Here is a 72089-nt window from a genome sequence, read left to right as displayed (position 1 = left end):
CAAGCTAGACTGAGAACAGCTATAGGAAATAATATTGTGGTTTTCTTTCAATCTTTGGGATCCATTCATTCCTGAAATAAAGGATAGACAATATATGAGTGTTAGGTTATCTGCATTCAGTTCCTTGTTCTGCCTTAGACTTGCTCAATGACCTTGAGCAAATAATTCACTGTATTCACTTCTCACTCTCCTTTTGCTACCTCACAAAAAGATACTGGAAAACTACATGCATGGGGAAGGCACTCAGACACCATGGTGATAAATTCTATACAAAAAAACCCCACAACTCTATACAAAGCAGTACAGACATATTTGAAAGAGAAGATAATGCTGTCCTGATCCTCTATAAACTATGTGCTTTCCTGAACTTTGAGAATAGCACATAGTTTATAGAGAGTTAGGATAGCATTATCTTTTGGGGTTTGATCTTTATCATAAAAAAAATTGCAAAGCAACAAATGCTTTTTTATCATTCTTTTTCCTTCATTGCAAAGGACGTGGTTAGTCATCTTCTAAGTGCTGCTTTCCCTGAAAATTTAATCAAGGCATCAGAAAGCTAAAAGTGAATTCATTACATACCAATGTCATGTTAAAATTAAATGTGACCAAAGAAACAAACTCATTCTCTTGACTGCAGAGCAAATACCTTAGGTGTGTAATCACTGCATGGCAACAATTGCCCCTGTTGTGAGCTGAGATGCACATAGCACCTCTGCACTCTTCCTACAACTCTTTGAAGTACCAGGGTGAAAGCAAGTTCTGACTGCAGACAAATGAACCCAGATTCTCCCTTTGTTTGCAGAGCTTGCACTGACAGCAAACAGAGAATAACCAACACTGCACTTCATCAACTCAGGAGAAAATACTTGGCACAACTTCAAAATGGGAGACAACAAGGATCTGTAGCACCTTTGTTACCATAATTCAGGTTACAAACACACAAGGCAGATTATTTCATGGGCCTTTTTAGTAGTATTTAATCAAAGACAGTTCTGGTAATGCAGGACAAGAGCTCATCTCTATCTACTAGACATAGATTTTGTTTATAATGGGAAATGCTGACTTTTGCACTAACAGTTGGCACAGCCCACTGCCTGGGGACAAGGATTACAGAAAATACTTTCTGCCCAGTCCTTTTAAAGGTGAGTACAGAACAGTGTCAGGACGTGCAACAGTATGTTACATACAACATACCTGCTATGAAAGTCTGGCCGTACACACAATTCTGGATGCTGGAGTTTTATTCCTTACAGGCAGTATTGTATTACTTATAGGCTTTTTATGGAGTCCTGTACAAAATGAGGCCCGTATGTGTTCAGGGGCTGCAGCTATCTCCAATATGAACTGAATCCCTTGTTCAAACCTATACCACACAGTCTGAAGTCTGCAGACAGCCACTGACCTACAACTGCTCTGAGAATCCACATAGCCCAAAATATCAGCCACTACTTCACATCTGTTTGAGGGAGGGATTTTAAAAAATTCAAGTATAACACAGTTGCCAGTGTTAAAGTTTTCTTGATCTTTCAAAATTTTATCTGACACTCATGAATTCCAAAGGATGTTTCATTTGCTACACTGAATACACCAACTTGTGCTCTGCACCTGCCACTGGTGGAGGTCAGTCCTCCAGTTTTTAATCCTCATGGCCACACTGACATGGGACTTCATAAAAACAGTCATGACACAGTTAACCTCTATGTTCTCCTTCCACATTTTTTGCCAGGACAGAAGTGCACACTTCTTCTCCACTAAAAATACATGCTTGAAACAAATGTAGAGTTCTCATGTTTAACATAATACATTCTCAGACACCACTATGAAATCTTTCTTTTCTTTCGTTTTGAATGTCTGTGCAGCTCATAGGCATAATCAGCATAATGAAAAATCCAGAAAGAAAAATGTGAGTGTAGTCCAGTTACATTTTACTTGCCAAACACAAAGATGGCTTCAGGGGCATTTCATGTCTCTTTGGAGATGTTTCATACAGTTTTTCACAAAGAGGTTATTACTCTTTAGCCCACAGGCTGTCACTGCAGCCCCAAGAGAACTCTGGCTCCCCAAACACTCACTATCCTAAAGTACAAGTGGAAAGGAGATACAGGACAGATATTCCTGCTATATCAGATAGATTTGCTGGTGATTGGTGTGAACAGTTTGTTCCCAAAATGCTGGCTTACTTTGCTCCATCAGCAGCTATAGCTACAAACATATTGCATTCAGTACTTCCCTCCAGCACTGCAGTGATTGCTACAGGGTCATGTAAATATGAATGGGACAGGAAGGTTCTGCTAAATAGAGGAATGGGAACTGTAAGCTCTCTGTTAAGATTTCCTTTGCCATACTCTCATAATTTATACATTAGAATAGAATTTGTATATTGGAATATATATAATATATATTCTCTAATATTTATATTAGAGAATAATAATATTCTCTAACCATGGCAAAATATTAGCCCTTCACCTCATCCTTTAAGTGTGTCTCAGGTGTGTTAAAGAGAGCTGAAAGACAAACTGGATGTAAATGCCATTGGCTCCAAACTTACTACAAAACCATGTCTCAGGGATCTACTCCTTTTAGTAGCAACACAGCCCTTTTACAGACAATAGCCAAAACACTAACTAATGCCAGAGGGCTGACAATTAGCACCAAAATGAAAGTACTTGTGAGAAAAAGGATGGCATGTGGAGTCGCTCCTTTGCTGTGCAGGGACAGCTCCCTCTCTGTCAGCTGAGGAACTGTTTCTCCCTTTTCCACTTTCTCTTTAACCCCTTAATTATGACTAAACAAACTTTCTCTGGCACTCAGGCAGGTCCATTGTGTCACATGCCTTGTTCAGGAAGATGGGCAGCTGACAGGAAAACCCCCCTTGGCTAGACAAGCCCCAGTTAATGCCAGCTTGCCATTTTTTCACATCTCTGTCATGATCTCTCTGGTTTGTATCAGTGGACAGGCACAGATTGTTGGCACTGGTCACAGTGCTGGCTGCTGAACAAGCCCCTGGGGACATGGGCTACATCACCAGCACCTGACAAACCACGGCCACTGTGTGGGATGAACCACGACACAGCAGTGCAAGGTGCTACCAGGTGTGGCCCAGGTGCTGCTCCATGAAGCTGGCAGCCACTGCAGGAGCACTCAGTACAAAGGCAGAGAGCAGCCTGCTCCCCATGCAGCAACAGCTCACCCCCAGTGCTCACAAATGCTCACCTTCCCTTAGTGACTCCCACTGGGCTTTACCTTGCACTGCTGACTCCACTCCTGCTCAGACACAGGGGTCTGGGTTGGATTTAGTGATGCCTCAAATACAAACTGAGAAGAGACGAGCAGGATAGAGCTGGAGAGTTACTGACTTCCAATCTCCTCATTCCAAACAGGAAGCTAGACACTGAATCTCTGCCCACCAACTGCAAGCACAATTCTCCTGCTAATGCAGGCAGTTTACAGCACAGTGCAGGTTCTGCTCCTTGGAAAGGGCACTGATTGAACTGGGCACTGTCATGGACGTAGGAATACAACTCTTTTGTGCCAAAGGCCTTTCTGACTCTTAGCTCCCCCTGCCCACTCCCCTCCTTTGAGACCTCTGACCTTGCCTTTTTGCCCTGTGATCTCTGCTGTGATTGTTAATGTTATATTTATAATCAAAGTAACCAAATCAAACTATTCCTTCAGTAACTCTTTAGTATCAGTCTATATACCTGGACTCTATTACTCCTGATGAATTGAAGTGTTTAGACTTGCAGATTTATTTCACAGTTCTCTACTGCTGTATTAATGACTCAATACAGCCTTAACTGGACAATTCACATTTAAAGGATAGACTTTTATATGATTTTTACCAAACACTTTAGAGTAATGGTCAGGTGTTGTGCCACACAAACTGCACTGACCTCCTCTCTTGGGTTAGAAAAGAGGAATTGGGTGTGCTTTGAGCAGTGCACACCAGCAAATAGGGGTGTGTGCCATGTTTTTACATTTTCATGAGTCTCCCTGTTCATTTACTCTTGCATAGCATGGTATAGGAAATCATGGCTCTCCCCTTCCACACAAGAGGTCAGACAGGTCACCTACAGCTGTGCAAAAGATGTGTTTTTCCTTTGGTGCCAGCAAACCAAGGCTTAGTGCAACCTGCCTGAGTCAAATACAACTAATGCCTCAAGTGCCACAGCTTGCAATCATTAAAAGTATCCCAGAAATTAAAAGTACAAAACTGGTGTAAACAAAAATCTGGCAGGGAGGAAGTCACCTTCTTTTGAAAGACTGTTTTGACATCTGACAACAAAGTATTCAGACCCTGAATGGGAACCTCATTTCTATGCCAGCACTCTTCCCTCTTGAGAGCCGGAGTGGGGGTGGAGGGGAGGTACAGGCAGGAGACTGAGAAGTGACAGCCAGGGGGAGTAACCTTCCAGAGATAATCAATGGCTCTGGAACGAGCAGCCAGCCCTGCTGAATATTGATTAGCACTGCTGGCAAGCTCTGCTCCGGGGAGGGCAGCACTCCTGCCAGCTGCCTTGTGAGAGCACAAAGGGAGCCCCAGCAAAAGGCAAATTGTAAATGGCAAGTTTTATGTGAGAGGCACCATTCAGGCCCCCAGCAGGAGAAAAAACCCAGAAGTATGGTCACTGCACGAGCAGGCAGGAGGCAGCAGCAGTCCTGCAAACTTCTGTAATCACACTGTGCAATTCCAGGTTTACCTGAATAAGCCTGTTTTAAAGATTATCCCTTGCCAAGATATATGATACCACGAATTGCCACAGGTTTCTCTTCCCCTAAGGTTTCCCAGCCATGTGAAAGGGGATGCTTTCACAGACACCTGCTCTCAGCAGCTTTGCCCAGTGTTACACCTCAGTACATGCCAGATACAAGTACACATCCAAGGTGATACCACACCTGGCCTAGGGCAGCTCTGAGCACACCTCATGCCCTCGAAGCAGCACAGCTGTGTGTTAGCACGGCGTCCCTCTCACAGCACAATCTGTTCTTACTCTCCCATTCAGTAACAAAGATTTTAGCTTTTTAGTATTTTTTAAATATAAATAGTTAGATATTAATTTTATTATTACATCCATTGGTTGATATATATAGAATGTACATAGCTGTGGAAGTTAGTTATTAGTGACTAAGAGGATATCCTACCTTTTTAGAAGCAGACAGTCTTTTCTCATAGGCTTTCTGTGAAAAGAGAAATTGTGACAGTCAGGAAAAAGAGACCTGGAAACTGTGTTCTTTAAAACAAACAAAAAAACCCCCATAAAACAAAACAAAAATAAAAAAAAAATTGGAAATAAGAAAAAAAATAAGAAGAAGAAAAGAAAAAAGTTCCAGTTTCTGCCTGGTGTAACTCATCTGACTTCAGTGGGGTTGTCCCAGAGCAGATTGGTCCCCCTGTCTTTGCCAAAAAGAAAACAACAGGAGCCAGCCAAAGGCATCTGCTTTTGCATTTCCTCAGTGAGTCCATTCATTATACTCTCCTGATAGAGAAGTTGTAAACAAAGGCACTTCATGATGCTGCATCGTGCTATCCATAATTACACTGTATGTGCTTCATCAGCAGACATGCTTCAGGACACACTGCGAAAGCTTTTATGTATTCAGGACTCTTTCTGAGAGGGTGGGTGAAATGAAGAGGGACAAACTAACAGTTAAAACAGCAAAGGAAAACCTAACTTAACCTAAGCAGTTACTTAGAGAGGAGCTCAGTATAAGGGGGAGGAGAGGAAACTAGCTATACACACTGGAAAAAAAAAAGATGGGAGCAGAATTCCTGCCCACCAGCACCCAGTTAGTGTGTGTGCTTTAATATTCTCTCTATTTCTTTTTAAGATTGCACACCCTCAAAAACATGTTTTAACAATCATGTTATGTGGTGCTTCCATGTGAAAACCTCATTCTGGATGGGGATTCAAAAGAATTTTTTAAAACAAAAAGTTCAGTTTGGAGGGTCCCTGAGGCTAACTTTATATAATAAATGGCCAATCATGCTCTGACTTCATAGTGATTTAAGTCAGGTGTAACTCCCTAAATTGTGAGCACTAGAAAACTCTAGTGTCAGATCAAAAGTGAGTCCTAAGCACTTTATTGCTTAGCACATCAGCTTAAAGTGCTTGGCAGCACCTGGTTCAAGTCATTCTCTGAGAAAAAATTCTGTTTATCTTGTAAGAATGTACTAACACTGCCTTGGATGTAATTAAGTCCAGCAGAATACAACATTTCTGCTGAGAACTTTGTTTTTAGAAGTCCATAATCTGCAACCAGAATATGTGTAATCCATACCCTGTATAGAAGTACTTATGTCTGAAAATAAGGACTTGGAAAAAGGAATTTCTTAAGGATAATCAACACCCAGGTGGGTAGGGCAGGCAGGCATTCAAGAGCTGGAAGCTGAGACTGGTCTGGAAAAAAAAGCAGAGACAGAGGTAGCAAGGAAAGGTGAACACAGGTTGGTGGAGAGACAGAGGCTTGTAGTAAATTTTACCTTGTACTGCCTATATGCACATATAACCTATATTGCTGCAAAATCACAGTCTTAGGTTTGTTTGGGTTTAATAGAAGTAATTTTTGGAAATGAAGATGTAATAGAAGTTGACCTGTATCAAAACACACTAAAAATAGCACTTAACAATGTCAAATTGCTTTGAATGTTAGATTTCACTGTGGACTATGGAACAAAACAGCTTCAAAGCACATACATCAAGACCACATTTGGATGGTATAACAGCAAACTGAAAGATTTCTAAACTGTGCAATCCTAGTTCTAAAAATTTATTCCATATCCAAAGTTTGCCTCTATTATTGTCAGTTACATAGAGGTAGAAACCATAAAAGATAAAATTCAGGCAGCCCTTTTCTGCATGCTTTTTGCATAAAGTTTAAAAACTGTCAGGCTTGTGTCACTTGAAGAGTGTTCACAGCTGAGTAATTACAGCTAAACAGAGGCACCTGCCTCTAGAAAGGGCTGGACATCCACGTTTTCTTGGCCACTGCTCAAGGGACAATGGATGCAATATATAAGGGAGCAGCCAGTGACAAGTGAGTACAGGTAACCGAGCCATTTCTCACTAGAAAAGCCAAAAACTCTGCCTCACTTGGGCCCTATCCCAAGAATTCTCTAAGAGGACCTGGCTCTGAAAAGAGTGATTACATGGCAACTCTTTAAAAGCTTGCCATACGAGCTGCAGAGTTACTCCTCATGTAATTATATAAAAGTTGCTGGCATTTATTTCCCAGTCATCTCACTCAGGAGCTCGCCCTTCACAGAGAAGAAAGGAAGCCAGGAAAGGACATGAACAGACTGAAGCACGTCAGAAAAGTCTCAGCCAAAGCTTAGTCATTGCACACAAATTCAGAAAGACTGGAGACTTCTTTAGTTGGAGTTTCAAGGTTACTCAACTCAGTGTAACAAAGAGGAAAGGATACCCAATCTCACAAAATAATGCACTACTACCTGGCAGCAAAATATAGTCACTCTATAATAGATCTGTAAAAGTCCTCTCAGAATTTATAAAAATTAGCTACTGTATAATAACTGTTAATAGTATCTTATCTAGCTATTCAACTCGACAATGTTCAAGTCTTTAACACAGACAGGACCAGCATTTGCTCATTCTGGATTACCAAAGGTTTGACCCTACCATCGTGGCAGGTTCCTTGTTGTGGCTACTGGCACAAAGAAAGCCCTGAGACCTGCAGGAACCAACTTGTGGCTTCTACAACAAATTTTACCCAGATCTTGCACTACACAGAATAGAACTGAAAAAACTCTTAGATTTATCTAAAGGAATCTACTTCTACAGGTCAAAAAGTCTCTACAGATTAATTTTTGAAAAATTCCCAGTAATTTCTAGGAAGAGAGCCAAAGGGCACCCTTTGGAATTATTTTGGCTTTCACCAGGAAGGGGTCTGTTCTGAAGAAAAGTCTCTGTGGAAAACTGGGTGAGATGCACATGTTGCCCCTTCAACTCTGAAGTTCAGACATAGGGGTGTTTGTAATGACCCTCTAGCTGAGCTGGAACCCAAGCCACCCATCTGGGACAAGTACACAACACTCACCATTTCTGTGAAAAACCAATGAGAAATGCAGTGGGCACCAGCCCCAGGGCTTTCAGCCACAGCTGCCCTCTGGGCTGCAAAGAAGGCTGAAATACAGAGCTACATGTGGCCAGAAGTGCTGTGTTTCAAGTGGCTTGGGATTAAACCCCTCATGACTTACACCCAAACCACATACAATTTCAGGCTTGCAACTTAGCCAAGTGCTGCTGAAGGGTTCACAAACTTTAGTTGAACTTGGCTTGAACTTTGAATTGGAGAGTAAAAAGTAAAATAAAACTTCAAAGTTGAAAGTTCTGTCTTAAGTCCATCTCCAATACTGATGCCTTATAAAAATACAGTTGGTGTTCTACCCTAAGCAGTGATCCCAAACCCCATTCCTTGTACACATTTCCCCAGGTTTCTTTTTCTGTATGGACCTTTCCCACTTCATGGGTTTCACAGAAAATATGATCTTTGAGATGAGGATGAAGATCCTGAGCTACAGTAACACTGTAGGCTGTGCATAATCCTTCACTCACAGGACTAAAACCCCTCCATCCCAAAAAGCTCACTTAAGTAATGATAATATGATAACATTCTTTAAGATTTTCCAAGGCCAAATGAAAAGCTATTTTATCTTTTTAAAGAAAGATGGAAAATAATATAATAGAAGAACTTGGGAAAATGGATAATGGCCCTGTCAGTGGTAGTAAATTCAACCTTAGGGTCACAGATTCCATTATGTGCCCTTATTTATTAGTCTGAGATATAGGAATGGATAAATAGATATAGATGTAGAGCACCTTGCTGCACACCAAGGTTATGGCAGCCTTGACTGTTCCTAGAAGCAAGTGCACCCCTTGTACATGTTTTTCTCAGCAAGGTCTTTTCCCTCAGTTTCGGCCTCAATTTTTAACACATTCACATAAATCTCTCTCTTAGAACAGGCACTACAGGTCTGAAGCTTTAGGATAAACTGCAAAGGAGAAGAAGGGAGAGTGAACCATCTATAACCAAAGGTAACTCTTGAAGCTATACCTGTTCAAATAAATAGATTTTAATTTAAAGCAAAATTAGTTTATCCCTGAATAGTGAACTTTCCTGAAATTTCTTCTATAATAGGCTTCAACACTATCTACTTTTCTCCATGCTCATTTTAGCCTTCTTTCAGCATGTTTCTTTTTTAATAAAGAATTACCATTTTTGTAGTGGCAATAGTAAACCATAAAAAAAAACAGCTTCAGAAACCTCTCTCTGATATTCTGAAAATAAAGCGAACAAAGAAAAAGCCACTACTAATGTCTTCTAAACCATTTCATATCATCAAGGATCACATATTTGAAAACAAATTAGGTTATCAGATTTCTGAAGGATACATTTTTGATTCTGCACACTTTATAAGCCATTGTGCAGACACTTGAGTTTTGTACTTAACTTGAAGAACTGGCAAACAAAAATAGTTCCTGCCTCTAACCTTGTCTTTTTCATGTGATAATAATTCACTCCTGGTCAGGGGAAGAGGAAAGCAATATCAGGATTAAACACAACATGTAAACAGCCCTGAGGCACAGGGATTTCTCCTTCCATCTACTGTAACAACGACTTCTCTCTGATAATTTAACACAACAGTCCCTGGATCTTTTCACAGCTGGTGTTTATTTTACAACACAGGTCCTGACCTTGTCTAGGTAGGTTTGGTTTTCTTGCAAAGACTTTCTGAATGAGAATGTGGTATAGTCTCATGCCCTTGGGGCAGTGACAATGTAAGGTAGTTCCAGCTGACCAATATTTCCACCTGTTCCTGCCCTGCTTGTGGGACTGTGCTCTGAAACATGGCACTTCCACAGAAGTGAAAACTTACTGGGCCAAGTGACACAGAAATGAGGTTTCCACATGTGTCTACTCCTTGACTTGTGTGACCTGCTAAGAGTTGTGTTGCTACAAGTGTGTGTGCGTGGAAGAAATGGACTAATAAACAAGTAATTAAAGGTTGGAACTGCTCAAGTCATGAGCACCACCGAGAAAGGCACTTAAAAAACAAAAAGCATATGCACAAGCTTCTCAGCAACCTATTTTTAATCTAAAATAAAGCTATTCTGAAAACTTAAGTGTTCCATTAATTTTGGATGTTTTAAACTTACAAATTGCAGATACCATTCAAAGTTGAATTTCTCTCTCCTGCTAATGAGCAGGCCATTTCCCCTTTCTCCTGCTCTTTGTGAGTTGCAGGCTACTGCCCAAACCAGAGACTTGCTGTGCAAGACACACAGGTACATCCTTCCTCTCAAAGAGAAGTTTATGTGCTGGTGTGAATAAACAAGTTTACCCTTAAGATGAAGAACTGATGCAGAGATGAAGCAGTTTATCCCTCTTGGAAGCTTGAAGCAGGAACAGGAGTGAACCCAAATCTTCAGTGTGCTCACACAAGATTGTGCACATTTCTCAGTCTGGAAAGGATGAACTCCACTGAATTGAAAATGTACATTTGGATTGAGCCCACATGGTAAGACAGTGCTGTGGAATGGACATCGATGCACAGTCTGTGCTTCCAGAGATCAGGGTTTGGACAAACGCTGGCTCCAGCCCCACTGCTGGTCCCCTGGGGATCCATATTAGTGATCCCTGACACAAAATAAACATTGCTCTGCACGGGATTTCTGAACACAGGACTGTGGAGCCAAAGGTTCCACTCTCTTAGGATTGGCAGAGGCTTGGAAGCAAACAGGATGACAAAGAGCACACATCCATGGAAACAAAGTGTTTGCAGAGCCCTGGTTTCAGCAAGATTGGAGATTCCATGAGATCACATTTTTTAAAATCAGTACCACTCTGTGTTGTCACCTCACAATTCAACAGGCAGTTGTTGTCTTTGGAGAGTGGCAAACACTGACCTGATGGACAATGGGAAACCTTCCATCATTTATGACCAATACAGTTCCCAGGATTTCTTGTGTGCAGATTCGCCTGCTTCTAGCAGCTAAAATGCAAATTTTTTTTCTCCTTTATTTCACCCCTTTCTGTCTCTCTCCCTTGTTTTTTGGGGTTTTTTTAAGAGGTTTTCTCCTGGTTTCTCCAGCATTGCATTTTGCTGATGTCAGTCCCCTTGCACTCACTCTCTGCTGGGCATCTCAGCCAGCTATTTATGTAGGAAGTGAAATGAAAGCCTGCACTTTTCTGATGAATACTGCTACACTCATGCATTTTGAATTTTTATTTGGGCTAAGCAAAGAAAAAAGTCAATCCAGCAGCTATTACAATCAGCATCTTTTACAAGCTGATCCAAGCCCTAAAACACTTGAAAGATGATTGACAAGTCCAAGGATGAAAGACTCATTGTTTAGGAACTTTCCACTGCAAATTGGTATTTAAAATTTCCTCTGCAGTTACAGCACCTGAAAATATGTTTGTTTTTTTTTTTTTTTTTTTTTTTTAGCAATCACATGCCTCCAGGAGCTGGGAATTCAAGGGAAAAAAATGCCAATTTGAAAACTTTAACTGGCAACATTATGAAAGTTACTGTCTCCTGAGCATTGACATTAGAATTTTTTGCACGTTCTAGTTTTTCACCCACGCTCTTCTCACCACACCTTAAGGGCCTGGTCTCTCTTCCAGCAGGGAGAGCCTGGCTACCAAACTGTACTAGGCTTGCCCATTGTGCTAATAGGATTATAGTAAATAATACCAAAAAACTCCTACTTATTCATATGGAAACAGCATTAATCCCTTCTGCCTGCCCCACCCCATAACTTTGTGTCTGAGCATGAAAGCTATCTGTCTGCTTTGGCAGCACAGAAACATTCACAAAATGTTTTCCAAATACTAGGTTTTCTCCCTCCCCCCTCAATTCTTTTCAGTTTAGCTCTGAAAGAACACATAAAGTATAAGACTATGACATTCTTTCCCATATAATTTAATAAAGGGCATTGATACTACTTTCTGGGGAATAACATCAAACATAATTACCAGGAAAAGGTAGAAAATACAGCAGGAGCCATAAAAAGCTGTATCTTTTATCCTGTTCATTTCCTGTCTCATCCATGCCACCACAGTACGTTATTAATCAGTGTAGGAGGTTTCAGTAAACAACTTTGCAGCACATCTTGCCAGCTGTCCCAGGTGCTGTGCAGGGGATGGATTCACACCACCTGCACAATATAACTGGGTGTTATGGTGACACTGTCTGCCTATGCTGGCCTCACTTACACTGACACAGAAAGTCAGCTGGGATGGCCAAAGAGAACAGCACTGTTGGTTTCAGCTTACTTTAACACATCTGGACACTAAACCCTGTGGTTCAGCGTGGTGCCTGCCATCCTGTGTCACTGCCCCTGTGGCAGAAGCAGAACTGCTGGCAGAGTGTGGATCAGAGATTTTGGAGTGGTAAACCTGGATAGACATTGCTTGAAAATTTGTCTGCGAACTTGGGCCTGTTCTTAGAGCTTGCAGCTGTGCTATGGTAAATAATTCTACCTGGATTCCTCTATTTCCTGGATGTTCTCTAAACCACACCACCACAATCTCATCTATTGCATTAAGACAGAAAAGGTGAGCTCCCAAGGTTTATCCTGCCATTTTCTTCTGCTAGATTCTAAATGACAGTCCGCTTATAATGACCATAATCAAAATGATAGTATTTCCATAATCTACAACTAAATACACTTGTTTCATCCAAAAACAAAGCCAAGAGCAAAAAGAAAGCTAGAGACCAAAATCTGCCTTTTACTAAGGGAAAAATGCAATACATCTATTAATAATCAAAGCAAAGGGATAAAAGTTGCTTGCTTTTTCTTGTTTGTTTTTAATTATCTGTATTATTCTACATTTTTACAGAAATGTGGGTTAGTATGATTGAAGGTTGATGGCTCTCCAGAGAATAGCCTTTTTTGCACCTAGACACACTCTTTCTCAGTGCAAATGCAAGTTTCCCAAAAAAGTCAAACTCCAGTGTGTAAAAAGAATACTTTTGTAGTTATTTAGAAATGGACATTGTATTTCACTTCTTGCTCATGGATGGTAAAGTGATCAAGCTAACTTTTAAAACTGCCCTGCCCAAGTGTTCTTGTGGGTATTTATACATTTTGCTATCTGGCAACACCTTATTAAGGGTTTTTAACAGCACAAATTCTTCCTTATTTGCCAATTTTCATCCAGATGTGTAAATAATCACATTTGGAGCACCACACTTGAAGCATCAAATGAGAAGTTTTATTTCTTTCCAACACCAGTTCTGCTTTTCTTCAACACAAAACATCAGGAGGAGAAAAAAAATTACAGCACCTTCTTAGATTTCTGTAATAATGAGACACTTTCTAGGAAGAGCATCAAATATTCCAGAGTGCACAAGAAGTGATTTGTTCTCAGTTATCTTCTTACAGGTTCTTAATCCACCCTGTGCACTCTGTTAGTCATGCAGGATTTCAGTCAAATTTTGGAAGCTAATCATCAAGTTACAATTCAGCAAGAAGGTTCTGCTCTGATTCATGAGCTGCAGTGCTGCAGAGGCCTGCAGGTTTGTTATGGGAACTGGGCTTGAATTAAGAGCATAAAGAAGATAATGCAGCTCTGATTGATAGTGGTTTTTGAGAACCGTGGTAGCTGAGAAGGGCAGTTCCACTGAAAAGCAGGTATTGAACACATTCTCCCATGTAAATAAAGGTGTGATCATTTTTAAAGAACGAGGATGTAAAAAAGGGATGTGGCTGGATTTTCCAACAATCATTCCCCAGGTTTATAAAGAATGCTTTGAAATCATTCTGCACATCAGCCTTTCACAGCCTGCACTGAACACACTGCTTGTAGCTCAGAGCTGGATCCAGGAGATGGCTTGATGAATACTAAAGACACTGGAATTTTTTCAATTCCTGGCTTTTTGCAGAGGGGAAAGGAAGTAGTCAAAGTGCCCAGCACATGCTGAATGGTTGACACTGCCCATAAAGAGCTGAATCTCTGCCCAGAATGAGAAATCAAGCTGAACTGAGCTCGCTGTCAGGTTCAATACATTCCAATTTTCTCTCTGATGTTTTCCATTTTCATTGCCTTGTCTTTCTACCACACTTAGCTCTCCCCAGCACTGCAAGTACTATTCCAATATAAAACAGACTGTTTAAATATTTCTGGCCCAAAGGAATCCAGATAATTAGAGCACAAATTAAAGGAAAACAGATTCAGAAATATTACTCCTAAACAAAACAAGCCCCACAGAACAGCTTATGATGTTTTAGGAGTTAAGTGTATCTAATCAGACTGTTGGCCCTCAGAGCCTGACCCTGAATAAAACATTGGAAGTTTTGACCAAATGAGTGAAAGGAGGTTGATTTTTCTGGCTGAAAGCTTAAAAAGTCAGTGTTCCAAAGGGGAGTGAAAGGAATGTTTAAAGCTTTCTGCAAAACATCCCTCTTTAGTTGTCTCAAGTTGCACTTCTTAAAGCCACTTCTTGGCTTTTACTCTGAGGACTGAAGACAAACAGTAGGCTTCAGCGGAGTTCCATTAATAGCCAAACAAAAACCACTTTACTGAGAAAACATGTATTTCTGCAAGCAGCTGACCCAACAGAGTCCTCTTTCCTACAGCTCTGCAGTTCTCCAGTGTGGAAATGGAATTTTACAAAATTTCTGATGTTTAATAAGGGACAGTTTTATGAAGGACCCTTTCCCTCAGGAGGAGCATTAGCTAAGTCTATTTTCACTCCCTGACTACCTACTTGTGAACTCTGCTAACTTCTGCCCCTCTCAACTTTTGCTGAGATTGGCCAGAATGTTCAAAAGTTATTGGGAAGGAGTTAGAGATGCAGCAAGACCATGTAAGCATATCAAATAATAAAAACAAACAAAACTAAAACCAACAACAACAAAACCAACAAAAAACCACAAAAAAGCCAAAACCAACCAAATGAACAAACAAAACCACACCCACTGTGTAATTTCCAACAAACACTTAATGTAGCTGGAAAATAGCTGTGAAGGGAGTCAGCCAGGTCCCCTCACAGAATTCTTGGTCCAAGTGTGACCTGTCCACTGGTAAAAGCCCTGTCCCAGACTCTGCGTACCAAGGTCCAGCCCCTTCCTCTGTCAAAATCTTCCTGTAAACATAATAAGTCATATTGAAAAAGAACTCAAAAAGACAGAGGAGCCTCAAATTTGGTTTTCCAAACCCAACATTCTCATGCTTAATGCTGTAGTTACATGTTCTCACAGAGTACATGGAGAGTGTTATAACCAGAGTAGCAGCGTGTTTGGCAGCCAACAATTGCATCTAACCACTACAAAATTGTTACAAGAAGATATATCTGATAATCTTCTCTCCCTTCACTGGACCATTTCCTTAGGGGCTGTACTTTGGAATCCAGAGAAAACCTTCTCCTGAAGAAACCACCCATGTCTTAGAGCTTCCAGCCTGTTGGTATGAAAACACAAGTGTCACCTCCAGAAGTGGCCACAATTTCACTGAAGATTTTGAGAAGTCAGCACCTAAGAAAGAGGTCATAATTGACTCCCCGCATCATTTTTTTTCCCCCTCAAAGGGTGGCAAAAGAAGGCAGAAGTGCCCCTACACTTCCTTGTGAGCACAGGCTAATGGCTAGAAAATTCATTCATATTATAGGAAAACCAGATTTCCTCTTTTCCCTAGGAAAGGATTCATCCCATACTGTTTCACAGGCTGACCTGTGATTACAGGAATTTAGTCCACCCCTACAATGTTTATAACCAGAAGAAAAAAATCAAAATAAATTAAGGAATAAAATCTAACTAATTTCCTATTCCTTTTAGAGGCAATGAGCTGAGCCAAGGACAGCAAGATTATGAACACAGAGTGATACATCTATTGAAAAGCAAAGAATTAAGGCCCTGTGCCCTAAACTATTGGAAAGTGATTTAATCTTTCACTTGGGATCCATTCTCATGCATTACATGGCATGTAGAAGTTCATAGCAAGAGCAGTTGGAAGCTCTATAGAACTCAGCACTCAAAAATACAGAGACAAGAAATTGAATTAAAGGTTTGTTTCACCATTGTTTTGCCTTTTGTACAGATTTCAGACTGTTTAAAAAATACCAGGTGAGCAGACAGAAAATGCTTAAGGTATAATGAATAACAGGGAAATCACCAGCGGGTTTTGATATTCAAAGGTACAGAATATTACTGAAATATGGTAAATGATTGAAACAGAATCAATTCAACTAAATTTATGTTAATTCTGAATTCAAAGAAAGATTTGAAGTCTCTTCGCTCATCCCCACAAGTCATGGTGACCTCTGAAAATGGAAGCCTCCCTCAGGGAAACAGGAGTGGGAAATTTCCCAGATGTCTACCAAGATGCTTCCTGAACTCTGACAGGCTTATTGCACGTGCTCCCATGGCACGTTGGTGGAATTTGATTATTTTGTAACTAAACTTCCTGTCAAACTGCATGAAAGCCCACTCAGATTGGTTTCTCACCTGCTAAGCACAGTCTCTCCTCCTTGTGTCCGTGTTAATTTCCAGTAGGGTGAGCTCCCCTGACACGAAGGACACATAATTCTGTCTGGGGAGCACTGATAAGGAGTTACAGGGAGTCACTGATATTTTCCAAGCCATGAGTACCTGGGGCCCTGTCTGTAGCCAAGAGCTGCAAACATTTGGATGTATGAGGGATGCACACAAGCCTCTGGAACACAGCAGCACCATTCCAGTGCTGCTGGCCTTCCCTCCCCTCCCACTGCAGCAGCATTGCTGCGTTCTGCCAAGCTGCAGAACCTGAGAAAAAGCAACACTGTGCTGGTTTTGTTCTAGTGAAGGGGAAGGAGAAAAAAATTAGCACTTTTTGAATGGATTAGGACTTGGAAGAGATTTAGGTCATGTAAGAGTGTCAGGAAATAAGAAAGTGGAGTCTCAAATCTAAACAGTCTTTAAGAAAGCTCAGCAAGAAAGAAGCATTAATAAATTAGAGGTTTAGTTATCCTCTTGGCTTAGCCAGGGCATTGTAAGGTTCTCAGAAAGCTTTCTGAAGAAATTTGTGATTTTAACAAAAGTTACATTACCTCTCCTCACTCTACATTATAGTAGTATGAGCTGTTTCTTCCCAACTTGAAACACTTAAATGCACTGTGCAAATGTAAGGCTGTATGCAAGCACATAAAATCACAGATAGAAACATGTATTTTAGCCTATGTACTTTAAAAATTCTTCCTGTTGTCCAAGAAACTATCCACAGAGAAATGGCACAACCATTTATCCTACAGAATACTTCATGCACGTTGTGCAAAGCCATTGTGTGCAGATCACTCAACATTTTGTGTATACTACACAATTAATATATAAAAAAATCTCTGCACGTGCAGAGTCCTGGGGACTCATTGTGTGCAGACCACTCAACATTTTGTGCACACTTCACAATTAATATACAAAAAAATCTCTGCACAGGCAATGAGTCCTGGGGACTGAAGCTGTTGCACACACCCAGAGCAACCTACTAGGTTTGTAGCCACAAATGAGGTTCTGCCTCTTTCTGTAATATAAGCATGGCTCTTAAAACCTACAAACTCAATGGTTGCAAATAGTTGAAACCACAAGAGAACCAATCAAATGAATCTGCAACCAGACAAGGTGCAACCTTCCCCAGGCTGCGCCTCAAAACCATCAGGAAGTGTGTATTGACCAGGATTTTGCCTCAGGATTTTGCAGCTGGCTCTGGCATCTGCCCTAGGGCTGTTTTCTTCACTCCCATAGCTGTGTGGATGCCTACCCCTTTTCAGTCAGCCTCACAAAAGATCCCTGCAGAAAAAATACCAGAAAAAGTCCTATGAAGGGGTCTCTATCTGCCCCCTAATGCAAGCAATTGGCACCACAGGATAAATGCTACATACAGACAAGAGAAAAGACACTACAAATATGGAATATGCGTGGAAACAAAGCTCTCTAGCAATCCAACACATAACACAGTTAGTAGTATTCAGTTTACATTTTGATGTTATATTTTTGTATAGCTATGCTGTCAAAAAACCTGATGTAGCTACTGCCCCAAAGCTGCCATGCACATAGAAGAGAGGGCTTGCTGCTGCTGAGGCACCACCTGGTCCCACTCCTGTGGTCTCCACCCCATTCTCATCATGGATCTCCTCTCCTTCTTCTTCAGAACTCATATACTTCTGAAGAAAAAACAGCCAGTAAATATTGCCTTGACACTTGTTTTGATCTGTATGGTGATCTGTCCATCAACTAAATGCCTACCACAGTAAGATTTGAATGCAGAAACAGGGAAACAAAGACCTAAACTAACTAATATTAATATTAAATTAACTAACTAATATTAAACAATTAACAATGCACATTCTAAATTAACTAATACAGCTTTGTTACACCATTGGAACCAGCAGCATTTGAAGCTCAAATGTCTCACTGCTTCCCTGCTTAAACCTAAAACCTTAAATTACATCACTTCTGCAGAATTCAATGTTTCTCTGCTTGGATCTGAACATTACAGTAGCTTTCTGCAAGGAATTAAATTGAAGGAACTATAGTTTTTATACCTGTTCCATTGTCTTGTTCCTATCCAGTAATACATCAGGCAAAAATATTTTTATTACATGTGGCCAGATCAAATTTAAAATAAGTCCCAGCACAACTTCAAAAACTCTATTATATTTGAAAAATGTTCCAAACCCCCACCCAATTCTTTACTTTTATAAAGTTCACATTTTCAGAGTTCAAATACATTCCAGTGCTCATCCAACACAAGAGATTAATGCAAATCAGTGAAGAACATGACAAGAAATTGCACCTAGAAAATATTCGAAAATAATTTTGAAACACTTGCAATTATCTAAAAGTGTACAGAGATAAACTGGCTAGCAATTACTAATGTATTGCTTTGTGTATTACTCCATGAGTAGCCCCTACAAGTTTTCCCTTGCTGGATCTCCTGTTTTGGGGTACAACATCAATATTTACAAAGGTCCTCCTACTAATAAACTATGAAAGAAACTGCATGGTACATAGCAATGAATTCTCAAATCCTCCAGGAGAGATTTTGATCAATTTGTATTTTAAGCACATAAGAAGTTAACTAAAAATATCACAGACTTGTACTGAAGTTTCTTACCTTGCAGAGTTCCAGCAGCAGCCAGCATATCAGGTACACTGTCTGAGTGAGTTTCACTCTCATATATTGCTCAGGCAAACAGGTAAGGTACATTTGTTCCAAATCCAGCTCTTCATGGACAGCACAACTGCCAGCATTATTAATATCTTCTTCCCCACCCTCTTGTCTTCCTTCCTCCTCTTCTGCTGATGCACCCAAACATCTACTGAACTCCATTTTAAAAACGTCCGTCGTGTCCCACCCCCAGGCCCCCCTCCTTCTCCTCAAAGCCCTGATCTTTCCAGAGACAACTCAGGAAAGTTTTAATTTCATATCAGTAATGATATTCCCTGATCCTCCACAAGTATGTAGCCTTGTCTTGAAGCCAACCCAGAAAGTTCAGGCTGTGGTAGAATAAACTTTCTTTAAACTGTATTGGCTTTTTGCCTTTCTCTTATTAAACAACCTCTTGCAAATGTGTGTACAGCTACAAGACAAATATAGCACCAGCTAGCCTTGTCATAGAGCACAAGAATACTCCTGCTGTTGCCAAGAGAGGAGAGAAAGATCCCATTTATTTAAAGAGCAAGTCCTCAGCATCAGGACTTCAGTTCAATTTTCCATCAGAAGACGAAAAATCTGTTATCTTAGAAAACCTTTTTTTTGTCAACTGTGTTTCCTCAGAACAAATCCCAATTCTGTAAAAAAAATTATGTCCTTACGGAGGTGGGGTTTTTAATTCCAGAGACTTGCAGCCACAGTAATTCATTGTTTGTGATATCACAGATGCCAAGCTTGTGAAGACTACAAATTTCAAAAGAAAAATGAGGTCTTGCAGATGGACTGGAGCCAAGGCATTCTGAAATAATGAACAGGCCTTCCATAGGCCAAAACATGAAGAAAATATGCAAGCCATCAACTAAGTAATGTTTAGTTAAACATTAAGCAGCTCATCTCTTCCTTGTGACAGCTCAAACTTGAACATTAAGAAAAATTTCAAAGACTTTTAGCCTACTCTTAGTTAAAAAACCTAAAAATTTAGGTTTAGCTGTTTCAATTATCAAAATTCAACAGCATCAACAGCTATAAGGCATTATTTTAATGAATTAGATTAACTTGACTGGTAACTTAATGCAAAAACTTACACTTTCTACAAATTATTTCCCCCACCATGGAGAGGAGTAAAGGAAGATACCAGTGTGGTTTGCTGAAGAATTAATCAAGAGTTCCAGAATCTTGGAACATTGCCCTTTTTAACATATAGAGGATGTAACACCCAAAGGTTCCATCATCTTGGACCACCTTCAAGCATCCCATGGCAGTTATTCAGTAAATGCTTACCATCCAATTTTACAGTCCTTAATCAAATTAAACACCACCTTGACCTAATCTCAGTGTCTTTAATTCCTGTGTCATACATTTCATTATTAGAATGGGTGTTTCAGAAAACAAAAGGTAAAAACAAAATTGCTAGACACCCATATACAGTCTGTCCACAGGAAAAGGCAAATGAACTCAGAAATCATACACATTTCTTTTGTCTGATACATTTTGCAAGGTGTCTGGCTCACCTGGTTCCTCTGATGGGTAGAGCTGCCACTCTTTCCCTCTTTTCATGCTCACACAAGGAGAGAAGGAGAAGGAGAAAATACAACGAATTGGAGAGCCAAACCTCCCTGAGATAGATTGCTAGAGCAAAGTGGAATAAAATTTCTCTTCCTGCAGGCAACCCTGAGTACAGGTGTTGAAGGCAAGCTGGCTCTAGCAGCTGCCAAGGAGCTGGACAGCATCCCAGTGCTCACTCCTCCTTGCCACATCCCTCTGCTGTCATCAGCATGAGCCTGCAATTCCCACACAGTGCTTGCTCTGATAACACAACTGTGAGTAATCCTCAGCAGCACTCCCCACGTTTCCCACCTGCAGGGGATCAGGGCTCCACTCCTGGACCCACATGTCAGCAGGCAGGGTCCTTGTGTCCCTGCACAGGGACAAGCCAGCACTCCTCACCCCTAAGCATGCAAGCAGGGTAGCTCAAGGGGAGGAAACCCTCACAGCTCTGCCTGCTCTGCTGTCCCTAGGGGGGAGAAGATTACTACCATTTTTTGGAAGCAGTTGTGGCCATGCCAAAAGCCTGCTCACTGCTGCTGCCAATTTTAAACACAGATAAAGAATGCTTGACATAGAAAATGATAGGAAAGGAGAAGTCAAACCAAAGAAATGGCAAGAAGCAGATGACTGAGGCATCTTATAAACTTGTAGAACATTGTCAGCTGAGAAAATTACAAGGGTGGAGGCAGATGAGGCAGATGAAAACTGCATGTATTACTAAGGTATTTTCTCAGTCTGTTCCCAGAAGGACATGACATTGCCACATACTGACACAGCCATATTATTTTCATCTTTTGTTGCTTCCCAATTCTTTGATTCTGACCACTAAGAAGTTTCTGCATGAGATATTTTCAACCCTAGTATTTCTTCTCTAATCCTTGGCATTTGTGATGTGAATAATGAGATATGAACCAACAAAGACAAGTCTGCCTAAGCTATTTTCCAACCCTGGGAGTGCAAATGGAATGACAGTTAAAATAAGATCCATTTACTACATCCTTCAGATAGTCAGCATTCACCTTCATCCCCAGCATTTCTATCCCAAGCAAAAGCCATGACAGCAGCTCTCAGCAATTTTAGGACAATAAATCACATAGACTTAGACCAAGCCTTAAGGGTCCATGATCTGGAATCCTTCAGGGGAGTTAAAAAGCAGTCTGCATGCAGTGTCCAGATACTGGCTTTGCTTGTTTTCACAGCGTTCAGTATCTCAAATGGCTTCAAAACCTTAAGATAAAACAAGTATTCCAAATAGTAACTTTTTGTTATAACTTGATGAGAAATTTTTGCAATTATGAAGAATTAATTTTAGCACCACACTGGGATAAGTATTTTTCCCTTCACAGCCTGTAGTCACAAGTCAAATTTTTGTTTTCTGTTGGACTTGATTCACATTTAGAAATAGTTTTTTCTTGCCAGATATGATTACTGAGCAGCTCCCCCAGCTTTGTTAGTACAAAGTGTAGTTGGGAAGAATGGGTCCAGCTTTTTTGGTTTTTGCTATTTTAAATTAAAAATTATTCATAGCAGAAGCATATTACACTCCAGAGGAGTTCATGTAAGCTCTTGGCAGCCAATACCCAGTTCCTTACTCAGTTCTGCTCAGCCTGAAGAACAGCTGCTTACAAGAGTTCTAGATAGGAATATATTTCCCTATCTCGAGATTTTATAACAATCTACTCTGCCCCTTCAAAGAAACAAACAACCCTCCCACACAAAAAAACCCCACAACAAAAACCTGAACAAATAAACTAAAACAAAAACACTCAACCATTCAAACAAAAAGCCCTAACAAAACCCCAAAGCACCTCACAGGTTTTATTTCTATTATCCTCACCTCTACCTCACTGTCCCATGTGTTTCTAAGTGTATTGGAAGGAGACTTTGTGCAAAAGGAGCTCAGAAAGTAACTTCTAAAATCCTCAAGCCATTGTTTTTGTAGCCATCCTGACTTATCCCTGGCTTGTTAAAAACCTTCAGTATTAGTGCAGCATTCAGTAGCTAGGTCTGAGGTATTTAAGAGATCAAACAAGTTAGACATTGAGATAGTCACAATTCCTTATTAATAACTGGAGGCAGTAGAGAGGAAGCCAAGAAGTTTCAGAAGAATGGGATTTTCAAAGGGCAAGCTGCTAAAAGCTGATGAATTGACATGTAAGGTAACAGATTCTTCAGACACAAGGGAACAGGACACAAAGCAGTTGAGAAGCTGTTTCAGTTATGAAGAGCAAATGGTGACAGTATTGAGATGTCAGTTTACCTGATCACCTAGCTTAAGAAGTCAATCCACAAAAACAATTCACTGATTGTTTAAACTTTGTGCTTTCCCTGCCAGATTCTACAATAGTATATTTTTGAAGTGGGGAAGAGAACACAGCACTGACTTTCACTTCCAGCTCCACAGGCTCCAGCAATTTTAATTAAATCTCAGAGCCCGGGAATGCAGTTAACCTTGACTTTACCCAGCTGACTGCTCAGCCCTGGTGTTCCCCCAGCAGGTTTGTATAGCTGAAACAGATATCTCAGGGTTGTGTATCATAGTAAAGCTCCAGCTTAGAATGATTTACCGTAAATATCTAATTGCATGTAGAGTACCATTTGAGTTTATATGTACATAATCTATGCATATTTACTCTACTTACCATAGGCATGTAGCTGATATAAGCAGGTTTTAGGTAACTGATGGTAACAGGTTCTATAGTGCTCACTTGAATGGCTCACTGAAATGGCAATAAACAGCATTTTAAACTCCTATAAACTGTCCAGAATCTGTACAAATAAAACTTTCAAACAGTGTACAGCCCATTTCAGTCCTATCATGAGTGATTATTCCTTTTATCAGACTTAGCTCTAGCAACAACAGTAGCAATCAGATACTTTTAAGCTGGCACTAATATAAATGGTGTCTAGAATATTTGCCAAAAATAAGTCTAAATCATGCCACCTCTCACTGCAAGTTATTCTATCATCAGCACAATGGAGATTTTTCTACTTGTTTGTGGTTTTTTAACTGGAAGAATATTTTTTTTTCATTAGTATGGTTTAGATACAGGCGAGAGACTAAAATAAATCTGTCCAGAAGGAGAGAGCTTAGGACAGGAATCAGAATGTAACCCTGTCCACTCCTGGTGAGAACTTCACTTCTTTATTAAGTGCCAGAGCCTTGTCCTTTCCTGCTCAGTGACCACCTCAGGTGCCCAGTGACCACAAGCCAAGTTTCAGAACTGGCAGGGTAAGGGTTCCTCTCCCACCACCAGAAAGAAGTTTCTTGAGTCTGGTCTGTATTTCAGAACATTCTATATTTCTACCACAACTGTGATGGTCAGAAACCTATTTAAAACAAGAACTCTGGCTCCTCAAAAGTTGCCTGATTATGCAGAGGGAAGCATGAATACAGTATCTCTCTTGTTTGGAGGTACCAGTTTTATCACGAGCAGCACTGGTCCTGCATGTGGGATCTCAGCACCTCAGGACTGATGTGCAGAGTGGCCAAGACCACCCTTGGGGGGCTCGGAGGTCCTGGAATGTTGCCAGAAGTGTCTGGTGGCTGGACTTTGATCCTGCACGGGAGACGACACCTGTATGAGAATGGGAGGATTTCACTGGGGTAAATGGTGAAGGGATAAGTTAATTAGAGTGTGAGACACAGGGTTTAGGATTTCTGTACAGGGGGGTCTAAAGAAGTAAGATGGAGGAATTGGGGCGTGTCCTGTCCTTCTTCTTCTTCTTCTTCTTGGCCTCCATCTTCTGTGGTGATGTTGGCACTTTGGGATTGGTTATTACTAAAGGTGTACTGGTCAATAAGGGTAAAAGGCATTGGGGGAAATAGGTAAATATTGTATACGTAGTTTTGAGTATAAAGATAGGTGACCGCCCCGGGGGCTCTCAGTGTGCTCATGGCTGGCTGCTGTGCAGACCTCTGTCGGGCCAAGAGAAAATCTTTTAGATAAAAAACTAATAAACACCGAGACCGAGAAAAGATCTGAAGTCTCTTCTCGTCCTTTGGAGCACGGGCTGCCCAAGGCCACCCCGAGCCTTTCCAGGCCACCTAAACAGCCAAGAAACCGACACCTGCATACACTTTCCAGTATTTCTGCAGCAGCTTCATGGCTCTCTTGAACCTCCAGAACCTCTCATCCTCCAGCCTTGCCTGAACCCCCTCTCCCCGTTCATTACCCAAGCTTTACATGCCTTAAGGAAACAGGATGCAGCTAACCCTCAGGGAAGCTGTTGTCTTTCCTGCTTTTCTCACTGCCTCTTGCTAAAAGATTTTGATTTGTTGCTATTGGTAGGGCTAAAGGCACTGGAGTTCTGAGTAAAAAATGCATTTTGGCTACCAGAAATCCCAAAAGGAGCTACAGGGGAGCCCTAAGGAGAATTCTTCAACTGTCTGAGAAATCCTCCCCAAAAAGTCAAGGACACATGATATTTGTGATTGCTTTGAACTTCTAGCAATCCTCCAGTAGTGCTTACATTTATGCTTACATTTATTCAGCATCTAAGAAGGCAGAAAAGCCTCCCTAATCTGCACAGGGAAGAGATGCACTGTAAGTAACTGGGCTTCTTGTGGTACTTGATGGACTGTTTCCATCTGGCTGGACTATTTCCCAGCACACTACTCTGAGCTTTGTAGCACTTAATACTTATTCACAAATGCACAGGAGTATTTAGAGCTATTTCTTGCATGAGTTAATCATTGCTGGATGGCCATCCAGTAAAACCTCCACTGGGATGTAAAGAGCAGACATCTGTCTGCATGGAACTAAGGGCGTGACATGTAAAAGCACCCAAGATGGTTCTGGTTAACTGTGCCCAGAGCAGTAAAGCTCCAGACTTAGCTCAGGCTGTGCAAAATCCACTGAGAATTAAAAAAATCCACTGGAACTGACCTGGTAGCCAGCATGCATGCAGATACATCAGCAATATCAGCGGGTGAAAAGCCAGGAGAAGCAAATCTCCACACAGTGTTCTGAGGAATGTGCAGCCTTTGTGTGCATTGAAGCCACATTTGCTTTTCAATTAAGAGAAAAAACTGGGTGCCATGAAAGATACAAGGCTCTCTCAGATGAAAGCCTCTATGAGCTTAAACCATGTTAACCTAAATGCAGATGACCAAAACCATAGTTAATGTGAACAGCAGAAACCACATAAGCCTCAAAAAGCCAAACTGGGAATATTTTTCAGAGAAAACAACCTTTTTTTAGCATATTCTGATACATGCTTCTTGAGATGGGTCAGCAATGTCCCAGGAACAGGAGTTCACTCTGTGCTTATACATTTGGTTCTTGTCCCAGCAAGTTTGGAGAGGTGTGAAAATGAAAACTGGCTGTGCTGAAAGTTAGCCAGGCTCCTCTGATCATCAAGGAAGTTCAGCTCAGGTTTCAACCAGCAGCTTGTGGTTTGGCATGAAAGAGACTATTCTAGTTCATAGCAGGATGTAAACACCCTGGGAGAGTATTACTCTTCTTTGGAGACCTCTGGCCACCTGCTCAAGCATTCATCCTCACTCTAAACTTTTTACAAGAGCCCTGGGATTTGGTGTGGAGGAGTGGCAGTAAATACATGTTTTCTGCACTGAGATAGCTTTGAAATCCTTGGTATATGTGCTGGGGGAGAGGGGGAAAGCGAGCACGTTTTCACACACACTGCTGGGCCTCTGGCCCAGGGCCTCATGCCCTTTTACCTCACATCTCCCAGCCTCTCCCACCCTGTGCCACCCCACACAGCCGTCGTGCCCCAGCCAGAGCAGGGCCCTGAAGTTTGCTGGCAGATCCCCAGGATCTCTGAAAAACACATGCTCTCACAGAAGAACACACACTGCTGGCACCTGAGAGCCTTACCCCAGCCCAGCTCTCATGGGGCATTCTAGAGCAATCCCCTCCTGAGGGGTTCCTGTGCAGCCTTCCAGAGGGGCTGTGGGGTGAACTCACTCCCCGATGATGTCCCTGGGAGTCACAGAATTAATAAAGCACCTCTGAGATCCTTGAGTCCAACTCTGAGATCATTGAGTCCAACCTATGGCCTAACACCACCTAATCACCTCAACCATGGCCACATCCAGTCTTTCCTTGAACACCTTCAGGAGCAGTGACTCCACAACCTCTCAGGGAAGTCCATTACAACCCTTTCTGTGAAGAATTTCTTCCTAGTGTTTAACCTGAACCTCCAGCACAGCTTAAGGCAATGTCCATTCAAACTGTCCCTTGTTCCATGGGAGCAGGGCCGGCCCTACCTGGCCACAACCTCCTGGGCAGGGAGCTGTGCAGAGCCACAAGGTCCCCCCTGAGCCTCCTTTTCTCCAGGCCAAACACTCCCATTTCCCTCAGCTACCCCTCACAGGCCTCTTACCCAGCTCCATTCCCCTCTCTGGACTGGTTCCAGCCCCTCAATGTCCTTCCTGAATTCAGGGGCCCAGAATGGGACCAGCGCATGAGGTATGGCCTCATTGCAGCCCTGGTCCTGCTGGCCACACCACTGCTGACACAGGCCAGGTGCCGCTGGCCTTCTTGGCCACCTGGGCTCATATTCAGCCACAACTGACCAGCACCCTCAGGGCCTTTTCCTCTGGGCCACTCTCCAGCCTCTCTGTCCCCAGCCCGTAGTGCTGCAGGGGGCTGTTGTGGGAATGTGTGGCACTTGGCCATCCTGTACCTCATGCTGTTGATTTCAGCCTATCCATCGAGCACATCCAGATCCTTCTTCAGAGCCTTCCTATCCTCCAGGAGGGGAAGAGCTGAGTCGTGTCCCCACAATACTGCAGGGAGCTGCCTCCCCAGAGCGCTGAGGGAGGTGGGACATGGCCCCACTCGGCTGCAGCGGCGACCCCGCCGCTCTTGAGGGAGCAGAAGGTCGGCACCCTCAGGCTCCTTCCCAGCCCTTCCTCCAGGAACACCGATCCCTCCTGCTTAGTCCTCATGTGTGATTTGGGGGCCGCATGGGGGAGGCAGCTGTGAGCAGCATCCAACTGAGGAGTGCTGTGAGGGGCGGGCGGGCACAGGTACCATGAGGGACGGGCAGGCGGCACAGGTGCCGTGAGAGGCAGGGAACACAGGCGCCGTGAGGGACAGGGGGCACAGGTGCCATGACGGGCAGGGAGACAGAACTCCAGTGCCGTGAGGGCCAGGGGGCACAGGTGCCGTGAGGGGCAGGGAACACAGGTGTCAGGAGGGACAGGGGGAGCACAGGTGCCGTGAGGGGCAGGGAACACAGGTGCCGTGAGGGGCAGGGAACACAGGTGCCGCGAGGGGCAGGGAACACAGGTGCTGTGAGGGGCAGGGAACACAGGTGCCGTGAGGGGAAGGGAACACAGGTGCCGTGAGGGCCAGGGGGTACAGGTGCCATGACGGGCAGGGGGCACAGATGCCGTGAGGGGCAGGGAACACAGGTGCTGTGAGGGGCAGGGGGCACAGGTGCTGTGAGGGGCAGGGGGCACAGGTTCCATGAGGGGAAGGGGGCACAGGTTCCATGGCGGGCAGGGGGCACAGGTGCCATGAGGGGCAGGGAACACAGGTGCTGTGAGGGGCAGGGAACACAGGTGCTGTGAGGGGCAGGGGGCACAGGTTCCATGAGGGGAAGGGTGCACAGGTTCCATGAGGGGCAGGGGGCACAGGTGCCATGAGGGATGGGCAGGTTCAGGTGCCGAGTAGGTAAATCCCCGTGGTGGAACGAACCTGGATAGTTTGGTTCAAGGCAGGCATTGGCGGCCCGAGGATCCGGGGCTGCCTTTGAGAAGCATCCTCGTGGACAGGTGAGTGGTCAGGGGTGAGCCTTGCTCTCTATCTACAGCGTGGCAGAGCCTCTAGAGTTGCTGCGTTCAAAGCACACAGGTTCAGGTGTGTGCTTCACGTTACTGGGTGCCGTGATAGAAGCCGGGATCAGGAGCACAAGCTGCTCAGCTGGAAACAGCTGGGGCTGTTTGTTTGTTTGTTTGTTTGTAGGAGATGTGTGGCAGAGGCTGACGCTGTTTGTGTGTGATCGGGTGAGCGCTCCGTGGGTGGGTGTCACACGTGTCACAGAGCTGAGCAGGGCTCTGCAGCGTCGGGTGAGCGCTCCAGCCCCCTTGTGGCTCAGCCAGAAGGTACCGAGGAGCACCGTGGGTGTTATCTGACACATCCCTAGCACACCGCCTGGTGGGTGTTTTGTGGTGTTTTGTCAATTTCTGCAATGACAGCAGCATGGCTTTCTTTGCTCCATGTGTATTAAACAAGATGCTCCTTCTTAACACATCATCAACAGAGCCGTGTTCCTTTCATTTTCATTATTATTGCCCTCCTCATTACTCCAAATGCACCTTCTAAAGGATCCTTGGTAGGAATATGTGTGTTGGTACTTTCTTGCACTTGCATGACTGCTGTTGTGTTTCAGATTGTGCCAGCTTTCATTATACTGGTGTTCCATCATGGAAAAATTTGGCTCCTTCCTTCCATTTCTGCAATTTTCTACTTACGAGCATTAATGCAGGGTTACAACTATGCTAACATTAAGCAAATTGTTAAAGAGACTTTAAAAGTCCTTGTAATTGAGTGACAGATGCTTATGACTGAATCAATTTAAATATTCAATATAAGACTATCAGGATAAGACTACTAAGTATTTTGATCTTGATATTCTGATTCTGCCAGTGTTGATTGACTGATAAGGCAGTCCTCTACAGAGGAGAAAAATTAGAGAAGTGAATTTTGCCTCTTTATCCATTTGGTATAGGCTGGGGATTTAAAGAAAATAAATTATTCATAAGCAGTAGTAGGGGGTTTTTTTCTGAATAAATAATTTTTAGAGTTGGAAAGAGTAATTCAATAATGGCATATGCAGCAATAATGTAATATTGATTACAGACCAAACAACATTGAATCCAAGTGACTTTAATATGTAATGTAGAGTATGGTAACTAAAATATAATACATAAAGCATATGTACATTAGATATGACATATATGAAAAATAGTTAACAAAATAGGTTAAACAGCATATAAATGCATGTATCTTAGTTACATAATAAACCATGTTTGTACTGAAATTTTATTAATCTGCTACTCAGATTTTCAAAAGGTACCTGCTTGAGATTTCTTCCCTATTCTTGAACTTAAGTTTGCACAAATTCTTTTTTTAAGTGTGTGTATACACACTTATTATTATAATATATATATGTACCATGCATATACATTGTTAATCAAGAAGTTTTATTCTTTTCCTTAAGTAGAAGTCAGAATATGTAACTTTGTTCTCTCTTAAATATTCCTCATTTTACCTGCAACTTTATTGTGTGTCCTGTGCATTTGCTGTAAAATGTCAGCATTTCCAATATCCTGCCCCAAATGCTCCAGCTTACTGAGAACAATGGAATATTGTGAGTGAGGCACAGTATTGCTCTGGGGCTTGTGCCCAAGTTCCCATCCCTTACATCTGACTGGGATACCTGACTGCCATTTTAATACTTTGCTTTTGGAAGGAGCACTTACCTGACAATTCAGGTGGGTCTGGTATTTCTTCCTACACTTTTTCCAGACATTTTTACTAGTATGAGATTATTTGCACTGCAGCTTTTTAAAGGGGTGAGCGCTCTCTCTACTCATCACAGCACATGTGGGTTTGTTAAGGGTACTCAGGTACCTGGTCTTAGTGCTGGGAATTCCAATTAATTCTGTATTAAAAGAAGGAATGTCAAGAACTGATGTCTTCAGAAGAATATAGTTTTATTTTAAATAATTCTTCCTGAACATTTTTTTTTACATTTTAATAAACCATAAGAAAAGGGGAGGGGGAAACCCCTTTTTTTTCTTTTTGGAGGTTATCTTCAGCATAAAGGTATTGTTCTTTTAATTATTATTCTGATCTTTGTCTGGACATAACTGGTCACTGCTTCCAGTCTTGCAAAAGCAAGAAGTAGGTGAACAGTTTCATGCAAGCTGCTTTGAAGTTTTGTACCCACAAAAATCTGACAAAGTCTTCATATTTTATCTTAATTTTCTGTTACATCCATTGAAAAGCTAAAAAAATCCATCCAACACCAAAGAGGAATGACAGCATGTTAGGCTGAATGCAGGCTGAAGAAAGCTGTTCTCACAGCTACATACTGCATGAGAAATTGAAACTTACATGCAGTGAATATTTAAAATTCTCATTAATTTCACCAGCCTGTGTTCATTTGTTAGAGATGTTGCTTGGGTGAAATAACAAGTTTAATTTAAAGATTCTCCTTTAAACTCATGTACAGACAATCTTAGTAAACACTTTATTTAATATGACCTCGAGGAGGGAAATTTTCTCTTGGTTCTTTAAATGGAGATTGATTAAGCCCCAAAGATTTTTGAGCTTTCCCCAACATTGCATCAGCAGCCATGCTCCACAGGGAGAACTAGAACAGACTACCCACAAGCATTTTTCCATGGTGTGTAATGCAGATCCACAGTTGTTCTTTTGGCAGCAGGGATTGAACCCAGGACCTTAGAGTGTCAGGGTGCAACTGTGAGGAGGCTGCACAGCAAGATCCCTACCCTGGGCTTCTGGAAAGCAGAGTTTGGCCTCTTAAGGAGGGATCTGCTGGGTAGGATACCATGAAGTAAAGCCTTGGAGAGAAGAGGGGTCCAAGAAAGCTGGTTGATACTCGAGGATCATCTCCTCCAAGCTCAGGAGCAAGGCATCCCTAAAAAGAGGAAATGAGGTAAATAGGCCAGGAAGCCTGCATGGATGAACAAGAAGCTCCTGAACAAACACAAAAAGATAAGTTAATGAGGATGGAAGAAATAACAGGTAGTCTGGTAGGAATACACAGAAATTGTCCTCCCCAGCACTGTCCAAGAGACAGGGATCAGGTGAGGAAAGCTAAAGCCCTGATAGAATTAAATCTGGTCAGGGACAGCAAGGGCACCAAGAAAGCTTCCATAGGTATGTCAGTGATAAAAGAAAGATAAGGAAAATGATGAGCCCTGTCTGGAAGGAAACATTAGACCTGGTTACTCAGGATGCAGAGAAGGCTGAGTTACTCCAACTATTTTTCATTGGTTTTCACTAACAGGTTCCAGCCACACTGGCTGGGTCACAGAAGGTGAAGGTAAGGATGCAAAAATGAAGAGCTGTGCACTGTAGGAGGAGATCAGGTTCAAGGACATCTAACCCACCTGAGGGTGTAAAGGTCCATGGAATCTGATGGGGTTCATTTGCAGGTCCTAAGGGAAGTAGTGGAAGAAATGGATGAGCCACTGTCAATGATATTTGAGAAGTCACAGCAGTCCAGTGAAGTTCCCAACGACTGTAAAAGGGGAAACATAACACCCATCCTTAAAAAGGGAAAAAAGGGAGACCCAGAGAACTACACACCAGTCAACCTCACCTCTGTGCCCAGCAAGGTCATGGCACAGATCATTGTGGAAACTGTGCTAAGGCACGTGGAAAACATTGGAAGTGACTGGGACAGCCAGCATGATTTCACTGAGGGCAAATCATGCCTGACAAAGGGAAATATAGGTTGGATATTGGGCAAAAGTTTTCCATGGAAAGAGTGATGAAGTTCTGGAATGTTCTGCCCAGAGACGTGGTGCAGTCCCCATCCCTGGGTGTGTTTAACAAAGCCTGGATGTGGCACTGGGTGCCAGGGCTGAGTTGAGCTGTTGGCGCTGGTTTGGACGCGATGATCTTGAAGGCCTCTTCCAACTCATTGATTCTGTGAAGTTTGGTGGTGTCACAGCATGAGTGGACAAGGGGAGAGCAAGTCACACCTGAAGCTGTGCAGAGCATTTGACACTGTCCCACGTGACATCCCTGACTTTTAACTGGCAAGTGGAAGGACCCCTCAGTGGGTAAGTGTGGAGAGTCTGGTTCTAGCATGGCTTAAAGAAAGAGGACATGAAGGCATACAGTTGAGGGAAAAGTAAAAGGTAGTTGTAAAGCAATTCCCAGGCTTGATTCTATAAATAATTAGGCTCTCTCAAGCACCACTTTATAAACAATAAGATTCTCAGACAGTCTTCCCATAACAGGCAAACACTCTGTCCTTGGGCTCTCTGAGAACACTGGTCCTGTTTTCAATAAACAAACCACAGGTATTGTAAAACAAAAGGAGGGGTTAGAGTTTTCTCTGTAACCTATCATGAGCATGGATTTTGCAATATGCATGAAGTTAATTAACACTGTTATATAAAGTGGCTAATTGATCAAAAAATCGGAGTTGATGCTGATCAATTAGGATGGGTCGACTTCCTTCGCTTTCAACAGGTAAGGAAGTAGCTGGATGGTCACACTCAAAGTGTGGTGGTCAACAGCTTGATGTCCAATTGGAGAGAAACAAGTGACATTTCTCCAGCTGGCTTTGGGACTGAGCCTGTTTAACATGGGCAGTGGGACCAAGCACACTTCAGCAAGTTTGCCAGTAACACCAAGGTATGATGAACAATCAACTTGCTGGAGGGAAGGGATGCTATCCAGAGGGACCTGGACAGGCTGTTTATGTCAATGCTGGACCTAGACACCTGGAGGTAAATACAGTTGGACAAATCATTTGTTGCTCTGTTCCTGTAGGGTAGGAAAAATAATAGTCTCTACTGAAATACTGTCTCCTTTGCTGTGTGGGAGCAAGATGACTTTTTCTTTCTGTTGCCTTTGTTTTCCTCCATGAAGTCGGTTACTCAACCTGAAATCCAGGGAAGAGCTGTGCTGCAAGGAGAAGAAATTCTGCCTCTGGACCTCAAGGTCCTCTTGTCCTTCATTACAAGAGATGTTGGTGAGCTGAAGGAGGCTACTGTGGTAATTACAAAAGAAATCACTTGTGTGAGGAACAGCTAGTTTTTGTACAAACAGTCTGTTGCTGGAATACTAAGCCCTATGTTTATTATTATTTGGCTGGCTCAATTCTAATGTGTCACTTACTGTTTTAGGGAAGAATGTCTGTATGACAAACTCCTTGGTGTTTGGTTTTTGTAGGTTGAATGACAACTTCAAAGCAGTCTTCAGAAATAGTTGTGCCATGAAAGAGGGTCTTAGACCCTTCTAATCAATCTTTTCAGGAGATTCTTGTGGTAAAATGAGTGCATTCTCAACGTTGATTTGTGCTGGCAGTCTTGGAGTGTTGGAGAGGGAAGCTCTCCTCTTCGTAAGTGTCAAGTAATTCTGAGAAAGCTCCATAGCTAGGGGATGTGATTTCACTTTATAGCTTCTTAGTTCTGCCATATCATGGGTTTTAAAACCCAGATTCTGCAAAATGCAGACATCTCTTAAATACTGTGGGTTATATATTCTTTACATTATTAATGATCAAAGGTAGAAATTAACTTTTGACATCAAAATTCAGACATCTAATCTAAGGTAGTTTTCCCTTGCTGCAGTTCCCAGCCTCAAGTCCTTCTTTCACTTTTCCCCATGACAGCAAATCTCAGGGCAAAGGTACTGCCCCTAAACACTGTCCAAGGCAGGATACTAACAAGGAGGCTGTAAAGATCTCTATGAACACACCATGGCCACAGGGGACCATTTAATCATCAGGTTCATCTACAAATCATAGGGGTTTTTTTCAATTTATTCTCAAAATATGAGACAGCCAAGATCAGGTTGGAACTGGGGTATGAAAATGATGTTAAATTACCTCCAAGAATGCCACAAAAAAAATGAAAACTGGATTAATAGCATATTTTGTACTTTGAGAACAATTTTTCAACTAGAAAATAAACACTTCATGTAAGGTTAAGTGCAGCTGTTATCATGGATATTAGAAACGTGTTTTTCTTCATTTAAAATGCAATCAATTTCTCTTTTTGATGGTGATTTTTACATATAATTCATTATTCAACTCACCATTTCTGCTATGAAAAACACATATTTTTGAACAATAGAGGGCGTACTATGTTTTGCTTCCTGATATTTTTGTTTGTTTAAAAAATACCTTTTCCTAGGCAGTATCTTGCCATACCAGTGTAATCTGCAGTCTAGAACCTTGTGGCTTGGTTGCCATAAAATATATAAAGCTTTTCTCTAAATTAAAGAAAAATTAGTACAAGAGAAAACTATTTTACCTCTTCAGAATAACTTCCCAAATGAAAGCTTATTCTGCACATACCTGTATTTTAAAAATATAGTGATATTTTCAATTGCTGTGTGGCATGATATGACAGAAATATGCTATCACTTTTTCTTAAACCTTATCATGGCATGAATTTTTTCAAAATCCTACTGAACTTGGGTTTGGTTTTGTTTTTAAAAAAGAGTATTAGTTACCAGCCATCTGCAAATATGGCCTCAGGGGTGTGAGGTTGTCCAGAACTCCGAACTGTGCCTGTCATTCTAACAGACTGGCATGATTTTCTGCTGCAACATTTCTGGTGAGATCTCCAGAGAGAAATCCTTGTTGATTTTGGTCTTGGTATAGCATCATGGAACTGCCATGCTATGCTGTGTTGGGGGTACATCCATATCTACAAACAGATTCTTCAGTGTTGCACCTGCAATATAAGCAAAAACATCTTAAATGTTTGCATATTTGTTTCAGGTTTTTATTTAAAATATATTGAGGAGTGAATGAAGGAAAATAACTAAAACCAGAAATAAAAACTAACTACCACCAGAATGCAACCAGGGTCAGATTAGCTATGACATAAGAATTTCCTCTTGTTTAGACAAACTAGTCTAGAGTAACTTCTCAACTGTGTGCCATATGCCATCTGCAGCTTCTTGCAAGTGTTTCTTTAACAGGAGTTTTGTCATTAGGCTTCTGAATTTTCATGAGATAAGTAAAGCAACCCCCAAAGCCCTCACTATTTCTAAAAATGTGGTTATAGTTTTCATTATTTTTTCCAGTGATGCAGTGCAATGGTTTCCCAGTCTTTTTGCAGAGGAATCTCACTTAAAGAACCAAAAATGGAAAGCTACAATCAGTTCTGTTTTTGCATTCATATTCTCCTACCAACTGCAGCTTTCCCATTGCCCCTCTACCCAGCCCAGACCCCTCAGCTTTCCCTTTCTTTGTTTTTGTCCTGCTCCTTTCCTGTGACATCTCTGTTGCTGTCTCAGGCAGCAGAGGCTCTAAAACAGAGCAAGTACATAAAAACAGATCAATCTCTTTGTTGTGGTAAACATCTGTTTCTTCTGGTGTCATTTGTGTCCTCTTGCAGGCAGAGTCTTTTCTCAAGCTCATCTAAATGTTTCTCTTCATGGGTTGGAAGGCACTAATGTAAAGAAGTCTGGGTTGAATGAGGCAGTAGAGGGAAGAACATGCCTACTCCTCCCCTGGATGGTTCTTGTTAAGCACCTGCCTATAAAATATTATCAGATCAGCTGAGACAGACCTCTCTGGTGTATTGGGACTAACTGGCTCTCATGGATGCAATTCAGAGTATGGCTCTTGCTGCACTCCTGATTCCCTTGTGCCAGCTGCCACCTCTGCCCATTGTGGGGACCAGGCTCCAGAGCAGTGACTGGGCAGCCTGACTGATGTACAGGGGGGATCTTGGTCACCAAATCCATCTCTGTGTCAGGGGGAGCTCGCTCTTACCCAATTCTCAGTGCAAGCTCTAAAGCATGTAAAATAGGGTTAGAAATTCAACTGATAAAGTCACCCCAGAAACCAGAAAAAAATTTGAAATGTGCTGAGAGGTGGCTCACTTCAGTAAAAAACAGTTATTGTCCCCTTACTATCTTTATATTTCACGTAACTGGAAATATAAGACGTCTTTATACTACTTCAGTACTCAAGGGGTTATGCTTACTAAGGAACTGGTGCTTATGGTCTCCTGTACACCATCGTTTTGTCAGTGCCCCTTGTACACCCTCATTTTGTCAGTGTCCCTAGGCAGCAGCAGAGATGACTCCCCGGTTTGTGCCCGTGTCGCAGCGCTGGGAACAGCAGCATTCCCGCCTGCTCTGCTGAGCCAGGCACGCTTCCCAAGCTGGGAGGCGGCCTAATCCTCTGAGAATCCCAAACACAAATACTGCGCCGCTATTTGGCAGGCCAGCACAGGAATTCGTGATAGTCATAAGCTTGCTGCAGGTTGTTTTCCTTGATCCGGAGGCTGTTTTTGCACGGGTTAGTACGCACCGATGGGGCAGTTTCCCCTCCGGCACTGTTGGTGCTGAGCGGGCTTTCCCTGCGGAGCCCAAGCACAGCGCGGCCGGGGGAGCACTGACCCCTCGCGGCTGAGCCCCGGCTCCATCCCCCGGGCACGGCTCCTCTCTGCGGCTCTCTGCTGGAGCAGCCTCGGGCTGCCGGGTCCGAGCTGCCGCATTTTCATATCATAGATGCATTTTGTGATTGGGCTTCCCGTGACAGGATTGGTGAGGCCAGGTCGACTGCAGTGAGGAGTTTGTCAAGTTGACTCCTAAGCTGTACAATGTCTCCCAGGTTGTACAATTTCTGCAATTTTTTGCTTAGAGGAAGAGTTTCTTCACCATGCCCAAGTCATTCAGGATGCTTGCCTAAAGTGAGGGGTTTGGCACCTGAAAGTCCCCATGTAACCTGAATGTCAGCAGTCCCTGAAAAAATCAAGGAATATTAATATGTCTGGACAAATGTAACAAAAATCTGCTAAATGCAAAGACCTCCAAAGCTGTTTGGATTGCTGTGCTTCCTTCTGTTGAACGTACCCTGCAAAGCTCCCAGCGTGTGCCCTGTCATCAGAAAGGTGTTTCTGCCAGTTTGTTAAGCAATGTTGTTTGCAGATCTCTAAAACCCCATCTGCTGTAAAAAATCATGCCAAAGCTCTGTCACTCTGGTGAAATAAATAAGTGTGATCCATTTTACAGTGAGGTAAGTAAAAAACACAAGGTAGTCATGTGGTTATTCAAAATACTACAGGTCAGCATCAAAGTTGGTAAAGGACAGGGAATTTCTTAATGTGTGTTCCCTGCTCTGAGTCCTGGGACATGATGCTACACAGCCCAGAGGACAAGGACACAGACAGTGCAATGGCTCTGGCAGCAATTGTGGACAATGTCCACCATGCAGGTCTTACCTAACAATCTGAATTGCAATGAACTCAAAACTCTGCCTGTAATCACTGTAAGACTGAAAACATCTGTGAGCATCTCGGCCTTCACAGGAATACAGAAAGGATTTGACAGTGCAGGTTCCATGTTCAAGTGCCCTGTTTACAGCTGTGTCAGAGGGCACGGGTGAGCATTGCTCTGGTCCCACAAAGCCCAACAGGAAGGACTTTAATGATGCGCAGGGGTCCCGGTCCCTGCAGCAGTGTCAGCTGCTGGGCACGAGGTGGCACAGCACAACAGCAGTAGGGAGGAGAGGAGAGGAGAGGAGAGGAGAGGAGAGGAGAGGAGAGGAGAGGAGAGGAGAGGAGAGGGAGAGGGAGAGGGAGAGGGAGAGGGAGAGGGAGAGGGAGAGGGAGAGGGAGAGGGAGAGGGAGAGGGAGAGGGAGAGGGAGAGGGAGAGGGAGAGGGAGAGGGCTGCAGCAGGGGCATGGGAAGCTCCGGTGGCTGAATTTTCAGGTCCTGACTGTGTGTCTGGAAATTGCAGCCTGTAAGTTCCTATATTATCATCCCTGCTAAGTCCCCAGAATGCCTGACTTTTTAGTACTTCCTAGGCAGCAGCACAGTCATTCCATCTTCAGTTCCCTAGAGTTTGAGTGAGTATCAGCTCAGTCCTTACTGGCATTATTAAATGACTCTGTTCCTGAGCTGCTCCCCTTTTATGATGTTTTCATGACATCTCCACTCTACCTGCAAATTAAAACTGTTTGTGATGTGTGATGTGATGTGATGTTCCAATGCTCAGTTCCTTCCTCCTACAATCATGTTTGATGTTTTTTCTCTTTTTTTCTGGTGTGACTTTTATCAGTTGAATGTATAAGCCTCGTTGTACAGACTTTGAACACTGGGCCTTTAAGGCCAGAAGGGATGTTTTTCAAGATCAATTTCTTGTGTGCCTAAGGAAATCAGTTTAAAAATATTTGATGTAGCCTTTGCTAGAGAGAAGAGTGTCTTGGGAATTATTACCATCAAGAGCAAGCTAAAATGTAGGGCCACTGTCCCCCTAAGGGCTTGGGATGCAGAATCTTGCATTGTAAGATTTCTCTTTCTCTCATCTGGGACAAAGATATGTCTGTTATGTCAGCCTGAGAATCAAGAGTGATTGGATGAGTGAAATTGAACATAGATGGAAGATGGGACTAATATGGACTCTCCAAGCTGGAGAAAACCTGCTGATTGCAGTTGAAGAGAAACAGGAGAAGCTGATTCTAAGTCAAGAAGTCTGAACTGGAAGTTTTCTAACAATATCAGTCAAGAGATTAATACAGATTTCATCTGTATTCCCCCCACCTCTGCCCCACCATCACCTCCCTCCCTAAAAAACAAAAGCTGATTAACTTAGTAGACACTGGGAATGGGAAACTGAGGCAGGCCCTTTGCAAGAGCTGCCTCTACCATGTGGGAATGCCCCGAAGCATTCTTTGTCTAGCCTGGCCATTGAACTGCTGTAACCTTGATGCCAAGGTTATTTAATAGCTCTGCTATCATGCAGAGCCAATTGCCCTGGCTGGTTGTGTAGATTGACAGTTAGCTGGGCATTTCATGATGGAATGATTTTCAGATGGGGAATATGCTGCCTTTCAAAAGCTTAAATATTATTTGTGAAAACTCAGTTTTACTGAAACAATAAAATATGCTTCCAGGAAAACAGAAAAAATGCTTCACTACCTAGAAGATTTTACAGTAGAACAGAATTGATCATAATCAGCATGCACAGAGCAGGAAGAAATTCTATCTTAATGGTGTGCTGTTGAGATATGCAAAAACTCTCTTTCCATAAAAAGTATTGTTTTAAAAACTGTAATCATGAATTGGCTGGATTTTTTTTAAATTGAGAGTTTTTATTTTCCAGTGACTTCAGCTTCAGGGCACATACCATTTCAGAATGGCACTTTGAGCACACTACTGCACACTAACAAAAACAAGTACTGTTATTCCTGTTCAGAAATATTTATTCAGAAAAATTTCTATTTTGTAGGAAATTCCCCATACCTACTGGGTTGCATTTCAATCCTGTTGAAGACCAACCACTCACATAGAAATATTGCAGCTGTGCTGGTGCTCTGCGAGCTCAGGATCTCTGTGTAAGGGACAGAGGACCTTAATGCTGTGATAATATATCTCTGCACACTGTGCAGTTTTGTTTGCTTGTGGAACTCAGATTCTCAATCTGTGTCAGAATGAGCTTTAGAAAAAATCTATTTCATGTTCTCTGTTCTCTTCCAACCTCTATATGCCACTCCAGAGGTCTTAAGAAGCCCAAGCAGTGTTTTCTAGGTAGGGTAGAGTTTCCCCCACGGCTCAAAGGCCAGGACTGTTCTACAGATTCTGTGATGGCAGAGTTATGCACAGATCAGCACCTGGGGTGTGACCTGACAAATAGTTATGTTGCCAGAAGTCACTTGTGCATAAAAACCAACTTGTCACTCCCAGGTAATCAAGATGTTATACTGTAAAAACCTTTTTTTGCTGTTATAAGCTGCATGTGCTTTGAAATGCTGTGCCAGCATAATATACTGCATAATAGTATAATACATGATCCTGTGCTGACAGAGCATTCTGAGTGAGGACCTAGCCTGACTTGCTAATTCCTTCTTTCCCTGAGTACACAATAGAAAAGGCACAAAAAGAAAATAAAGACAGAGTCCCTTTAACTGCTTCTTGCTGGAGAAACAGCCCTGTAATAGTAACGTGGTCCTTGGTTGTTCTCTAGTTCTGAACAGTTTGTGCCTGACCCCACACTCGGTGACAAACTGCAAATTTTAAACCACTCTAGCCACTTTTCTCTGCTTTTCTTAACTATATCACATGTGGTTTGCCAGAAACCAGTGTTCTCCTCCCTCAGGATTTCATTCTTTCTGTAAAAGTTTGTATTACTTCAGACCCATCATAAAAAATTTCAGAGCAGAAAATTAGCTCTATTAAATATGTTACGGGCATGTGAACAAATGAAATCATCAGGATGTGATAAAATAACTGGTGCATTGTATAGAAATTTCTCTTCATTTTTTTCTTCATCTCAAGTGGCTTGGATAACATCCTTCTGAAATGCTGTCTCTGAGAGAAACAGTGTGTGAGCTCTGTTGTGCTTTCATAATTATGATTCCTGCAAGTTAAAATATCATTACATGCTTACTGCACTTGCTTATGGGGGCAGGGACAGGCCTCAGAATCTCTAATTCCAAGCAAAGTTTGCTGTTCTGCTGTCTGCAGCTTGTTCCTGTCCTCATTGTCTGCTTCACAGCTCATGTTCAACCTCTGAGTCAAGGTCACAGTCTGAAAATCAATTTTCCATGCCTCCATTACGCCTTCCTCAACCTTATTTCTTTTCTTATCTCTCTCACTGAAAGAGCTGCCTACCCAGCTAAGGCTGAAGCATGGGACAAGTTCACATGTGCAAAATCTCAGCCAAATAGGAAGCCTATAATGAAATAATCTGTAAATAATCTCTGCCCCAGCTATCAAGAGCCTTTCAGATTATTTATATTGGATAGTCATTTAAATCTCGTCAGGGCTGCATTGTGCTGCTGTTGATTGAAATGGTAATGAATGCAATACAGCCTCTCAAATGGCTCAGATTTTTAAAAAATGCATCATTTACAGGCAGTTAGCAGTGTTCCAATTGCATCTGGCTCATTGATTGCCAAGTACAAGCTGGCTGTGTCTGCAGGGCACAGCCAGTCTGGTTTGTAATGAACCCTATGTCATCTCTGTGTTTCACATCTATGGTGTGTTTGCTGACTGCCTAAAGTTAGGGTCAGCAAACAAGCTCCCAGCAACCAAGACTAAGTAGCAAACTGCTCTAAGTATGTTTGTAATTAATTGTTCTGAGCCAGCTCTTTTTCTTTTGCTGGTACAGCCCACTATCTTGCAAGTCACTGCACTGCTCTTTGACTCAAAATTCCCTGTTGGTTCTCATATGCAGGCTGTGTCTGCATCTGTTTCATTCTGTGCATAAAATCCTTTTATCCATATGTCTAAGGCTGCAGCTCATGTTCTGTTTATATTACTTCTAAGGTATCAAAATTTGCCTTTCCTCTGGCCTTGATAAGCACAGTCTTGCCTGTTCACATCTCCTCAGAATACTGTCATTTGAAATCAGTGTTTTTCTGTCTGATTATGCAAACCCAGACACATGTTGCTTTGTGTATTTTCCCTCATTTATCTTACTCTGTAAAAGCCATGATTTGGTTGTTGACACCCCTTCCAAAGCATCTGAGGGCCAATCTCAGCCTGTCAGTTGTATCCTAGTCTACTTAAATACTGATTGCTGTTTATGATTATTCAACAATTAGAGTCTGCCCTCTCTCCTTGTTATTCTTCCAATGAAGAAATGTAATGTTGTGTTCCACAGGGCTTTTTGTGTTTGGAAGTCCATTCCTAAAGGTATGAAAACCTTGATGACACTTCAAATTCTAAAGGTCCAAAGGGTGCTCTCATTTTTCTTGTACTGTTCCATCTGTCTGTATCTATTTGTGGGTGTTTTTTTTGTATTGTCATTTCTAGACATCATTTCTAGCCTTTGGAGTACAGCCCCAGAACTTGATCCTGATTTTTACAGCATTTAACACGTGAGGAGGAGAGTAAAGGGTAGGAAATCAGACATTCAGGTCTGGAATATGTGGTCATGGCAGCAACAGAAATGGTTACATGATCTTTATTCTTTTTCCTGCAGAACTGAAATTGCAATTGACTTTTTTTTTTTTTTTTTGCCTGAAGGTTTTCTATGGTCAACTTGGTGCTAGAGCTTACAAAATCCTCCTCATTTTTACCTCTTAATGTATTTATAAGGCTAATTGTGTGTTCTAGTTGTAAACAACCATTAGGTTGTATAAGTTTTTGCTAAGCTCCACTGGAATGGAAATCTACATGAAGCAGTGATGTGACACACAAGGGAACAAGATTTATTTTCCATCTGGAACAATTCCAGATGTAAAATGAATGCTTCCACTCTCGGTAACAAATTAATATCACTTCCTCTTGCTGAGGAAGGCTGGACAGCAATAAATAGAGCTAGAGAGAAATTGCCAAATATTACATAAAAATTTATTGGCTTCATTTTGAGCCATGATGAAATAAGGCAAATCCTTTACTTTTTCTGCCCTAAAACATGCCGGGTCATGCAGAGTTTAAACCTAAAGATGTAAAAATAAAATGGAACTATTCCCAGTACAGAAGATCAGCTGACTTGTTGACCCTTTAGCAGAGAAGTAACATTGGTTGGGACAGCCTGTCATACTGGGGAAGGAATACTTTATTCCAGAAACACATGAGCTGGGTTGAGTTTCTACCAGAACCCTTCAGTCTGACAGAATGGGAAGGCCTGCAAAGATACCAGCAGCTGCTTGGTGCCAGGGTCACATGCACTTCTTCTTGGGAGAGGTCTAAATGCTCTATCTCTGTATTATCAGTTCAGGAGTTTTCTAAACTTGAGAGGAGATGGTGCCTGCCTGTGCTCAGATTGGAGGAATCCTCCTGAAGAGGCTTCTTGACATGCTAATCTTTTCCAAAGAAGGCAACCATACTATTAGAGAAAATTACACTCTCAGAGGCATTTGTTAGCAGACAAAAAAGCCTTGCTAAGTTCTTATTCTTGCAGGTGCTCAATTCACACATGGCAAGAAAGGTAGACCAAGGAAGCCATCCGTGCCCCAGGGCTTTCAAAACTGTTGTGATGTTTAAGAAGCAATTCTCCAAAAATGCCTCAGTGGAAATAAAGCTAAAGAGATCAGGTGGAGATGTCACAGACACATTTTATGAAAAATCCTCTCCTTAGGATTTTTCCTCCTGAGAAGCTGGGAGGCCTCAGGAACAAAACGTAAACAATGGTTATCTGCTGCTGTGGAATGCAACAGGTGCATCTGGGATTGGTCTCATGTGGTTGTTTCTAATTAATGGCCAATCACAGTCGGCTGGCTCAGACTCTCTGTCCGAGACACAATCCTTTCTTCTATTCTTTTAGTATAGTTTTAATGTAATATACATCATAAAATAATAAATCAAGCCGTCTGAAACATGGAGTCAGATCCTCGTCTCTTCCCTCATCCTAAGACCCCTGTGAACACCACCACATGGATTCATTAGATGGTGAGATCTGGTTCTGGCAGCCCAGGTTTGATGTTTTTGGCAGGTATCTAAATTATAGCACCATCCAAACTGGTAAAAATTTGGCTCTGAGGGAAATAGTTCTGTCATCAGACCCTTGACCTCTGTCTGTGGTGCTCTGGGGTGAGTGCCAGTCCCAGCAGGTGCATTTGGATCCAGGTAGGGAGACAAACAGTACCTGAGCAGAGGCTGAACTGGGGCACATCCTTTGTGACCCCATCAGACCAGGCTGGCTGAAGCTTGTTCAGCTCCACTGGCACTGCTGAGAGGCCCCAGCTCTTATCAGCCAGGGCAGCCTCGGCAGCTGGGCTTTATCTTTCTGGTAATCAGCAAAGTCAGGAACTGAGGACCCTACTGTGCAGTTTTCCTTTAAGCTCGTGCCAGTTCAATTTGTTTCACTTGCAGTAGGAATATTTTCTTCAGTTGACCCTCCCTCACCTGGTAACTGTGTTTCTAACCGCAAGTCACATCTTTGACCTCCTAACAAAGAGCCAACACATTAAAAATGCATGAGGCCCTTGTGAGGGGGGCAGCTGAATGGCTGCATTAGCACTGAGGCTGAATTATTGATAGAAGGGGTGACTTTTAGTTTCCTTTTAGCTATTGAATAATAGATTAAAAGCTGCTCAATAGGATTATTTTCATTACTTACATAAATTACTTGTTCAGTTAAGAAGAGTGAGGAGAACAAATGAAAAGCACCCTGGGGTGGCAAATACACTGGACTTAAAAATTTTGTGTTCTAGAATATTTATTAATTTTAGATGCATTTTCAAATAAATGTTTTCATTTAACAGAAGTAATAAGGAATGTTTTGTAGAGTTTAGGAGATAGGAATAGACTTTTTTATGATACTCTCAGTGAAACTTATGAATAGAGAACAACTAAAGTGCCCTGTATTAGCTGGTGACCATGCTAACCCAAATAAGAAGTGTTATTTAACAGTTGAAATTGCCAGACTGACTAATACCTACTCTTTAGAATTATGATGTTATTGAATCCCTCAGTTATCCTATATGTGGTATGCCACCCTGAGCTGTCACCATCTATGTAGTCCCAGAAAAATAATAACTTTGTTTTGTTTTGTCTTTCCTATTTAGTTTGGTGACAGTAAAAATACTGCCCATTAAATCTTTTCAGGGATCAGTAATCTGGTTGGCTTTCTACACAGCCCTTGGCTCTCCTGGCTGCTTATTGCTGTGGCCAGCAGGATTCTGCTGCAGATTTCTTAATCAGACAATTCCTACAAGGAGCTATTAGATGTTGTGGTTGCTACAATTTGGAATAGACAGTTACTGCTCCGTTTCCACTTGTGCTACCGTCCTGCAGGGCTGAATGATGTTGGCTTTGAACTGGACAGCTCCTCTTCTGTCAGCTTTGAAATCATTTCAGCACAGACTCAGCAAGTACCAGGTAGGCTGGCTGGGCAGTTTTCTACTTACATCCCTGTGGCAGCAATTTGAAAAAGAGGAAGAAAGAGCAAATTTCCTTTAACTGAAATAATGAAAAATAATTTATGACAGCTTCTAAGGAAAAGTAGAACTTTCAAAATAATGCATCTCCATTCTTCTGCTGGTATTTTATTAGCCAAAGAATCAAAAGTAACAGCCATGAGTATTGCTTCATACAAGTACCACAAATATTATGGTTTAGTCATGTTATGGTTTAGGCACTGATTTAGAACCCACTCAAGTCTCTGAAAAATCCCATGGCCTTGTGACAGTCTCTGCAACATCTGTTGATGGGAGCCATTCCATTAAATACAGAAGTCAGGAGTGGATTTATGTGGAATTATATCTGTTAGCAGGCACACAGGGCAGTTTCCTTACAAACCCCTAGCTGACAGAGAATGAACAATGCACCTCTCAATGCACCTCCCTGGATGACAGCCTCAACATCCAGCTCCAATCCCCACACATTTCCAGATCATGAGCGCTCTGCAGGGGTGGGAGGATTTGGTGAATTTTGTCATGCTGAAGATTGTCTGGTAAGAAGAGAAGGAAGGCAGTGGGAGTTCACTGTGAGTAGGCTGCTGAGTGACTATTCCAGGGTAAAGCAGAAGTATGTACCACTGACCTACTTAGTGCTGAAAGTCTCCATATTCCATTATTGATGAACTGATGTACTTAATGCCTTCCTTGTTGCCTCCAATTAGCTCAATAGCACGATGGTTTTGAATATTCCTCCATTTCTTTTATTCATGTAATTAAGAATTTCCCTGTTTTATGGCCTGATAGTCTGACCCAATGGAATAAGTAGAGCTGAAATATATAAGCTGAGTCAGCATCTTGGATCTGCTTTTAAAAGCTAAATTTAGCCACACAAGACTGTAAATTTTAGTCTTCATGGTCTGATAAGGTCTATAAGAAAAAGCACTGAGGGTGTAAAGTCTTTGAGTGCTTTAAGCTTGCAGTTTAGCATGGATCCATTTTGGTAGGGTGTTTCTTAAAAGACAATTTTGCAGAATTCTAAAGTATTGGCTTGTATTTTGCCATTTTTGGGCATTGTTAGTCAAACTCCAGCAACAGATCAGGTTTTTCATTATTAAAGAAACTCAGTCGCCTCTGACAGGATAAAAGGCAAAAATTCTAGGAATTTCTTACTTTTAGTATGTATTAAAAAGATTTATTTTCAAAACTTGCTTTTATGTTTAGTATATATCATACACATAACGAGAGAGATGCATATAAATTACACCTTAACTAGTATAAGTGACTCTCTTCACATTGCTGAAGGAGGTGATTTAATTTTGGAAGTTAACTTCTTTTTTTAACTGTGAGGCTGTGAATCTGACAAGTGCAGCTTTCAGCCATGCGTGGGGTGGGGGGGAGGGAAAAGGAACTCTTCCTGTGCTATGTTTAGCAGTGTTCATGACTAAATAAATACAGCAATTGTCCTGGGCTGTAGTAAGTTCTGTAAGTTTTATGATGCTGTTATTTAGAACTGCCTGTATGGCTTTGTGGGTTTTATGCAATAGCAGCCTCTTATAGGAAAAAAAAACAAGAAGAAAAAGCAGCGAGTCATGTAGGATGTGCCTTGGTAAACACCCCTGGGTAGGCAAAGTGCAAATGCCCAAATTACCTCCTTTGAGGTTTGTAACCTCTAGGTTCCTACCAGATTTAATTGTTTGCATTGCCAATGATGGGGCACAACAGGTCACAAGGGCTGTGAACAGTAGGGCAGATTTTGTGCAGAGAGACGAGCTCATTTCCCTTCCTCTTGAAGAGAAATGAATGCCTCCTTCACACTCTGGTTGTCCTGAGTGCCACAGAACTTAAGCCATCCTTGGCTTTTCTGCCAGGTGAAAACCTCATTTTAGGTAAGTTACTCTGCAAACCCTTGTGTGGTTTAATATACTCCTCTTGGGACACCAAAACTTTCTCCTAATGCTAAATGTTAAACACACCATTTCTGTGGGAAGTCTGGCAGGTCTTTTTGTGAACAGTTATTACCAGCATTCTGGTATTGGAGCAACAGGTCTTGGATCCAGGCAGAACTGCTTGGACAAAGATGAAGAACATGCAAGGTGCTACTGGAGTTACTGGTTCTGCTCTGAAAGCCGTCTCAGCCCCCAGGGAAATGAAAAGATAGGAGCACAAGTGCAGCTGAGTTTTCTTCAGTAGCATTTGAACTATGCCCAGCACTGCACTGAATGTAGAAGACAGTATTTCTGTGTCATCTTTGCATTCCTCTTTTCAGTCATCAGTGTAGGCTTCTCTGTGCTCTCTTGTTTCAGACCCTATAGAGTCGCTGTGCCCAGTGGAAATTGGCCAATATGAATGTGTGACAGAGATGTTGCCAGATTTTGATTATACTGTTGAATGCTTTTTCCTAGCCACCCAAGTATTCCCTTGCCACACTGACAGTCTTTGAAGAGAGGATCCAGGGGATTTATGGTCCTTAATCAACCCTAAGAATCTGTCCTGTCACTTACTATCACCTTTACTGCCAGTTAATGTTGCTCACCCAGTGCTTTGTAAGAAAATATTGAATCACTGACCCGTTTTCATGTCATAACCCAGCACAGGCTGTTTTGTAGCCCTTCCCCCCATGTCCAAAAATTAGGACACGTTGTATTGTAAACTTGCATGTCCATTAAATGATGTGAATATAGAATGGGTTGCACTATCTGGGAATTAGGTCCAAGGGTGCCCAGTTGCAATACAACCAGCTGAATCTGGCATTCTTCTTGCTCCTGACCTTCTGGGGAAGGGAAGTCTACTTGATAAAGCAGAGTACTTCCACAGCTACAATTTGTGTTTAGTAAGCATTTGTACTCCTGCAGATGAATCAGCTAAAAGGTCCCTACAGTGTAAAAGCCGATCTGTGCGGTAAGCAACCATCCTGGTTTATTTAAAAGATGAAAAGTGGCTACTTAGACATCATCACTCAATCCTGTGTCTATTTCAAGTTTCCATTTGCATCCTCTTCAGAAATGCCACTTAAGAGGTTAAAAGGACACAGTAAGCAGGAGTAAGTTTTCTATATTTTATGGCTAAAATTACTAAAAAAACTTGGAGAAGAAGGGAAGGTGATATCATATGACACCTCAGTTCCACCAGTAGTAACTTACTGCAATTCCTCCATATGTCAGAAATAGGCAGCAGTGATTGTCCCCCTGTGCTGGGCACTGCCAAGGCACCTCCAGTCCTGGGTTCAGCTTTGGGCCTCTCACAATGAGAAAGACATTGAGGGGCTGGAATGAGTCCAGAGAAGGGAACAGAGCTGGTGAAGGGGCTGGAGCACAAGTCTGATAAGGAGTGGCTGAGGGGGCTCAGCCAGGAGAAAAGGAGGTGCAGGGGGACCACCTTGCTCTCCACAACTCCCTGACAGGAGTCTGTGTCTGTCCATCATATCTGTCTGATCATAACTGACTCTCTCTTCCCCTCTCCTTCATGAGAACAGAATTACTCAGAAGTATTCTTGAATTATGGAATGCGTGAGTTCAGCCTTGTGAATTACTAGGAAGAAATTCCAGAATCTTGTCATTTCTGGTTGTTTGGTTTTGATTTTTTTCTACAAATTGAGCCTTCATGCTTTGCTATTCTTTGAAGCAAACCTCATTGATATGATAGATGTTTTCCAAACTTGGAACTGTGATAAAAACACAAAGATTTTGCTTTTGGTTAGTTCCCATGGCATGAAACACACAGGACTTTGAGAATCAGTGAAGGACTACACACAGTGTACTTAGGTATTTCTGTTCACAGAAATGCAGTTAAGAAATAATGCCAAGTTATAAACTGATTCAGAGCTGCCACATTAGAAGTATTTGACAGTGGAGTGCAAACCAGAAATCAGTCCCACCACTGACCCCTTCCCATCTTGAGAAGATGGGTTTGAAGAAAACCCTGAGCTTTAGGCAAAATCAGATCTGTTGTTAGCCAGCATTGATTGGTTTATGCTTTTCCCTAACATCGGGTTGATCTTCAGCAAGGTTCAGTAGAAGGGAGATTAGCTTATCACTAATACAATTTTAAATGTTCAAAGTTTCAAGAAGGGAGATCAAACAGTGGTCACAGGAAAGCAGAACTGAGTTTTTCTAAAGAATCAGAAATAGCACCACTGCCTAATAAAAACCCAATGGTCAAACCTCTACTTCTCAGTTAAACTTGGGCAAATACTGGTTCAGCCAATTAATGAAAGGGAAATTTGAAAGAACTCCTGAAATATTGGCAAATTGTTCTAATAATGGGATTTTACCCATTATTTTTTCTATGCTCTAATATTGGAACTGCACAAGTGGAAATGTGAAGAAAAGAATTAAAGTTACAGGGATGAACTTTTCTGGTGTTTTGGATGAATTTTTTAATTCTCACAGAGATGGATTTTTCAGGTGTACCTCAAAAACACAAATATTCTGTGTGTCAATAACTTAGTAGATTTTTCAGTTGATTATTCTGCTTTGGATATTTATGTTACTGTAGACTAAATAACTAGTTCCTCTAAAATGTCACGAATCCCCTCTCAGAAAGCACAGTAAAACAAGGGTTTCAGTATGTGTGTCACTTATTTTATCAATAGTTAAATCTTAACTGAGTTGAAGTTTTTCTTCCGGGGTGCTAGAGAAGGCTGCCTTCATGTGGGATTTTTTCACCTCTGAAGTGGTTGGTACTGGGCCATTATTCCTCACTGTATTGTGCTCACTTTAAACTTTTGTGCCTTCAGTTATAGCACCCAGAGGATTGCTGTGTGATACACTGAGTGATAAATTGCTGCTAGGGGAAGTTTATTGATCCCTGTGCTGTGGATGACTGCCATATGACATTCGCATTCGGTAACAGAACACTTTCTATAGATTTCCTGAATAAATAAAATCAGGATTGAGACAACAATGCCTCTGGTCATGTTGAAGGTGAGACATTCTCTTGCTTCAAGGCAGAGACACAGGAAAGAGGAGAGCAGATGCATGATCTGTAAGTCCCTTCTTGGGAGACCTTCCTGAAGTCTTGTGGCTTGGTGTCCAAACAAAAAACGAAGACAGAGGGAGGTGGATAACAAACTGTTCTCTCTGCAGCCTCTATCCTGGGGGCAGGAAAGGTCTGCATCTCTTCCCCTCCCTGCAGAAAGGAGCCAGGGCTAAGAAAGCTGAAAATTAGGTAGAAGCAGGGCGTAGCACAAGATCATGAAGAGGTTGAGTCTGATGAATAGAAGGAAGAAAATTTGGCATCATATCCTGATGGAGGATGGTCAGGGTCTACAATTGCCTAAAGAAAGGTTTTTTTAAAAAACTGGTTTTACTGAACAGGTTTGTTCAGGGAGGACGTCAGTCCCTTCTTTTACTTAACAATAGTTTGACACCATAAAGGTGCAAATAAACTCATCTATTCTAAATACATTCTCTCCCAATTTCTGTTCATTTAAAATATCTTTTTAATAGCATTTTTCAAAGCCTTCATGAGTAATTAAGAAAAATAATAAAAGAAGGTCAGTGGTAGTGTAGTAACCCACTAATTCTTGTAACTCAACATTAGGAGGTGGCAGTTCATTGCTAACAATGCTGCTGTTGTCTCTGTCCTTCTAGGCAGAGAACCAGAAAACATTTCCCAGCTAATTGGAAGCTACGTGCAGTGCTCCCTCTTTAAGGCATGGATGGAGCATCCTATCAGAAATGCCAGTGGCCAACAGTGCAGTTATTAATAGAACCAGCCCAGTGATGAAACAATGGGGCTGCTTGGAGCACTGGGACTGCCGGGCCAGAGCTGTGCCCAGCCCAGCATGGACAGCATGGACAGCATGGCTGGGCACTGAAGCAGATTGAGAGCAGGGAGTGTGAAAGGGCAGAGCAGGGCCTGGGCTCTGCAGGGAGCAATGCTTCCCAGCAAATCCCTGCATGGACTCACAGGGCATGGCTGGATGTGCAGTGACAGCTCGTGCTCCGTGATCCGTGCGGTGAGGATTCAGCAGATGCACACACGGGGCTGGCCAAGGTGCCTCACAATGCAAATCCATGGGAATGTGCTGTGTCTGGGCTTCTGCTCTCTCAGAACTCTGGCTTGTGGTTGCCAGCTGCTCTGGCAGGCCAGGCCAGATGGAAACTCTTCCATGGAAAACAAAACATGTTTGGTCCTACTGCAGTGCTCTCACAAAAGCCCATGTTTTCTTTGGTTTTTTCACCAACCAGCCCAAGTCATGGAGAGCTGTCAGCACTTGAAGAAATCAATGGAACCCAAAACCAGATGTTTTGTTGACTGAGGAGGAACAACTGTCTTATAGACTCTGTGTGTGTCCTGGGCATATGCAGGAAAGAGGTATGTGACTTTGAGAAGTCCAGCCAAAGGGCCTGTAGCCAAATTGTGCTGCAAAGATCATTGCCAATGTTTCACTGGTAGTTTTCCCAGGTACCAGTGCTTCATAAAAATCATCATTGCCTTTTTTAAGGTTACATGGGTTGTAACCTTCCTCTAACTTCCTGCCTTAGTCAGCTCAGTAACAGTAACTGCAGCTCAGCACGGGTCTGGCACCATCTCCATTCCAAATTCAGTCCATGGCCTCCTGGTTTGCCACCAGGGCCAGCTGGTGTACAGAGTGCATCCTGCCCAAGCCAAGGGTGCTGGCTGCAGGGACTGTGTCCTCCCTCTGCTGATTGCTCTCTGCTGGCTTGCCTGGTGCCCAGCACAGGTGAAGAGAAGCCCAGCTGTGCTGCTCTGGTTCTCTCCTGCCCTTAATCCCCAAGCCTGTTCTAGGGGACATTAGACACTTTTAGATAAGTAACTACTTTTAAAAAACAACTATTTTTACAGTGCAATTCTACAGGAGTCTGGTTGTACCTTTCAAGTATTTATCTCCAAGGATTGAAGTGCATCAAATGGGTAAATGTAATGATTTATTACTCACTGTTGACTTTCAGCATAAAGATCTTTGTGTTTCCTTAATGAAAAATTGTAAATTTTAGTCTATGCACAGCCACATGATTTCTGTACATTCATTCGAGTTGCCTCACTTTCCATTCCTTTTGATAGACTGTAAGGTAGAGCATTAGATAAAGAAATGGAGGAACTGGGATGTGGGTTGTTTTTAGGGTTGTGAGGTTTATTTGTTTGTTGTTTTTGGGGTTTGTTTGGTGTTTTGCCTGTGTGGGCAACTTGGAAGTTCAATTGTCTGTCTGCAGAGAATCCAAACACATCTGAGGTCATTTTGCTGTTCAGGATTAAGGCAATAATAGCATCCAATAATAGTTAATGCAGTTACAGATTTTTTCATTTTCTCTTTATCAAATCAAGGGAAACAGCACACCTCCTGACACAGGTCACATTTCAGTCAGGGGAGAATCCACCCTGCTGATGTGGGAAATAGAACACAGTGTGGCTCACATGAGCTTGTAGGTGATGGCAATAAGTGAAATCGATTTCTGACAAAATCCCACAGGTACTGAGAGCAGTATCCTATCAGTTTCAATCAATAAAAATTGCTAATTGTGTTTACTGCTTGTTAGGCTAAAAATGAGATACAGGATTTGGCCTTACAAAAATACAGCTTCCCTAAAACCCAGTTAAGGCACAAAGAGGAACAGCAGGATGGGAAAGGTGCTGTGGCAGACAGTACTGACTGATAGGGGGTAGAACCAAGCTAGAAAGAAGAATATTTTATTGGAAGGGGATTAGAAAAGTGGAACCTTTCTTTTCTCACCATGAAATCCAGAATTTTTGAAAGTACACTGAAAAGCAGCAGTTTGCCAGTTCATGGTTCTGAGGTTAGTACTGGTCTATAAAATTTGAAACCATGGCTGATTAAATAATTGAGGAAACACAGAGAGAAAAATACATTTTTTCAAGAAAACAAACAAAAAGTAGGAAAATTGGAGTAAAGTATCAACATTCAATATTCAGACTTAATTTTATTTAATTTCAGTTAAATGAAAGTTGCCTGGGCTCTGGACTTCTTTTCAAAGCCTGCTTTGTATTTGGATTATTTTTAAATATTTAAGACCTTAATGGCCCTTTAATTGAGTAAGTTTGTAACATGCTGCAAGAGACACTAGTCTTTCTTCAGAAACAGTATTTTGGGTTTGCATTTTATGTTTGCATGGGTGGAGGGCTATTTTATTGAACCAATGTGGGTCAAGGGCATTACAGTTTCTAGAGAGACTGGTGGGTACAGTTTATTTATCTTTTACAATATAAAATGTGAAGTTCAGAGGTCAAGGGAGCGATAGAGAGAAATCTTCCTTTTAAGTGTCTGTTCATATATTTGTGTCTATAAAATCTCATAAAACTTTCACGTTTCTATCATTCACATTATATGACCCTCAGCAACAAATGTAATTTTTAAAATAACCTCATCCATTCTTAATTTATGTTTCAAGGATTGCATTCAATCATACAGTTTAACCCTCATCACCTTTAATAAACACTAATGGGAAAACTGACACTCCTTTTTCTAGCAGAAAAATTATTAATTATAGTGTATGACTTTAATGTAAGACAGCTTTTGAATTTTGGGGGAAAAAAAAGCTGAGGGCATTTTTAAATTTATAAGTATTATTCAAAATTTTATAGATTATAGTTGAGAGTACTTTTGAGAGCTGAGATGATTCAAGTACTATCTTATTATTGATTGAAGCTTTAAGAAATCTAGCCAAAAAAAGAGCCTGCATTGCAACCCTGCTGCTTCCTGGCATCGTTTTGCTATCTCAGTAGCAAACCCCTTCCAAAGAAATAATCACTCCTACTATCCCACCTAACCAACCTTGTCCTGATCAGATGGACTCCCCGTAAAAACACACAGTTGTTATTTGGGAAGCAACAAAGCTGGGGGTTTTGAAGGATGTATTTTTTGGGTGGTTAGACCACTATCTTAATTATAAATGGATTTCAGTGAGTTGGTTACCATAGCAACAGTCTATTTAGTGCTTTTTTCAGAGTGAAACCATACTTGTCTGTGTGTTCAAGAGAAGACAGAAGGGCTAAGGAAGGAAATGGAGCTTTTATTTCTCCAAGAGCCATAAATTGCAGCATCCTCTATTTAAAGTACACAGATGGAAGAGCTGCTCCTTTTCATCAGTGTTTTTTCTGCTGCTGAGAAGCCCCATTTGATGCTTGAGTAAAATACAACCTTCCCCTATTTCCGAAATGCAACTGCACCAGGGTTAATTAGGGCTAACACCCAATCAGATTTTTCCTAAAAGTGCAGCTGAGAGCAGAGGACACAATCTCTTTGAAAAGCTGGAGCTGTGGAAATTTCTGATGCAGCCTTGTGCCTCATGTCTCCTGCAGCAAATCAGGGTCCCTCTCCATCTGACTGAAGTCAGATAAAATTTCTCTTCCCATTGATTTCTCTGCAGCTCCCTGGCTGTGTATCACAGACCCAAAGCCACCTTGACTTGATTTTTTACCCTCTGTTGGCTGTGAGGTGGAGAAAGATAACAAAGGGATTGGGGGATGTCAAAATTCCTTAATCCTGCCTGGCCATAGGTTGTGATCCTCCCACATCCTTCAGTGACTGCACTGAGCAAAGCACAGAACACAAGGTCTGGGGGGCTAAGCAGAGCTTGGCTGGCATTTGCAGGATTTGCCTCTAGAGGGGTATCCAGGCTCTTCAGGGTGGGGAGAATTGCCTGGTAGGGGTAATGAGCTGCTAAGAATTGTCAGCTTCACTCACGTGGGAAAGGAAACAGAGTTCTGAAGTAGGTTCAGTCTCCAAGAGGGGGAAGAAGGAATTTAAAGCGTGTGATAGGGAAGAGTTGCTGTCTGGAGCAAGGTAAATGGAAAGTTGTCATGGAAGGATAAGAAATGGATTGAAGTTGTCATGGAAGGAAAGAAACCGATTTGGAAAGGAAAGTATTAAAGATGGAGAAGACTAGTGAAGGGGAGATGGAGAAAAACCCTTTCTTTGTTCTCTATAAGACAAAGAGGACCTTCCTTTTTATGGTTCTCCAGTAATCTTTCCTGTATCTTGACCTGCAGACTGACAGTTTCCCCTTGGACAATATAATCACCCCAAGGTGGAGGATAGCTGATTGTGGGAAGAGAGAAATTGCTGGCTCTAGTATCTTGGTGCCATTAATTGTCACCCCTGGCTGACACTATTGCTAAGTGCCACAAGATCTTTTAAGCTTTCCCTGAGCAGGTCTGCCACATGCACATAGAGGGAAACTCAGAATATTGCCTTACTCCACAGGAAAACCCCAACATCCAGCATTTCTTTGTGTCTCTCTCTTCTGAGCTCTATTTCTGCCCAAAAACTGTGAATATCTTTCTGACCTTCAAATGTAAAAGAGATGCAGTCCCCATGATTTGAGTGGCAGAAGAAACTTGCCACACCAGATGTGTACAGTCCAGTCTTCCTGCCAGAACTGACCAGGAGGAGAGTTTGCTTTAAACAGGACAGCCTTCATGAGACCTGATGGGGAGCTGTGTTCATTTGGGGCATTTCATTAAAACAGTGCAGGCTCCCAGTGCTCTGGTCTCATGACAATGGTCTTTCATGCCTTTCATTGGATGATCAATTTTTTTGCTCTTAATTTAGCCAGATTTAAAATTATCTGTTTGGGTTTGGGGTTTGGGGTTTTCTTCTTTTTGTTTTTGGGTTGGGTTTGTTTGGTGGGAGTTTTTTGTTTGTTTTCTTTTTTTAGAAAAATACAGAAAATCTATTGATTCTGGGGAATTCTGTGCTTTCCATCTCTCTGAACTGTGTCTTCATTTAGAGACCCCACACTTAAGTACTGAGGCATGGCCTCTGCCCTGAAGCATAAAAAGTCTGTCTGTAATCTCCCCAGTGTTGCTAGACCACAAAAAAGGACAGTGCCTGTTTTAGGAACAAATAGATATCAGAAAAGGAGAACATTCAAAGGGAATATTTTTTAAATTTTGCAAAGCAAAACTGATAAGTATGGCACAAAAGACATGAGATTGTAAGAGATGCCTTACAGACATTAAACTGTGAAAGGTTCATAACAGAAATTAGAAGCCTTTGAAGTTCCTATGCTTAAGGGCATTTGGAAAAGGGAGCATTAAACCCAGACACCCAGGAGGAGCCAAGGTCTAGCTCAGACAGTGCTGGTTGCCAAAAGATAGGAGATTGATTATTTCAGGTTTCTAAATTCTCCATTTGCCCTGTTTCTGACACTCCTGTTCCAAACACATACTGCAGCCCACTGGCAGAGGTAGAATGCAGTGTTCTGGAGGCCTCTGTTTCTCTGATGGAGGAAATGGGATGAAATATTTTACACTTGAGATCCAAAAAGCTGAGGTTTCCAGGCTCTTCATCCTACTTGTTTTTTTACTTGCTGGCTTGTGAGTATAAATGCCATTGGACTCTTACAGCCATTCTCAAGGTGAGGATCTCCTTTGCATTTTCTCCATGGCTGTGTTCCAGAGGGAGCCAGATTCTCTCCTGTATGAAAGAAGCAGCCTGCTCTGGATACAAAGCTTTCACTTTCCCCTTCTTCCCCCTCTTATGCCTTCCTGACCTGAACTGAAGCAGATTTTTTCAGAATGATAACAACTGATTCATTTAAGCAAAAAGGGCCCAATTTTATAATTCTATAGCCAAACTTCTGTAGCCCAAATCCGACCTATATTTTTGCACTTCAATGTCAGACAAGACACCAAGCCTCTGAAGGAGCAGTTAGTGTGTTTGCATTCTGCCTTGACCTCTCCCCATTTCTCATACAGAGGCACTGTGTGTTTCTCATGTCCTGGCCCTCAGACCATGCTGCTTTTCCTTTTTATTTTTTTCCCTCCATTGCTATCCCCTCGGAAATCTCAAATTCAAGGTTGAAGGAGACTGGGAGCCAACTTCTGCTCTCAGGGTTAAATGTGGGAATCATTGCCCTAGCTTCAAATTCATGCTGGTGCAGTGAAGATGAGAATTTAGCTTTCTGTACTGTTGTCAACAGGGGGAAAATAGAGTCCCTATAAGGCTGTATCCATGGAAACCATCCTGCTGCAGTAGCGGGTAAGGCAGCAAATCAATTTCTTCAGTTTTAAAATGAAACACATTATAGTGCATCTGGCATTTAAGAGATTATCCCTGCTGATAACGGTGGAAAAACCCTCCTCTAGCAAGTACACTGGCAAGAACATTTCTTCCCCCTGACAGAATTCTGATTTTGGGTAGAATGAGCATTGATGACAAAGTACCATGAAGACAGTGCAGTGAGACAGAGCCAAGTCCAGAAGCAACAGCATTTAATGGAGGAGAAAATCGTTTAATTTAGCATTTAGCCCAAGTATCTGGGCACATGGTGACTAAGATTCAGATGTATTAGCAGAGGCAGTGACCTGTCACCTCTGTCTCCCTGCTCTTTGCTTCCGTGGTACCACGTGTGACAAACACAGCGTTTGTACCTTGTGATGCATGTGTGTGATCAGGAGTGTGTGTGGGCATGGCTGCTGGGCTGTCAGATGAGATTTCAGTGCCCACTGCAGCATGCTCTGGGTAACTGACTGTATACAGGTGTGTATTTCAGAGCCAGAGGCATTTCCAGTGCAGAAGATGTGCTGGCTGTCTCTGTGCTGTAGTCTTGTTACATTTCATCATGTGCAGCTTGAGACACCATCCCTTTCCTATGCCACAGAGGGAGCATGGAAGTAGGAGGATTTCTTACACTAGACTTCAAAAGCCACCATACACTTTTCCTGCTGTGTGCACAGAGGTTCTGCCTTTATTTTTTCACCTGTTAAGGTGTCTCTCTGACCACTTTGAGAAATAATACCCTACTTGAGCAGAAAACTGCCTATACACAGATGGGACTTCATTCTGTTTTTCCTTTTTATCAAATCCAAATATTTCAGTCTGCCTTCTCTATGCCTATCAGACAGAGAATTTATCTGCCTGGGAGAAACACAACCTTATTTAAGAGAGAGGGAGTGAGGCTGAACCAGGAGGGAATAAAAAGCATTACAGGAACTGCCTAGACCAAGAGTAGCCCTTCAGTTGATGAGGATCAGATGCACATTCCTCTGTCACTTTGCAATGCCTAGGCTGTATTTTATCTGCTTCTGAATCTCAGTTCCCTGATAACAGCAATCACATATACAATACTGTCTTCTTTTATCTACATCTGCCCCATCTATTATAGCAATCCCTGTTTGATTGACAGTTATGTATTTTTTTCTGACCTGAGGGCAAGCTTATTGCAATGCACTCCTTTCAGGGCTATCACTGAAACACATCCAAAATCTTCAACTGGTGCATAATGTGGCAGTTCAGCATTTGAATGAAGTGAGCACATATTGTTGGGGGCACAAGAGGTTTTGTTGCTCTGTCACATCTACCAGTTAATGGAAGATGCAGCTCAAACCCCATTAAGTGGTAGAAATGGCTCAGTGGTCTGAAATGCTGCTGTTTGCAGAGAGTGTTTTGTTCTACACGTGTTCAATTGCTATGACATCCAGTGTTGTCTATTTGGTCAGTTCCAGGGTTTTAAGAGTCAGGAAAAGACCTCCCAATGCACTGCTTGAGGACTGTGCTTCCTTTCTGAAAATGAAATTTCCTGATGAAAAACATGTGGTTGAAAATCACAGATTTCTGCAGCTTGTTTTCTATGATCCATGAACGTACAGATCTAGGAATCCTCTCTGTATTCAGGGGTTGGGCTGTGTTCACTTTTAAGTGCTAGTATTTAGATACTGAAGAATGAAAATTACACTTTTCATTGCATTGTTTATCTGTAATTCTCACTTTCTACATAAGCCTTCCATACTCCCATGTGAGGAAGCCTGGGGTTCCTAGTGAGCTCAGACACAAGGCATTTGCAGATTTCTCTCTAAAAGGCCAGGGAAGGGGGAAATGGAATAGGAGCTGTGACTGCCGTTTCTTGTACCATTCTTCATCACAGTCCTGTGTCTGTGCTCGTCAGGGTAGCAAAGCCCAAGAGACCAGGCATGGCCCAAAGGAACCCTGAACACCTTTTGGAGCAGAGAGATTGGGCTTGTTTGTTACTGTGGGTCCTGGGAGATGTTGAGATGGGCTGACAAAACCTGGAGATTTTAATGGGTTTGATAAGGGCTTTTCCTCTGCCCTGTGACAAATGGCAAGAAAGGTGACCTTCCCACCTCCTTCAGGTCAGAGCACGGCAGGGTCAGGGGCTGCATTTGTGCTGAGGGACAGAGCAGGAGCCACCTCTGGATGTGTCACTTGTCTCCCAGCAGCTCAGTGTGGCGCTTCAGAGCACTCTTTGTGCCTGAGCCCTCGCAGTTTGCACAGTCATGTCCAGCGTGGGAGTGCTTCCCAGGGCTGTCTGTCTCCATGGATTCTGAGGTGACACCGTGTTTGTACACTGCCTCTCCTGCTCTACCACCCCCATGGCTGAGGCAAAGCTCCTGAGTCATCCTCACAAAGACTGAACATTTCCGGCAAAGCTGCAGGCCATCTGTTGTGGGGGCAGGCAAGAGAATATCGGGTGGGAAAGCCAGTCACACACCAGTGTTTGGATCTGTCCCCACAGCCAGTTCTCTTAAATGACATTTTAAGTATTGTCTAAATGCTTTTTCTGTAAAAAATTTTAACAAATGGCCGCCTTGCTGTTAAATGATTCCTTAAAATGAGCCCAGTCCTCAAAGTCACTTTATGAATATAGAAACCCCATCCATATTCTAAAATTTCATTCATTTTACTGTTTGAGAAACCTTTCTCAAAAATCAGAAGTTCCCTATTGGAAAAAAAAAAAACAAACTTGAATTGCCTTTTCTCTGGGGCTCAGGTGAAAGCGTGGCCTGGCCACATTCCTGCCATGGCAGGTATTATCAGTGCTGGCACGTGGTGGCACACAGCAGCTGCCACTTGATACAATGCACAGAATGTGCCCCAGGTCCAGCAATGTCTCCCTGTGTTATGTCTTGTTCAGTGTAAAGTCTGTAACCACTCCTGACAGTCACACAGCTCCCTTCTCTGCTTCTATCATTCCACTCCTCAAAATTAGAATTCCTTTCCATTCCTAGCCTATATTCCTAGCAGTACCCTGTGGATTAATATTCACAGCAAAATAAAAATATCAGGCTAATGCATACATTGATGTGTTCTCCTAACCCCAAGCAGCTGTGCCTAGACCTGGTTCCATATACTAGCTGTAAGCACAAGCCTTGCCTCATCTGTACTCAGTTTATAATTTCAGAAATATCTAAAAGAGATGAGTAGTTCTAAGGACTATGGTGTGTCCTTGGATGGCAAGTTTTGCTAAAAATTCTGGTGACACAAGAAGGTGAGTTGCTAATCAGCAGAACCACCACAAATGCAGCATTGTTTACAACAAAAATGGAAAAAAAACCAAGACCACTTTGTTAATTTGAGAAAGACCTAATTTACTGATGAACAGATTATAACCATACAATATGTTTGTTAAGGGTATGGAAGACTGACAGTCTCTGGCTTCATGCAGACCCCTGAAAAACATCCCTGTCTGCACTGGGAGACTTGTTAGTGGGCAAGGTCATTTGCACAGTGGCATAAATAGAAAAGCGGTGGCTGAATCTACCCAGAGTTGAAAATGGAAGGGTGTTCTTACCCCATACAGAGAGAAGCACTGTCCTTTTTTGTCTGTGCTGCTTGGGAAGCCTTTAGAGATGACCAGAGAGCAGTCACACTGCTGTGAGCAGCAAGAGCCAAAGAAATGTTGTGTTCCCTGTATCCTTCTGTTCAATTGTGAGCGGCTCCTTAATTCTCTGTCCTGGCCCTTGTCTCCTCTTTGTGTTCCCCCACCCCCAAAGGGGCCTTCTCAGAGGCCAAGGCTGGGCATGGTCCAGCCAATCTGTCGGATCTGGCAGGGCACATGACAGAGAATTTACCCAAGTTTCATACTGCTACAACAAATTCCTCTCAGCAGCTGGAGGCCAGAGGATTTCTCAGCTGGCACAGAGTCAGAGCTCTGTACAGGCAGTGCCTGCTCTGGCCTGAAGCCTCGTGTGACAGCAAACCTGATCCAGTACCACCGTGTGACAGCAAACCTGAACCAGCACCATCACTGTGTGCTCCATCAGCTGTTTCTGACTTGCAGCAAAGGTGTCTCTTACCCCTCCTACAGGGCAAATTCTGGCTCTCCCTAGGCTATGCGAGTGTGGCTGAAGGATTTTCAAATGCTTGAGGTACAGCACAGACCCTGTAATCCCTCTCTTGAGAAGCCCTGCCTGTGGAGAATGCCTTGGCTTCAGCTCTTGCTCTGCCATGGCACAGTTTGGCCAGAGACAAACTGCACCTTCTGAAGAAACATTTCATGTTTGGAAGAAAGAGGACCATCTTTTGGTGCACTTAGGAGCCCCAGCACAGCACTGTGGCCTTTCCTTTGTGCTTGAGAGCACACCACACTGCACCTGCAGGACAGGCACATCTGCTCTGTGATTTCACACTGCAGACACCTGTCTCTCTCGTGTGACCCCAAGCATAAATGACAAACCCTGAATCCCTCAGCCTCCTCTGCTGTTTAGTGTCCCTCTGTGAAAAGGGAGCAGATTGAATTGTTCCACATTTAATTTCCCCCTTCCACTAAGCACTCACCTTCTCCATGCAGGGTGTCACTGGTGGTTCCTGGCTGTCACCGCTGCATCCCGGGCCACTGCCTCTAGGAGAGGGGACAGAGCAGTGCCTGCAGCCAGGCCATGGCAGGGGCTCTCTGCACAGTTCCAGGGCCCTGGGCTGCACTGCTTGGCCTCCTCAGGCTGCAGAGGGTCAGACAGACAGACAGCCGTGCTGTGTGAGCCCTGTGAGAAGGTACCAGCTATGTCTGGGCAGACAGCGTTAAAGAGAGGTAAAAATGTTGGTCTGCTAAGAGACGTCTCAGGACCAGAGTCACTTGGACTGAGAGCAAAGTCCTTTAAATAGGAGAGTGCTTGATTATTCAGCTGGGCATATTCAAAATTGATCTTGCTTTGAGTAACCTCATCCAGGATTTTTGCTCTGCTTTTCTGATCTTCAGAGCAAATTTGCTCCCCATTTTGCTTCAAATGATAAAGACTGCTAGATTGGAAACTTGTGTCATAGTTGTATTGGTTTGTGCTAGGAATACTGGGATATTCTGGAATTTGAGCAAGGCAGCTGCATTCATTCTGCAACAATAACTTGTTTTTGTACTGAGACATCTTTTGAATTATACTGTTCATTTCATTCCCAATGTATTTGTCTTCCAGGTGCTTGTTTTCATAGCTGATTTTTAATGATGCCACCTGTGTTACACAGTGCTCTAAGAGCTGCACTATGTTAGTGCTGCTCTCTGTTGGTGTGGGGCTCATGTAGCTCTGGAAGTGACTGAGGGTTAGAGGCTGCAGTGGTTTGTCACAGGAAACAGAGAGGGAGTGATACACTGGTTTATTTCTGTCTTCCCTCTCAGGGGGATCTCGGAGTGAGGTCGCAGCAGTCTTGTAGGAGTAACATGATTCTACTTCGTGATTATCATCTAATGAAGGATTTTCAGAGCTCTGGGAGCCACTCTCTCTGTTCAGCTTTTCTGGCAGAGGATTTTTGTCCCTGGATGTCTCACATCCCAGGGAAATTGCTACCTTCTCATTCTCAGTTGAAGATGTCTGCAGATTGTCTCGGTTAGCCTGTGATTGTGGTGCATAACTTGATGAGCTGGTGGTTTCCACAGTCCCAGGCACTGCACATAAGTCCTTGTGGTGACTCCCTTCTCTTCCTTGGCAATCCAGATCAGATGTGTTCAGGCAGGAGTCCAGGCTGTGGTCTCTTCCAGCAATGTCTACAGAAGAGGCCTGGGTTGCATGTTTGCTTTCCTCCAAAGGCACACATGGGTTAAATGTATTAGATTCACTCTTGCCTGGTGTCTCCTGCTGAGCTCCTGTGCTCCCTTTCTGCTCTGGACTGTGACTGGGCAGGATCAAAGAATCATTTGCTTTTTCTGGCTGTGACTGAGGACTCTGAAGAGAGTCAGGGGAGGAGATGAGTCCCGAGTGCTTTCGTAGCCAGTTTATTATGCCCATGGTCAGTGAAAGCTCAGTATCACAGAGCTTTAACAAACATTCTTTGCCTTTCCATGTGCTGTGGAAAAAACCCTGACTAATGATGTCCAGAGTTGGTTGGGAAGCCATGTTCTCCTCAGCTCCAACATGAAAGCTGTAAATGGACAAAGGGATTTCAATGGCTTGCTCTGAAACACTTTCAGAGGCACACAAGTCATCATCAAGGATAGGGCTTACTTTGACTTCATTTGGGTCATAGAAGAGCTCATAAAGGGCATCTCCACTGTAGCTGTCTCTTGGAAATCTACCTGGGACACCAGGGGTCTGGGCTTCCTTCAGTTCATCGTCTTGTCCAGGAGAGAATGAGTCATAGTAGCCTTCATCACTCGTGGATGTGGATTCCTGGTTTTCACTTTTCGGTGTTTCTGTTTCTGTGGAGCTGGCTTTGGAATTGTCACCTTCTTTATCAGGTGACACCTGGGGCTCTGTGACCAGTACAGCAGCCTGACTTCTGTCCTTTTCTGTGTCAGAACCAGGGATCTTCAGTAACTTCTTTTCAAACAGAGCACTCTGATGCAGCCTTACTGATTTGTTGATGTTGTCCCAAAACTTTGCAAATTCCATTGTCTCATTCTGGCCAGGAGAGGCCAGCTGCTCCACCCCACCCTGGAAGGAGCCCATGCCAGGGCTGTCTTTGTGCTTGCTTCGCCTCAGCAGAAGGTCTTTGCTGTTCTCCAGCTCCAGGTGAGCTGAGCTCTCGTCAGCAAAGATTTCCCCACAGCCAGTGAGCGAGTCAAAGCTCTTCAGGGAGGCAACATCTTCACACCGGGCATTGCAGTAGTCATAGGAGGAGTCAGACTGCAGTTCACTGTCTGAGCAGTCCTGTGACAAGCAATCAGCTGCACAAGCTTCTCCAGTTTTGAAAAGATACTTTGCAAGACGTCCAGACAACTCACCCTTGCAGCCTGGAGAGGACAGGTTCTTGTCCTTCTCCACCAGAAATGAGAGGCTATCTGGTTTATTTTTTCTTATATGAAATATATCTCTGAGCCCTTTCTTAGATCTCTTGAGGGAAATCCTCTTCCTGGGGATGGTTTTTGCGACAGCCGGTACAAAAGGCATCTGTGGCACAAAGTTCCTGTAATCAATCATCTGACTGCTGCAGGCAGACTGGCTGGGGCTGACCACACACTCCTTCTTGCTGCTGGAGCTGGACACCCCCGAAAAGCTGATGCTACTGACAAGTCGGGCCTTGCCCTTTCCAGCAAACCCCTCCTCGCAAGCCCTGCTGCTGCTGGGGCTGCAGCTCTCTGCTCTATCTGCCTCAGCAACGCACTCGTGAGTTTTGCTCTTCCTTACAAGCTTGTAGGAGGAGCCGGATGATTTCTCCAGGTTGTGACCACCAGCTCCACTCCTTGCTGCTCTGGTAGAAAATCTGTAGTTCTTGTGTGTGGCCAAACACGCCAGCTGGACTTCAGCCGCACTTTGGTTCCCCTCCAGAGCTGCCTTTTTGTCTTTGCCCATCTCATCTTTGTTGGTGGGAGCTGTATGCACTGGTGGCACTTTCTCATGTTGCACACTGGATTTTATGAAGGTCTTTCCTCTCTTGAGCTCCATACTGCTTCCTCACATCTGTTTCTGTAAAGAAAACAGCAGAACACAACTATTGTGAGGTTGGTGGGTAGCACTTGTAAATTTTGAAAGCAACTGGAGAACAAAGGAAGGGTTATTAACCATTATAAAATTGAGCTTCTCTGCCATCAGACATTTCCATCATTGAGTCATGGTACTGCATGAGAAACAGACTGAGTGAAACTAAAGCTGTGTTGGCTGGAAGATTCAATACGGAGAAAACAGTGCACATTATGTGTTGGTAGTTGGGGCTCACAGAACATTTTGTCTGATAGAAATAAACAGATTTGCATTGAGAATTATGACTTCAGGATGGCTTTTAACAAGGTAAAGGTCCTGTTCTGAAGGTAGAAAAGGCATCAGTGAAAAGCATTGCCTGAGAAAGTTCAACATGCAAATGTGTGTATCAGGCAGGCAGCAGTTCATGGATCTGTACCTTAGAGGAGGACAAAAAATCTTAAGTTGGGAAATCTCCTAAGAAAATGGATCAAACTTTCAACACACAATGCTCACTTTATATTAAAATAATCCTTATCTGTGAATAGAAAATCCATAAACCTTGGTACTACCCTGGAAGCATGCAGAGACTGAATTACTGATTTTGCTTCCTTCTGAGCATAATATATCATTTTCTACACTGCTACTTTTATTGTCAAAAATCAAAAATGCCACATTGAAAATCATTGTAAGTAATGAAAAAAGTGTCATCTCCAATTTACAAAGACCAGAGTAGCACACAGAGGCATTGCCATAGTGAGTCTGCACTGTGCATTGATTAGCTATTTCTAAAAATACTCTAGTATCTGTATCAATGCCAGTTCCAGGCTCTGCCTGTATAATTTAGTATTGAACCTGTTTCATATTTTCATAAATCTAATTATTCATTAACTCTTTTAGCCATGTCACTGTCAGTTTTCTGGCGCTTCTTTCATGGAAAGATCTGATCCCTTCCTGTCATGCATCAACTCAAATATTGAGCAAGTCAATGGATTTTCACAAAGGTGGGTCAGGGATGAAGTAAGCACTACCTAAAAGCTGTTGGACCAATCAGATTTTTACTTGGTGGGAAATAGCACAGTAACTCCAAGTCCTGTTCTTGAAAGAACGTACTTGGATCTCTCCCGAATGAAACCTCATTTAATGATTTATCTTGTTTGGAATTGGTTAGACATAACTAAACAATTGGAGACACTGAACAGGAGATCTTAAATTCAGCGCCCAGCCTAGGCTTTGTACTCCTAAAATAGAACTTAAAGCAGTCTTCAGGCTATTTTGAACTCTAACAGCTGTCAGTAGCCTCCAGAAGCTTTCCAGTTGCCAGCCTTGCTGGAACAGCCACACTCTGCCCATCTCCTCACAAGATGCAGCACTGTGTGTTTGGGAGCACTTTAGCAGGCAGATCAGTGACAGCCCCTTCCTTCTAGAAGCTGCAAACTAACAGGTGATGAGCAATGTTTACAAATAAGTGTAGGTCAGAGACAGAAGGCAGAGAACATGAGGGCAAAGTGTGAGTATTTGACATGCAGTGAAACATGGTGGGTAGTGATAGATGGGCGTCTACCAGTGTGATTGAGATGCTGGCACATTCATCTGCACTTGGCACTCCATGTGAGTGTTGCAGAACAGTCTTAATGAAAGCCAGTAAACATTTTACTAGCCTGTCAGGTATCTGGAGTTCACTGATGCTGCGGGAAACTTGTTTTGCATATTTAGAAATAGGTCACTGGGACACAATTACACTCCTCTTCTGAAAAGCAAGGTGTGATCGACAAGCAATGCAGCATGCAGAACTCCAGCAGGGTTGTGAAAACAACAAGAAAAAGCTGATGCAAGACCAGTTATTAATATCCCAGAAAGAGAGTGTCTGACACCTCAGTCCTTTGCAAGTGCAGAAATAGGTACAGTGTCCCTGTACCCCTGCTGAGAAGCTCCTCAGAGGTCTGTGACACTGGCTAGTGCCAGCCTTACAACAATGGGATGTGGGACTCTTTGAAGTCCTGCAGCTGTTTCTGCCCATTCTGAGCACTAAGCAAAGGTCATTTTGTAGGATATTGCATACTTGGGAACTTTTGTGCAGATGCATTAAAAGGGCTTCTAGGGATGGATTTATTTACTGTCAAGTATGAAACGTATTAAAGCTAAGAATTTAGGATGACACTGGATAATCTTTGGAATAAAGTAATGTTTGGTCTGAATTGTATCTCATTGAAAGAAACACGATAGATGACCAATTTGATAACTGGGTCTAGAAACTCCAAGGCTTGTTCTCATGTCTTTTTTTCTGTTTTAATAGATTAGATGAACAGTTTTATCTTGGAAGCCAAAATGGCCCAAGCAACATATTTACTGAGAATATCTCTAGTATAATAATGTAAGATACACTGGTGGTAGCTGATGCTGCCTTTTCGGTTTTTTCTGATGAGGAAAAGTGTTAGGTGTTGTTTTGGTTTTGTGGGGATTTTGTGGTTTGGTTTGTTAGATTTGTTGGTTTTTTTAATCTGCTATATATATAATCACCAAATTTGTATTCTAATTATTTAATATTACTATTTATTCCCATATATTCTATTTCTAATACTCCCCCAGGATTCATGCCAGACTTAGTATCTAGTTCATTGGGTCATCCTGCTTATTCTAAGACTGTCATATCTTTGTAAAACTTCCCCATTAAAAATGCTCTTTAAAATGAACAAAAGAAAGGGAGGAGCTGCTCAGTCAACTCTTGGAGAGCTCCTCGGGACAGACTACCAGAGTCTGCAGACTTTTTAAAACATTCATCTCAGATGCTATTTTGTAACTTCCCATACTCTGCATTCCTCTTCATATTCATGTGATGTAAACTATGAACTTCTTTCCAAAAATAGATCAGAAACATTTATGTGATGATTCTCTCATTCTATATCTATTAGTACTTTTAGCCCTTTTCATTGCAATGGATTATACCATGATAGCAGGGGTTTTTGGGTCTCTGCAGGGACACAAGTTCTATCTCTAACCCCAGAAGCTGTACCAGTGAAGTTAGATTAAAGTGCTGTAAGGGAAACTTACCCTCCAGTGGTTACATAAGCTAAATCAAAATTCTATTAAAAATTATTACAGGCATTTAAAACATAGTACATTTTTCTGGCATTTCTTGACCCATGTACTCAGCTACACCAGTGCCTGTCTCTTTTCCTTTTCAATTACTCTTCTCTTGGACTTGCAGGATATCACTTCTGCCTCAGGGATAAAAGATATATGAGGGTCTGATTTCCATCTTTGCAAAGCAAATACAATTTTCAATTAAAAGTCACCGTAAAGAACTAAAACTTGTGGGAACTAGCAGTCAGTGTACTGAGAGTCTCAATGTTTTCTTCATTAATAACAAAACGGTTTTTTACTATCTGCAAAATTGCCTATGGAATGTGTTTAAATAGAGGAGATCCTCAAATCTCACACTGGGCTACAGTTTAGTTGTCTTTTACAACAAGATTGGGTGCAGCAGCAGCATTGAGGCTTCCCATCCACAGTAAACTACTTTTTATCTGGCTGGATCACACCAGCTGCTCACTTTTAGGATTTCACAGGTGTCTAAGCAGGCAATTAGACCCAGATTTGAGGCTGATACTATAATGGGAGTAAGGTTTTCCTTTATATTTGGATAATATTGCTCAGAAAATGCAGAATTACTTCATGCTCAAACATATACCACCTAGGCAGGGTGTGTCACAGCCTTTTCCTAAAACCAGGAGGTTTTACTGTGTCTGTGATTCATCTAAAAGTAAATTAAAGTTTTAGAATGGAAAGATGAACACTTTCCTGTGGGCTGAGGAGATTTGATTTTAGGACAACCAAAGCAATTGCCTCAGGATCTGGGTTATGAGGACCTGAGCAAACTGAGTTAGGTAACTGCTCTGGTTAATAAGAGCCACATTCAGATGGCCTAAATCCCCCCTAAGCCCAGGCCAACACACAGAGGCCAAAGAGGGGTGCAGTGGAGCCAGACATTCACTGGGAAAATGGGTGGAGGCAGGATTCCAACCCTGCAGGTGTTGCCTCTGCCATGTCAGCCAAAGAGAAATGTCACATTTGCCTCTGCCCCTGGCCCCAGCACTTTCTGCCAGCCATCCACAAGTTTCCCCTGTGATGAAATGGGAGAGAGCCTTGCCCTGGGTTTTTGGCTGGGTCGAATCTGTTGTATCTTTCTAGCTTATAACCCAGTAGAAAGGTTTGTTTATGCTATATTCAAAGAAAAGATAGAACATCAGTCCCCTTGCATGTAATTCTAGGAATACCATCCTACTGGGAAAGTAGCAGTAACTGTTTCAGTGAGGTTGCATGGATGGAAATAACATCATTACAAGGAGGAAATTTAGATAAAATCTTCAGCTTTGGCAAGTTTGGCTCAAATATAATTTTGCTCAAGTAGGAAAAAATGTAATTGAGGTTCATTGATTTCAAAATCTTATCCAAGTGATCCAGCTTGGACCTCTCTTGCTTGCTTGTTGATGTGTAATTTATATATAATCATCTCTCTAGGAGATAGAAATAGGTAAAATTCAGAATATAGTGGTTTAGAAGGGGAGATAGGAGCGTTCTTTCTTCATATTTATATCACTCTCACAATTGGCAGGTTGTGGAGATGGTGCCTTGCTAAGCAGAGTTCTGCATGTCACTTGGCACCTGAATTTCACCTCCCTCCAAGCATTTTCCTCTTATTAAATGAAAAAAGTTGATAAACACCCAATAGTCTTTCAAGATTTTTAATGCAAAAATAAAGAAAAACCTCTCTTTGTACTGCTTTTGTGGTTTCGGATACAAGTTTGGAATGTGTCCAAAATCCCTTTTCCACAAGTGGCTTCATATCAATCAGATTTAAGATGCTGAGTATCAGAGGCACCTTTGCTGCTTTTCCATCAGAAATTGTAGTATAATTAAATTTCCTGAAAGCATCTCTCTGGTTTGTGTATATGGACATGCATCAAGATTCAAATCCATGCATTTTAAGATGAAAATTTGAAAAAAACATTTCTTGATAAATCATGTAATGTGAAAAGGGAAAAGAACAGAGCACTGTGGGAGGCTCTCCCGATTGCCAGCCTCAGGAGGATTTTGACTGACCACCAGTTGGAAGTCCTAAAATGCAAAAAACAAGCAAGCATGAGGTGGTGAAAGCCACAGCTACTTTTAAAGTCAGTGAACAACACTAATTTTAATCTTTAGTATGTGATCAATTAGCAGTGCATAAGGAACAGCTGGTGCTCCCTGTAAAGCGTGTGGTGGGGGAAGATTTTTGGAATAAGACTGTTTATTTACAGGCAACAATATTAACTCTATCTGAGAAGATGAAAGTTAATGATGGGAATACTTACTAATAATCATGAACATATATTCCATTCTGTTAATTTGATTTTTAATTGCACAGCAGAATACAGCTTCCTTGCCAGAGGGTAGTGATATTCTCACTGCAGTTATTGTAACACCGTTTCTAGTGAGCAAATAAACATAACAGTTCTTCTGGTAAAAAGCAAAGAGGATTTTAAAGCAGAGCTCATCTTCTCCCTTAAACTGATTACCCTGCTCCCATCTCATCTCCATGAGAAAGCAGCAAAGAGCAGGGTGGAAAGGGTGGAGGATGTGATCAGGGACAGTCGTGATTCAGGGAACAGCAGAATGTTTATTTTTAAAGGCGCCTGTGTGACACACAAACCTGCATTGAGATCATGCCTCTCCTTAGGAGTACTCCACTCATCATGCTTAGTGCCTGGATCTTATCACTCCCCTAAATCATTTTCTCTCTCGGGTAACCCAGGATGCCTAAATATCTGCATATACATTTAGGTCAGGCAATGGCTTTCTCATGAAGAATCAGCAAAAACCACATTCGTGTGTTTTTAATTCAACCCTCATTCCACCGAGCACACAAAGTAAAATCTTACACTCCCCAGCAGAATACTAGAAAGATGTGCAGTTAAATGCTTAATCTTATTAGCAGTGTGCTAAAGGGAAGTCTGAACCTTCCTTTAAGCCCTGACAACTGTTTTGTGGAGCTCAGGATTTTTCATAGTAAAATTAACCACATTTCTACTCCCTGCACACTGTCCTGCTGCGTGCGGACAGGAGGGATCCCTGGGGGCAGAGCAGCACCCACAGCATCTCTCAGCCCCAGGTGGGGCACCCAGTGCTTCCCCCAGCCACACATGGGGCACCCACAGCATCCCCCAGCCCCATCTGGGCACCCACAGCATCCCCAGCCATGCATGGGGCGTGGGCAGGGCAGAAGGAGGCTGAGCCCATGACAAAAGGAGGCTCCTTCTCTGACAAAATCTCTGCACCCCTCTCTCAGTTTTGTTCTGCACCTGAGGCTGAAAGAAACGTAACTGGCTCGAAATGTTCCAATTACATCATGTAAAAGGGCAGCTCCAACTCCTGCGCAGGGAGCTTTCCAGTCATCACTGCTAAGAGAAGGCAGCAGAGCAGAAATTTCCACTGCATACCTGAGAAGGAAACAGCTTTTTTTCTTACCCTGACCTGTTGGTACCAGACAGCAAAGTGTTAACACTGACAGCTTTGGCTGTCCTCAGTAATTTATTGCTTTAAAAGGAGATAGAATGTGCATTTTTATAAATACAGGCACAGACTTGCCAGATGTATGGAAAAAGAAGTAAAAAGCAATGCTTCAAAAGCAAGCAGTCATCCCAAAATAATACTCACTCAGAGTCACTGTGTCAGAGCCAAAGAAATGCCATAGCACCAGAGCAAACGAGGCAGATCACAAAAATGCTACTCACCATGTTTTATCAGTGAGCAGGAATCCTCTGTCTCCTAGCCTTGCTCCTGAAGCTGCTCTTTATCCAGAGGCTCCTGTGATGCTTTTCAGATTCGGAGGGGCTGGACCACTGCTGCTCTCCAGTGTTACTCTCCACCCCCTGTCTTTTCCTCCTCCTTCTTCCTCCATCCCCACCCCCTCATTCCTCCAGCTTGTAGCTTTTTCGTACCTCACATTGAATCTAAGCTTCCACATGGAGCTCGAAATAGGAAAGATGCTTATTTCAGCCATCTGCTTGGTGCCATGGAAATGCCTCCTTTGCTTTAGCAATAAAAGCAAGGAGGTAAGCCTGGGAGTTTCTGAGCCAGCATTTTGGTTCCTCTCTATATGACTGCTTATTAGATAGAGAGGAATACATCCAAATTAATTTCATTTCTCACGTGTTGCTTTGTTTCAGACCAGGATTCAGGAAAAGTGATCTGAATGTGTTTTGGTTGGTGTGATGCTTCACTGGCAGTGTATGCAGCTATTGGAATGTGCCACCCTTTGCAGAGCCTGAGTAAAAGCTGAAGTTAGAAGGGATTTCGTGTGGGAGCA

At 42.5% G+C, this 72089-nt stretch overlaps 1 protein-coding gene across 2 annotated transcripts; it reads right to left on the bottom strand.

Moving 5' to 3' along the window:
• Positions 1-29556: 29556 nt before the first annotated feature.
• AMER3 (APC membrane recruitment protein 3) lies at positions 29557-71602 on the bottom strand. 2 transcript variants are annotated; one of them, XM_058031223.1, is made up of 3 exons: positions 71515-71602; positions 61698-64775; positions 29557-35122 (listed from the first exon to the last, which is right to left on the bottom strand). In XM_058031223.1, the coding sequence occupies exon 2, from the start codon at positions 64727-64729 to the stop codon at positions 61715-61717; it is 3015 nt and encodes a 1004-aa protein (XP_057887206.1). In that variant the 5' UTR covers positions 64730-64775; positions 71515-71602; the 3' UTR covers positions 29557-35122; positions 61698-61714. The 2 variants fall into 2 exon arrangements, with proteins under 2 accessions (XP_057887206.1, XP_057887205.1); XM_058031222.1 differs by having other exon boundaries at positions 61698-64750.
• Between the last annotated feature and the right edge of the window lie 487 nt (positions 71603-72089).

Source organism: Melospiza georgiana, chromosome 10 (genome assembly GCF_028018845.1).
Source record: "Melospiza georgiana isolate bMelGeo1 chromosome 10, bMelGeo1.pri, whole genome shotgun sequence".
Lineage (NCBI taxonomy): Eukaryota > Metazoa > Chordata > Aves > Passeriformes > Passerellidae > Melospiza > Melospiza georgiana.
Note: the sequence above shows the minus strand (reverse complement) of the source record. Positions and strands in the feature narration are given on the sequence as shown.

Excerpts from the sequence above, each read along its gene's own strand:
- AMER3 (XM_058031223.1), bottom strand. The coding sequence starts at position 64,729 with ATGGAGCTCAAGAGAGGAAAGACCTTCATAAAATCCAGTGTGCAACAT.